Raw genomic sequence first — 72,089 nt, 5'->3', positions numbered from 1 at the left:
ATAAAAAATTGTGTCTTTTCTATCATTTCTATACTCAGGTGACATGATACAATGAATCTGAGCACAAAAAGCCTCTTACATTCAACTTTTTGAGCAGACAGTATGGTCTGATACAAAGATTTTTCACTTTTTAGTGAAATACTTGCATGCAATTTTAGTCTCAACAGGCTTATATTTGAACCACATGGTATCCTACAGAGGTAAAGAAAGATATTATGTGAAATGAAACAGGTACAAAAGACATTGTTAAGTGCTTTTTATACAAATTTAGTGAGGTCTTTATTATGGACTTCAACTTTTATGTACCATGCTCCTCACATTTAACTTGATCCAAACAGGGCGTTAGATGAGGGTCATTTATACAGCACACTTTGCTCATATTGTCTGAGATAATCTTCTTTTCTGTAAATTCAGAGTTCACAAATGAGTAATACAACTGGATTAAATCATAGAAACACAAAAATTGACACATGAAAACATGTCAGATAGAAAGTCAAAATGCCACTTATGCATCAAAATTGAAAAAGCTATGAAATGCTTATTTTGACCATATAATGCCAAAATTGGTCATTTTTGCAGAAATTCTATCAAATAAAAGTTTAAATCCTTTAGTTTTATGCTATTTGACAAATTGACACCATCAAATCATTCAGGGAAGTTGCCAAAGTACAGATTCTATATTTCCTGATTTCACCTCTTAGGTCCGAGTACACAGTTATTTCGTAGTGCATTTCTTTTAGACAATAAATGTAAATAAAAAAAATCCCACCTGCGCTTTCTCAATAACATTTTTACAGTGTGTTGTACTACTTTTGGGACAAATTATATCAAAATTATAGAAAACTTCATCAGCTCTAACTCAAAATATGGACAATTTTGTGTTAAGGGGGTCTTGAAATCTTTTGACAGCTTCCGAAGTGCTAATTTTTGACCTTTTTCAGCTGGACCTAATCACTACTTTACCTAAATATTTATGACCCAAATTTTTTTACAGTGTCATTTCACCCCCCAACTTGCTATATGAGGCATAAAACATGGAGAATTAAATTTGGAAGGGGTATAACAAAAATTGGCAAGTAACACACTGTCCACATTAAGGACTATATTCGTGAACAACGAAAATCAAAGGACGATAACTGTGTACTCGGACCTAATAGGATAGAAAAAGTTGACCAATCTTTATAAAACTTGGTATGACACAAGCCTAATATATTATAAGACTGCTTACAAAGTTTCATAGCAATAGGATATATATTATAGACTCTATGATTAATTCTATATTCAACTTTACGTGTTAAATTTGGACGTTAAAATTGAGAAATTTCAACTATCAACATTTGGGGCTTTTAAAATTAAAATATTGCAAAAAAATACTTTTACAATGCCTTAATATATAATACATCATGTATTTAAAGCAATAGAGTACTCATTTTATATATCAGACTTAGCATAATTTTTCAAAAGTCTAATTTATATGAGCCTGTGCCTAAAAATGGAGGTTTTCCAATGAAGGGGAGCCTTACATGAAGATGTAATATTTTCCAGCAATTTTAAATTTGTGAAGCTTTTTGATTATAAATGATCCTTACATATGTACTTAATGTACTTTAAATGGAAAGAAAACTTACAAATAACATATCATATTAGTTTAAAAGGGTCTTAGGCCAAGTATGACTAAAAATAATTTAGGGTCAATTTAGGCCGTAGCACATATTTACATTTAAAAATGCATATTGAAGCTATGGGAAATAAAAAATTGTGTCTTTTCTATCATTTCTATACTCAGGTGACATGATACAATGAATCTGAGCACAAAAAGCCTCTTACATTCAACTTTTTGAGCAGACAGTATGGTCTGATACAAAGATTTTTCACTTTTTAGTGAAATACTTGCATGCAATTTTAGTCTCAACAGGCTTATATTTGAACCACATGGTATCCTACAGAGGTAAAGAAAGATATTATGTGAAATGAAACAGGTACAAAAGACATTGTTAAGTGCTTTTTATACAAATTTAGTGAGGTCTTTATTATGGACTTCAACTTTTATGTACCATGCTCCTCACATTTAACTTGATCCAAACAGGGCGTTAGATGAGGGTCATTTATACAACACACTTTGCTCATATTGTCTGAGATAATCTTCTTTTCTGTAAATTCAGAGTTCACAAATGAGTAATACAACTGGATTAAATCATAGAAACACAAAAATTGACACATGAAAACATGTCAGATAGAAAGTCAAAATGCCACTTATGCATCAAAATTGAAAAAGCTATGAAATGCTTATTTTGACCATATAATGCCAAAATTGGTCATTTTTGCAGAAATTCTATCAAATAAAAGTTTAAATCCTTTAGTTTTATGCTATTTGACAAATTGACACCATCAAATCATTCAGGGAAGTTGCCAAAGTACAGATTCTATATTTCCTGATTTCACCTCTTAGGTCCGAGTACACAGTTATTTCGTAGTGCATTTCTTTTAGACAATAAATGTAAATAAAAAAAATCCCACCTGCGCTTTCTCAATAACATTTTTACAGTGTGTTGTACTACTTTTGGGACAAATTATATCAAAATTATAGAAAACTTCATCAGCTCTAACTCAAAATATGGACAATTTTGTGTTAAGGGGGTCTTGAAATCTTTTGACAGCTTCCGAAGTGCTAATTTTTGACCTTTTTCAGCTGGACCTAATCACTACTTTACCTAAATATTTATGACCCAAATTTTTTTACAGTGTCATTTCACCCCCCAACTTGCTATATGAGGCATAAAACATGGAGAATTAAATTTGGAAGGGGTATAACAAAAATTGGCAAGTAACACACTGTCCACATTAAGGACTATATTCGTGAACAACGAAAATCAAAGGACGATAACTGTGTACTCGGACCTAATAGGATAGAAAAAGTTGACCAATCTTTATAAAACTTGGTATGACACAAGCCTAATATATTATAAGACTGCTTACAAAGTTTCATAGCAATAGGATATATATTATAGACTCTATGATTAATTCTATATTCAACTTTACGTGTTAAATTTGGACGTTAAAATTGAGAAATTTCAACTATCAACATTTGGGGCTTTTAAAATTAAAATATTGCAAAAAAATACTTTTACAATGCCTTAATATATAATACATCATGTATTTAAAGCAATAGAGTACTCATTTTATATATCAGACTTAGCATAATTTTTCAAAAGTCTAATTTATATGAGCCTGTGCCTAAAAATGGAGGTTTTCCAATGAAGGGGAGCCTTACATGAAGATGTAATATTTTCCAGCAATTTTAAATTTGTGAAGCTTTTTGATTATAAATGATCCTTACATATGTACTTAATGTACTTTAAATGGAAAGAAAACTTACAAATAACATATCATATTAGTTTAAAAGGGTCTTAGGCCAAGTATGACTAAAAATAATTTAGGGTCAATTTAGGCCGTAGCACATATTTACATTTAAAAATGCATATTGAAGCTATGGGAAATAAAAAATTGTGTCTTTTCTATCATTTCTATACTCAGGTGACATGATACAATGAATCTGAGCACAAAAAGCCTCTTACATTCAACTTTTTGAGCAGACAGTATGGTCTGATACAAAGATTTTTCACTTTTTAGTGAAATACTTGCATGCAATTTTAGTCTCAACAGGCTTATATTTGAACCACATGGTATCCTACAGAGGTAAAGAAAGATATTATGTGAAATGAAACAGGTACAAAAGACATTGTTAAGTGCTTTTTATACAAATTTAGTGAGGTCTTTATTATGGACTTCAACTTTTATGTACCATGCTCCTCACATTTAACTTGATCCAAACAGGGCGTTAGATGAGGGTCATTTATACAACACACTTTGCTCATATTGTCTGAGATAATCTTCTTTTCTGTAAATTCAGAGTTCACAAATGAGTAATACAACTGGATTAAATCATAGAAACACAAAAATTGACACATGAAAACATGTCAGATAGAAAGTCAAAATGCCACTTATGCATCAAAATTGAAAAAGCTATGAAATGCTTATTTTGACCATATAATGCCAAAATTGGTCATTTTTGCAGAAATTCTATCAAATAAAAGTTTAAATCCTTTAGTTTTATGCTATTTGACAAATTGACACCATCAAATCATTCAGGGAAGTTGCCAAAGTACAGATTCTATATTTCCTGATTTCACCTCTTAGGTCCGAGTACACAGTTATTTCGTAGTGCATTTCTTTTAGACAATAAATGTAAATAAAAAAAATCCCACCTGCGCTTTCTCAATAACATTTTTACAGTGTGTTGTACTACTTTTGGGACAAATTATATCAAAATTATAGAAAACTTCATCAGCTCTAACTCAAAATATGGACAATTTTGTGTTAAGGGGGTCTTGAAATCTTTTGACAGCTTCCGAAGTGCTAATTTTTGACCTTTTTCAGCTGGACCTAATCACTACTTTACCTAAATATTTATGACCCAAATTTTTTTACAGTGTCATTTCACCCCCCAACTTGCTATATGAGGCATAAAACATGGAGAATTAAATTTGGAAGGGGTATAACAAAAATTGGCAAGTAACACACTGTCCACATTAAGGACTATATTCGTGAACAACGAAAATCAAAGGACGATAACTGTGTACTCGGACCTAATAGGATAGAAAAAGTTGACCAATCTTTATAAAACTTGGTGTGACACAAGCCTAATATATTATAAGACTGCTTACAAAGTTTCATAGCAATAGGATATATATTATAGACTCTATGATTAATTCTATATTCAACTTTACGTGTTAAATTTGGACGTTAAAATTGAGAAATTTCAACTATCAACATTTGGGGCTTTTAAAATTAAAATATTGCAAAAAAATACTTTTACAATGCCTTAATATATAATACATCATGTATTTAAAGCAATAGAGTACTCATTTTATATATCAGACTTAGCATAATTTTTCAAAAGTCTAATTTATATGAGCCTGTGCCTAAAAATGGAGGTTTTCCAATGAAGGGGAGCCTTACATGAAGATGTAATATTTTCCAGCAATTTTAAATTTGTGAAGCTTTTTGATTATAAATGATCCTTACATATGTACTTAATGTACTTTAAATGGAAAGAAAACTTACAAATAACATATCATATTAGTTTAAAAGGGTCTTAGGCCAAGTATGACTAAAAATAATTTAGGGTCAATTTAGGCCGTAGCACATATTTACATTTAAAAATGCATATTGAAGCTATGGGAAATAAAAAATTGTGTCTTTTCTATCATTTCTATACTCAGGTGACATGATACAATGAATCTGAGCACAAAAAGCCTCTTACATTCAACTTTTTGAGCAGACAGTATGGTCTGATACAAAGATTTTTCACTTTTTAGTGAAATACTTGCATGCAATTTTAGTCTCAACAGGCTTATATTTGAACCACATGGTATCCTACAGAGGTAAAGAAAGATATTATGTGAAATGAAACAGGTACAAAAGACATTGTTAAGTGCTTTTTATACAAATTTAGTGAGGTCTTTATTATGGACTTCAACTTTTATGTACCATGCTCCTCACATTTAACTTGATCCAAACAGGGCGTTAGATGAGGGTCATTTATACAACACACTTTGCTCATATTGTCTGAGATAATCTTCTTTTCTGTAAATTCAGAGTTCACAAATGAGTAATACAACTGGATTAAATCATAGAAACACAAAAATTGACACATGAAAACATGTCAGATAGAAAGTCAAAATGCCACTTATGCATCAAAATTGAAAAAGCTATGAAATGCTTATTTTGACCATATAATGCCAAAATTGGTCATTTTTGCAGAAATTCTATCAAATAAAAGTTTAAATCCTTTAGTTTTATGCTATTTGACAAATTGACACCATCAAATCATTCAGGGAAGTTGCCAAAGTACAGATTCTATATTTCCTGATTTCACCTCTTAGGTCCGAGTACACAGTTATTTCGTAGTGCATTTCTTTTAGACAATAAATGTAAATAAAAAAAATCCCACCTGCGCTTTCTCAATAACATTTTTACAGTGTGTTGTACTACTTTTGGGACAAATTATATCAAAATTATAGAAAACTTCATCAGCTCTAACTCAAAATATGGACAATTTTGTGTTAAGGGGGTCTTGAAATCTTTTGACAGCTTCCGAAGTGCTAATTTTTGACCTTTTTCAGCTGGACCTAATCACTACTTTACCTAAATATTTATGACCCAAATTTTTTTACAGTGTCATTTCACCCCCCAACTTGCTATATGAGGCATAAAACATGGAGAATTAAATTTGGAAGGGGTATAACAAAAATTGGCAAGTAACACACTGTCCACATTAAGGACTATATTCGTGAACAACGAAAATCAAAGGACGATAACTGTGTACTCGGACCTAATAGGATAGAAAAAGTTGACCAATCTTTATAAAACTTGGTATGACACAAGCCTAATATATTATAAGACTGCTTACAAAGTTTCATAGCAATAGGATATATATTATAGACTCTATGATTAATTCTATATTCAACTTTACGTGTTAAATTTGGACGTTAAAATTGAGAAATTTCAACTATCAACATTTGGGGCTTTTAAAATTAAAATATTGCAAAAAAATACTTTTACAATGCCTTAATATATAATACATCATGTATTTAAAGCAATAGAGTACTCATTTTATATATCAGACTTAGCATAATTTTTCAAAAGTCTAATTTATATGAGCCTGTGCCTAAAAATGGAGGTTTTCCAATGAAGGGGAGCCTTACATGAAGATGTAATATTTTCCAGCAATTTTAAATTTGTGAAGCTTTTTGATTATAAATGATCCTTACATATGTACTTAATGTACTTTAAATGGAAAGAAAACTTACAAATAACATATCATATTAGTTTAAAAGGGTCTTAGGCCAAGTATGACTAAAAATAATTTAGGGTCAATTTAGGCCGTAGCACATATTTACATTTAAAAATGCATATTGAAGCTATGGGAAATAAAAAATTGTGTCTTTTCTATCATTTCTATACTCAGGTGACATGATACAATGAATCTGAGCACAAAAAGCCTCTTACATTCAACTTTTTGAGCAGACAGTATGGTCTGATACAAAGATTTTTCACTTTTTAGTGAAATACTTGCATGCAATTTTAGTCTCAACAGGCTTATATTTGAACCACATGGTATCCTACAGAGGTAAAGAAAGATATTATGTGAAATGAAACAGGTACAAAAGACATTGTTAAGTGCTTTTTATACAAATTTAGTGAGGTCTTTATTATGGACTTCAACTTTTATGTACCATGCTCCTCACATTTAACTTGATCCAAACAGGGCGTTAGATGAGGGTCATTTATACAACACACTTTGCTCATATTGTCTGAGATAATCTTCTTTTCTGTAAATTCAGAGTTCACAAATGAGTAATACAACTGGATTAAATCATAGAAACACAAAAATTGACACATGAAAACATGTCAGATAGAAAGTCAAAATGCCACTTATGCATCAAAATTGAAAAAGCTATGAAATGCTTATTTTGACCATATAATGCCAAAATTGGTCATTTTTGCAGAAATTCTATCAAATAAAAGTTTAAATCCTTTAGTTTTATGCTATTTGACAAATTGACACCATCAAATCATTCAGGGAAGTTGCCAAAGTACAGATTCTATATTTCCTGATTTCACCTCTTAGGTCCGAGTACACAGTTATTTCGTAGTGCATTTCTTTTAGACAATAAATGTAAATAAAAAAAATCCCACCTGCGCTTTCTCAATAACATTTTTACAGTGTGTTGTACTACTTTTGGGACAAATTATATCAAAATTATAGAAAACTTCATCAGCTCTAACTCAAAATATGGACAATTTTGTGTTAAGGGGGTCTTGAAATCTTTTGACAGCTTCCGAAGTGCTAATTTTTGACCTTTTTCAGCTGGACCTAATCACTACTTTACCTAAATATTTATGACCCAAATTTTTTTACAGTGTCATTTCACCCCCCAACTTGCTATATGAGGCATAAAACATGGAGAATTAAATTTGGAAGGGGTATAACAAAAATTGGCAAGTAACACACTGTCCACATTAAGGACTATATTCGTGAACAACGAAAATCAAAGGACGATAACTGTGTACTCGGACCTAATAGGATAGAAAAAGTTGACCAATCTTTATAAAACTTGGTGTGACACAAGCCTAATATATTATAAGACTGCTTACAAAGTTTCATAGCAATAGGATATATATTATAGACTCTATGATTAATTCTATATTCAACTTTACGTGTTAAATTTGGACGTTAAAATTGAGAAATTTCAACTATCAACATTTGGGGCTTTTAAAATTAAAATATTGCAAAAAAATACTTTTACAATGCCTTAATATATAATACATCATGTATTTAAAGCAATAGAGTACTCATTTTATATATCAGACTTAGCATAATTTTTCAAAAGTCTAATTTATATGAGCCTGTGCCTAAAAATGGAGGTTTTCCAATGAAGGGGAGCCTTACATGAAGATGTAATATTTTCCAGCAATTTTAAATTTGTGAAGCTTTTTGATTATAAATGATCCTTACATATGTACTTAATGTACTTTAAATGGAAAGAAAACTTACAAATAACATATCATATTAGTTTAAAAGGGTCTTAGGCCAAGTATGACTAAAAATAATTTAGGGTCAATTTAGGCCGTAGCACATATTTACATTTAAAAATGCATATTGAAGCTATGGGAAATAAAAAATTGTGTCTTTTCTATCATTTCTATACTCAGGTGACATGATACAATGAATCTGAGCACAAAAAGCCTCTTACATTCAACTTTTTGAGCAGACAGTATGGTCTGATACAAAGATTTTTCACTTTTTAGTGAAATACTTGCATGCAATTTTAGTCTCAACAGGCTTATATTTGAACCACATGGTATCCTACAGAGGTAAAGAAAGATATTATGTGAAATGAAACAGGTACAAAAGACATTGTTAAGTGCTTTTTATACAAATTTAGTGAGGTCTTTATTATGGACTTCAACTTTTATGTACCATGCTCCTCACATTTAACTTGATCCAAACAGGGCGTTAGATGAGGGTCATTTATACAACACACTTTGCTCATATTGTCTGAGATAATCTTCTTTTCTGTAAATTCAGAGTTCACAAATGAGTAATACAACTGGATTAAATCATAGAAACACAAAAATTGACACATGAAAACATGTCAGATAGAAAGTCAAAATGCCACTTATGCATCAAAATTGAAAAAGCTATGAAATGCTTATTTTGACCATATAATGCCAAAATTGGTCATTTTTGCAGAAATTCTATCAAATAAAAGTTTAAATCCTTTAGTTTTATGCTATTTGACAAATTGACACCATCAAATCATTCAGGGAAGTTGCCAAAGTACAGATTCTATATTTCCTGATTTCACCTCTTAGGTCCGAGTACACAGTTATTTCGTAGTGCATTTCTTTTAGACAATAAATGTAAATAAAAAAAATCCCACCTGCGCTTTCTCAATAACATTTTTACAGTGTGTTGTACTACTTTTGGGACAAATTATATCAAAATTATAGAAAACTTCATCAGCTCTAACTCAAAATATGGACAATTTTGTGTTAAGGGGGTCTTGAAATCTTTTGACAGCTTCCGAAGTGCTAATTTTTGACCTTTTTCAGCTGGACCTAATCACTACTTTACCTAAATATTTATGACCCAAATTTTTTTACAGTGTCATTTCACCCCCCAACTTGCTATATGAGGCATAAAACATGGAGAATTAAATTTGGAAGGGGTATAACAAAAATTGGCAAGTAACACACTGTCCACATTAAGGACTATATTCGTGAACAACGAAAATCAAAGGACGATAACTGTGTACTCGGACCTAATAGGATAGAAAAAGTTGACCAATCTTTATAAAACTTGGTATGACACAAGCCTAATATATTATAAGACTGCTTACAAAGTTTCATAGCAATAGGATATATATTATAGACTCTATGATTAATTCTATATTCAACTTTACGTGTTAAATTTGGACGTTAAAATTGAGAAATTTCAACTATCAACATTTGGGGCTTTTAAAATTAAAATATTGCAAAAAAATACTTTTACAATGCCTTAATATATAATACATCATGTATTTAAAGCAATAGAGTACTCATTTTATATATCAGACTTAGCATAATTTTTCAAAAGTCTAATTTATATGAGCCTGTGCCTAAAAATGGAGGTTTTCCAATGAAGGGGAGCCTTACATGAAGATGTAATATTTTCCAGCAATTTTAAATTTGTGAAGCTTTTTGATTATAAATGATCCTTACATATGTACTTAATGTACTTTAAATGGAAAGAAAACTTACAAATAACATATCATATTAGTTTAAAAGGGTCTTAGGCCAAGTATGACTAAAAATAATTTAGGGTCAATTTAGGCCGTAGCACATATTTACATTTAAAAATGCATATTGAAGCTATGGGAAATAAAAAATTGTGTCTTTTCTATCATTTCTATACTCAGGTGACATGATACAATGAATCTGAGCACAAAAAGCCTCTTACATTCAACTTTTTGAGCAGACAGTATGGTCTGATACAAAGATTTTTCACTTTTTAGTGAAATACTTGCATGCAATTTTAGTCTCAACAGGCTTATATTTGAACCACATGGTATCCTACAGAGGTAAAGAAAGATATTATGTGAAATGAAACAGGTACAAAAGACATTGTTAAGTGCTTTTTATACAAATTTAGTGAGGTCTTTATTATGGACTTCAACTTTTATGTACCATGCTCCTCACATTTAACTTGATCCAAACAGGGCGTTAGATGAGGGTCATTTATACAACACACTTTGCTCATATTGTCTGAGATAATCTTCTTTTCTGTAAATTCAGAGTTCACAAATGAGTAATACAACTGGATTAAATCATAGAAACACAAAAATTGACACATGAAAACATGTCAGATAGAAAGTCAAAATGCCACTTATGCATCAAAATTGAAAAAGCTATGAAATGCTTATTTTGACCATATAATGCCAAAATTGGTCATTTTTGCAGAAATTCTATCAAATAAAAGTTTAAATCCTTTAGTTTTATGCTATTTGACAAATTGACACCATCAAATCATTCAGGGAAGTTGCCAAAGTACAGATTCTATATTTCCTGATTTCACCTCTTAGGTCCGAGTACACAGTTATTTCGTAGTGCATTTCTTTTAGACAATAAATGTAAATAAAAAAAATCCCACCTGCGCTTTCTCAATAACATTTTTACAGTGTGTTGTACTACTTTTGGGACAAATTATATCAAAATTATAGAAAACTTCATCAGCTCTAACTCAAAATATGGACAATTTTGTGTTAAGGGGGTCTTGAAATCTTTTGACAGCTTCCGAAGTGCTAATTTTTGACCTTTTTCAGCTGGACCTAATCACTACTTTACCTAAATATTTATGACCCAAATTTTTTTACAGTGTCATTTCACCCCCCAACTTGCTATATGAGGCATAAAACATGGAGAATTAAATTTGGAAGGGGTATAACAAAAATTGGCAAGTAACACACTGTCCACATTAAGGACTATATTCGTGAACAACGAAAATCAAAGGACGATAACTGTGTACTCGGACCATATGGTGTACATCAGATTCAGACTTAACTGAATTTGCGTTTATTTTCGCGTTTCTATTTTATGTATAATTTTCACCTGCGGAGAAAAAAAAAACCTTTTCTTCAATACTCAGAGAGCTGTAACAAAAAAATAAAATTATTCAAAAACGGTATACCGTTCTAATTCCGGGTAAAAATAATGCCGCCATGTGATAAAAGGTCCACCAGTCTCAATAGACTTATGAACTTAAGATGTTTCGTAATAAAACAAAGTATATTTCGTATAGTTTCCCGCCAAAATGACAAATTCTTGTAAGAAATCTCGTACTCCTACAGTGTATTAACGAGAGGCAAATAAACATGAAAGGACATTAAAACTCATAAGTCGGAAATAATCTGACAACGCCAGTAAAAGATAAACAATAGCAGATCCTACTGTACATGCGGTACCCGTGTTGTTTATGTGAGTACAAACACGGTAATAAACTCTTAACAGTCTTAACTCGGTACGTCATATTCGAGAATGTGGGAGAGAGTGTTGTAACTACATAAGAAACAAATTCACTATCATCTGTGAAACGAATATTCCACGGTCAACCATCTCCGTCCGTCCTTAAAATTTACGAAAGGGATGATTTCAACTTCGCCACTATAGGAACTTTTTGTTTAATTGACTCCTTGTTAGCAGCAACCTTCTATCAATGAAATCGTGATAGGAAATACAAGCCCTGGAATGTCTTAACAACTTTGAAATATATATTCCGTATGCAAGCGCTGCTGGAATGTTTGCTATATAGATATGGAAAGTTCACAATTGGGAATCTGAAATCATCTCTTTTGTCGTAAAGTTTTGTTTTCAACCTATCCTTATTGGTCATTACTAGATGTAAATCAAGATATGAGGTAGGCATTTTTTAAAGTAAGATTAAGTGACCAATTTAAATATAGAAGGAGGAAGACATATTCCATATAGACATAGAGAGCACAGATTTTGCCTTAGAAGTAACATATTAGAAGACGAGAAACATATTTTTATTAGATTATTGTGTAATAAACATTTTTCGGAGGTCGACAAATATAAAGATAGCCGAATACGTCTCCCAAACTTAATCAAATGCGAATTTTGAACATATTTAATTAAGTCTCCCAAACAAAGTTTGGAGACTTATTGTTTTTGCTCAGTTCTTATTATTTTTATTATTCTTCTTCTTCTTCTTTTTCTTCTTCCTTTTCTTCCGCCACTTTTAAAAATGAACTTGTCCGCAGCGTTTCTCTAAAACCGCTTGTCAGATTTACTTATGGTTTCATAGAATGGTAGACTAATATGTCTAGGTGAGCCATCAATCTTTCGTTTGTGCATTGGGGTCTATTAAGGGGTATTTTGGGAGGTAGAAAGGAGGGAGGGGTTTACTATAGAACCCTATGGGATTTTATTTTCTAAAATTTTCAAAAGAATATAACTTAAAAACTGTAAGTGATAGACACATGCAGTCTTCAGAAATGATTATAGGACAATAAAACAAATCACATGAATTATAGGGGGAGTCCCTAGGGGGTCATCCCCACCCCCTTAAATTTGAGAATATGCTTTTATCTTGTAAACGGTCCAGATCCCCACCCCTAAACCATATATATTCTTGAATGGGACGATAAAACAAATCAAATGTAATTAAAGGGAAGTCCCCGGGAGTCATCCCCACCCCGTTCAATTTGAGAATGTGCTATTATCTTGTAAACGGTCCAGATCCCCACCCCTAAACCATATATATTTTTGTAGGGGACAATAAAACAAATGAAATGATATAAAAGGGAAGTTCCTAGGGGGTCACCCCACCCCCTCTTGTTTGAAAACTTGTAAACGGTCAACATCCCCACCCCTAAACCATATATATTCTTGAATGGGACGATAAAACAAATCAAATGAAATCAAAGGGAAGTCCCTGGGGGTCATCCCCACCCCGTTCAATTTGAGAATGTGCTATTATCTTGTAAACGGTCCAGATCCCCACCCCTAAACCATATATATTTTTGTAGGGGACAATAAAACAAATGAAATGATATAAAAGGGAAGTTCCTAGGGGGTCAGCCCACACCCTCTTGTTTGAAAACTTGTAAACGGTCAACATCCCCACCCCTTAACCATATATATTCTTGTATGGGACGATAAAACGAATCAAATGAAATTAAAGGGGAGTTCCTTGGGGTCACTCTTACCCCATTCAATTTGAGAATGTGCTATTATCTTGTAAACAGTCCAGATCCCCACCCCTAAACCATATATATTCTTGTAGGGGACAATAATCAAATAAAATGAAATAAAAGGGAAGTCCTGAGGGGGTCACCCCACCCCCTCTTGTTTGAAAACTTGTAAACGGTCAACATCCCCATCCCTAAACCATATATTTTTTTGTAGGGGACAAAAAAACAAATGAAATGAAATAAAAGGGAAGTCTTGAGGGGGTCACCCCACCCCCTCTTGTTTGAAAACTTGTAAACGGTTAACATCATCAACCCTAAACCATATATATTCTTGTATGAGACAATAAAACAAATCAAATGAAATGTACGTAAAGTACCTGGGGGTCACCACCACCCCTTCCTGTTTAAATACTTGTAAATGGTAGAGATCCCCACCCCTAAGCCATATATATTCTTGTATGGGACAAAAAATCAAATCAAATGAATATGGGACCATATGAATGGCGAGTTATGGGAGCTTTGTTTGGGAGACTTCGTAACAGCATCCTGTTACAATTACTTCTTGTTATATTTGGGGAACAGCGACTTTTATTGGAAATTTGTTTAGATAGTTATATATGTTCTCTGATGCAAGTGAAGTCGTTATAATTATGATTCCATAACAAGAAGAAAATGAATGATAAGTGGAAACGACTGCTATAGTTACCCACGTTTTTTGTGGGGTTCGTGTTGCTCAATTTTTAGTTTTCAAAGTTGTATTGTGTGTACTATTGTTTGAGAGGGGTAGGAGGGGTCCTGATCCCGAAATCCCGGGCTTAAAAACACAAGATCCCGAAATCCCGGGCTTAAAAACACGACATCCCGAGGGCCCGAAATTCGAAAAAAAAAATCCCGGATCCTGAAAGGGTCAATCCCGAAATCCCGAGCTTAAAAACACCCGATCCCGGAGTCCCGATAAAGGTCCAACCCCCCCCCCCCCCCCCCCCCCCCATTGTTTGTCTTTTTCATTTTAGCCATGGCATTGTCAGTTTATTTTCAACTTCTGAGTTTGAATGTCCTTTGATATCTTTCGCCTCTCCTTTTACTGGAGAAAAAATAACTTTTGTACATATTTTTAAAACATAAAAGCCCGAAATAAATTGAGAATGAAAATGGAGGACATGTCAAAGATACGACAACCTGACGAAAGAGCATATAATAGCCGAATGCCACCAATGGGTCTTTAACGCAGCGAGAAAATCCCTCACCCGGAGGTTGACCTCAGCTGGCCCCTCAATCGAAATGTGCACTAGTTCAGTGAAAAATAGGCGTCATACTAAACTTCAAAAATATAAATGAACTAAATATTTATTCATGGCGGCCATAATCTAATGGTTGGTGTTTTTTTTAATAATCTTTTTTGCAAAATTGCACCCATAAGTGGCAACAATACAATCAAACAATTTTATACAATACAATGCAATACAATGTAAACAATACAGATATAGAATAATATTGTAAACTATTTTTTTTTTAATAGTGTTGATTATTTCTTGGAAATTGCGACACAAAAGCTTCAGAGAGGAATTTATGTGAAAAAAGGGTAAAGCAAAACAAAAAACACGTCAAAGTTCCGTCTTGCATCACAAAGTGTATTTTAGCTTTTGTATAACATATTTAACATCGTATACAGTAGAACTTTTATTCGCCTTATTTACAAATCGAAATATGAATCAAGTGAAATCAAAACGTATGTACTACTCAATGATGATCAGTTACTGTTGTGTACAAACATATTTAGAAGACAATTTCTACCAGTCACTGAAAATTGATACTATCTTAATGACTTAGAGTCATTTTGATTGTCATCATATTCACACCTTGTAAAAATAACAATGATGTAATTATTAGAGATCATTCAAATATTATGTGAATATAATAGAATATAATTAATTAACACCCGAAGATATTTGTATGAATGGGTGGGACACCTAAAATTGTTATCATTCGAAAATAAATTACGTATAGGGCTATTAAAAAAATTTGAATAGAAAAAAAACTATAATATATATGAAATTTGAAGAAGCCGATTATTAACGGTGACTTTTGAAAATCAGTTTAAAATATAGGATCAAATACATTTGTAGTTATATATATTTATTGTACTTTTGTTATCATTTTATACGATCCACCCACATTTTGTCATGCAAGATACATGTATGTTCAGTCTAGGTGGCCGAGTGTCTAAAGCTCATGACACAGTGCAGGCGATATTGTCTCGATATCCCAATAGCGCGAGGTCGAATCCCGGCGAGGAAAAACAAAACAATGCTTCTGCAAATTTGTAGATTTAACACTGAGCTTATATTAAGAGTGTATACTAATTCATATATACACGGCCGACACTCGGCTAACCGAGAGATTGGTCGGTTAATCTATATTGAGTATGCGGCTATATCGGCGGTTGGTCTGTTAATCGGGTTGGCTAAAGTCTGTTAATCAGGTGTTATCGAGAAAATCATCGAAAACTCAGCATGTTTCATTGTATAACCTTTTAAATATATGTTTATCATAAAAAATATTTATGTCTAACAAAAATATTCAATGTACTGAATCCAGTGGTGTAATTATTATTTTTCTAGCTTCTATGTACGACCTATAAAATGAAAAGGCAAGTTACTCATCAATAAATTTATACACATTTTACACACACAAAATGACACCTGTGTTGAATTTACTTGCATGCAATATTTTGAACATCGAAAAAAGACAGGCATTATGTGTGTTAACCAAATTGATATCATTGTGTGAAAAATCTACACGAAAATCCGTATTTTGGTGACATAAATCAATCTTTTTTTAAAACCTGGTCTGTTAATGGGTCGGATGTATAAAACCCGGTCTGTTAATTGGTCTGTTAAGAGTTATGAATGACAATAAAAGTATAATTTTATTACTATATAGTGTGTTAATTTGGTAGGCTCAAGACGAGCGGCTAAAATATACGGAAACAACACTTGAGCAATGGAACATAAACTATATACGGAAACAAAACATGAGCAATGGAATATAAAATATACGGAAACAAAACACATGAACAATTAACAATTTAGGCAATGAATATTGAAAATTAATAAAAGTGGTTTCAAAAAGTGTTAAATTAGAGTAAAATTAATTTTATCCGAGAATGGTCGCATATATTGTGTGGATTCTGTTTTATTGTCATGAATGACACCAATTTGTCATCTACATTGGTGACCAGTATATAAATCAGAGATTAACGTCGTAATGTAACTAAACATCAGTAAGTAAAATATATTGGGATGCCTAAATATATAGAATAGAGAAAGAATAATTAATGAGTAAGATAAATAAAATGTATAGAAAAGTAACATAACAATTTAAAGAATACAGAAATAATCAACACCCCAATCCGGACCCTCATGGTATACACGAGAATCTGGATGGAGATACAGAATATAAATAAAAGATAAGGACAGTAGAGAGTGATGCATTGCTAAAAAAGAGAGAAAAAAAACAATAATTGTTTAAGAATAAAGACATGAAACCACCCTGGGTGTTGAAACAGTAACGGATTGCGATGTACTCATATTGGTAACAAATGCTTGAAGTTTACATGTGGACACTGACTGCAGTTCTCCACTGCACATATGTTGAAAAGGAACTAAACGGAATAACATGAATTTAAACTTAATACAACCAAATGTAGCTGCATTCGCTCCTTTCCATTTACTTCTTTAGAATGATTTATAAACAACAGATGATTAAGTAATAGAAGAAAAGAACCAATTGGATGATACTGACGAATTTGGGTTAAACGTCCAGTGACAAATATCATGTGCATATGAGAACGACAACACGTTATAAGTACCCTGTGTTGTATTAGAAAGACAAGTTCAGTCGGATTTGAGAACATGCTACTGTTTGCAGACACAAAAATTAAGGCTGATTGAAATCGTTAATAATAAATTCATGCATATTCCAGCGGCCAACCCAGATCACGCTATATTGAAGTGACACACTCTTCAATAAAATGCAAAGAAAGTCAAAACAAAAATGCGTTTACTGGAAGGATAGTGCTGCACCGTGTTATCATTTTTTTTTACTCAAGAATCTCTCATTCTTAACTTTTTCAATGAGAAAATATAAAGGTAGCAAAACTATTTTCGTGGCTAAATAACTCTTAACTGACACAATTTCAATTGTCCAATCCATTAACAGACTTTATAACCCATAATTTTCACTAAAACGTGGTATTACTCACGTTATATTACAATTATGAAATATTTACTAATGTCAATTTATATGCAAGAACCAAAGTAGTAGTTTGTGTCTTTTAAATGATATCTAAAATTGTTTGTTTCGCCTTTTATCAAATAAATTGCTATGCGTGTAGTCATAAATACTACATACTTGCGCGACGCCTTTTACTTTTACTGAAAACTGCGTAGACTATGAAATGTTTTTAAAGGTGGAAAATGTTCTATGATAGATATCATTTTGTCAGACACTTTTCTTTTTTTGATTTGATTCTTATAATATGCCAAAAATCTGTATATTTGATAGAAATTAACATTAAATTGTGCGTTTTACTCTGAACAGACGTATAGCCAACCCGATTAACAGACCAATCTCCCATATAGCCGCATACTCAATATAGATTAACCGACCAATCTCTCGGCTAGCCGAGTGTCGGCCGTGATATATGTAATAGGTAGGATCGGTTGGATAAGACAAAAAAACTATCGTTTGAAATTAGAAAATCCTTAAAAGAACGGCCACATTTGTCAAAGGGTCGTAATTTGTCTAAAATATAAATTTAATATCAAAATGTCTCATTTAACGAAGCACTGACTACTGTTCAGTCGACCAGCAACAAACCCGCGTGAGACTGGGTGCGTTGGTGCAATGCGGTACATTCGAGACCAAATTGAAGAATGCCAAGTACATGTAGTTGTATGAAGTAAATCGTGTATGAATTAACATAACATCACACAAGAGCTTAAACGGAATTAGATGATACATTTGTCACTTGATTTCTTATGAAAGCCGAGGCTCTGTGTATGTGCATGCGCTTGTAATAGAAACATTAACTGCTTAATGCCCTTCAATGGCGACATTATGCAGAACTTAAATCGAATATATCAAATAAACGACACGCTTGAAAAGAGCAATATTACTATATATAGGAAGATGTGGTATGAACGCCAATAGAACAACTCTCCATCCAAGTCACAATTTATAAAAGTAAACCATTATAGGTCAAGGTACGGTCTTCAACACAGAGCCTACTAATTCGTTTTCGGCTCTCCCTTGACACCATTTGCGAATAACGTATTGAGGAACGATGATAGTCTGTCGGAAGGGGGCGATAATAGGCTAACCAATGTTAAGGGAGAGCAATATCTCTTGATCTTAAAAGACACCCTTGTAGATTTAAAAAAAAAAAGACTGATGTCGTTTCCAAATCCATAATAATAAAAAAAAAATATGTTTAAACTAAAAACAATTAAATTCAAATATAGAAAAAAATTAGTTGACTAAATCTTAGTAAATTTACAATGCCTCCACGTCACAGATAAAAGTCAGATTGTGAAGGTCCTCGGTTTGGATGAAAGATCCGACATAAGTCCTTACATATTAGATAAGTTTTGATTGATCTGACCCAGGAATGGTGAATAATATTTTTGAGAAAGACGAGCTTTCGAGCTGGTTATAGATGAGTTTAAATCTGCATTACTTTTTGCAATATTCGGTCTAGAGTGGTATTTACAGATCGTAGTTCTTTTTTATTTTTTGTTAGCTTTGTATTTTCTGATGGAGACTCAAAATAAAATAATGCTGCTCGAGAGAAAACAAAATCATAACATCACGCCTCTAACAACAATGAAAAACTCCTGGTAAAAAAGCATGTCTTAGCACGCGTACAATATGTATGTATCTACATGTCCCAAGTCAGGAGCCTGTCATTCAGTGATTGTCCTTTGTTGTTGTGTTACATATTTGTTTTTCGTTCATTGTTTTGTTCATAAATTAGGTCGTTAGATATTTTGTTGGAATTGTTTTACATTGGTCATTTCGGGGCCTTTTATAGCTGACTATGTGGCATAGGCTTTGCTCATTGTTGTATACCGTATGGTCAATTTCTGTGTCATTTGGTCTCTAGTGAAGAGTGGTCTCATTGGCAATCATACCACATCTTTTTTTAATCAATCAGTCTTCCGTGCACAGAAACCTTTTCATTGCATGTCTAAACCATGTGTTGTAGAGCAAAACATTAAAAAAAAATGTCGTAAAAACAAATTTCTTACTTAAACAAGGTCATATAATTTGGGAAGTAATGTTAACCTAATACCTGCTATACTATGCAGAAAACTAGTTCAGGTTGCCATCGCTATTGTTGAATAATTAAATGCTACATGATTACGCAAATGCGTAAGACAAACGAAAGACAGAACCGTGTTTACGGAAGAAGTATGTATAATTCGTTCCAAGCACTCACTGTTTGAAAATGTCTTAAAATATCACAATACTTAATATCATGTTATTCAATTTACGCATTAACAACATTTTACTGAAAAGACGTGTTGTATTATGTTTTTACGAGAAATATTGTATGAACAAAGAAAAAGATGATGTTACTGACGACTGTATTTTTTACATAGTTTGTCTTAAACCTCGTGAAAGTCAACTATACAAACAGTGAACAGAGGTGGATTCAGGGGGTTTTCCAGGGGGGAGCGTCCCCACTTTTGTTGGGAAAATGTGGTTTGTCGGGAATCACTAAAGCATGGCTGGAGCGGACCTTCTCTTCGGCAGTCAGAGGGCCCTCTTGTGAATATTTCTAGATCCGCCACAGAAAATATATTTCTGCCAACTGTATAAATGTTGAGAATTGTATACGGCTTTTGAATTTTTTGTGAAATTGAACTGGAACCGAGTTTGAAATTGATTTTTCACTGACAAATTTTACATGGAGCAGGACTGCAGCGGGCCCCCTCGTAGGATTTCAGTGTCCCACTCCCCTAATAAAAATTTCAAGAACCGCCACGGAAAACATGGACATGCTAACCGTATAAATATTGTGAATTATATACGACTTTTGACTTATATATAGTCATCAGTTGTGAAATTGATATGGAAGTGAGTTTGAAATTGAATTTTCACTGACAAATTTTACAAATATATATATATATGTCTTTTTGTTATGTTCAGTATCACTGATTGCATATTGAGACTTTGACCCAATCGTTTACCTTGCCTTGTGAAATTTTCTAAATTTTTTTTATTTTTATTGTGCTGAAATCATAGGTAAGGATTGCAGGCGAACGTTGTTCCAGTCGACAAATTTGAGACTCGATAACGGCCGTCTGATTAAGACATTTCAAAAATTAGGTGTTTACCTCTATTTTTAGTCCTCTCTACATATATCGATATAATATTTTGTTATGCATGTAAGTATATAAAGATAAGTTATAAATTACATGTATTGTATTTCAGAATTATGATGCGTTCCGTTTTCCTTTTTTTTTATTATTATTTATCAACGGCCTTTGGATTGATCGGACTTGAAAATTCACCAAAAATAAAATGAGTTTTCGCCTCTGTTTTAAGTCTCAGACTCTGTTTTACCACATATTTTGAATATTTTTACCATCTGAAATTGCATATCATTTGATTGCTTAGTTCTGGTTTAAAAACCTTTTACCTATTGGAACTTTCCTGAAAACTCATGACAGTTCACCGCCAGTGAGAGGTACAAAATTCAGGGGAGGGGGACAATATAAAGCATAATATTAATAACGGCAAGGAACTTCTATCATTTTTAATGAGTTTTCTGTTATCTTTTAGCCATCTTAGGATAATTATACCGTGCTTAAAATATTTGGTATAAGTGTAATAGGTAATTATATGTTTTGTTGTATTTTATATTTATCTCGATTTAATTACAACACAAACTATAGATGCTGAAAGTATCACTATTATACATTTAATAGTTGTCTTTTCATATGTTAATTCATTTTGTTAATCATGCATGATATGACTGTCTTATGTCCTCGAGTTTCAATTTCATGTACAGCTTGGTCAGTAACTGTTGATGTAAAATACACTCAGATTCAAATTAAGTTTCCTGCGCACCAGGAGCATCTAACCTATACATACATTTACACATATCATATACTAGTACTGTTTCATTTCCACGTATATTATTCATTTATTGAGTTCTTTCTTAAAGAGAAATTTCTTTAAATATTCATATATAATACATTTTTTTGTTGTTGGAATAACCATGTTACATGCATAGAAAGTTCTTCTAATTTGCATGATTTTTAACTTATATTTCTTGCAAATTAACCGTTTGTAACGAATATTTTCTGAACTGTTAACATTATAATGCATTGTAATTGATTTTGATATCCAATTTAATTTCCATTTAACTTTTTTATTGAAAGTTAAAAACTATAAAATAATTTGGAATATTTTTCTCTTTTTACTTGTCATCATCCTCACGGAATTCCTTTAAGTCATATCGCTGAACATTCCTTCAAAAACTTAAGTAAATTCTTTCCGCCCTTAATTCGAACACCATAGCAATAAGGAATCTGAAAACGAGACAAGGTTCGTTATAATATATTCTTTAGTGAGCTAAATCAGCGTACATATATTCTATTCCTTATTATATATCTCTAGTTACATGTTATCGTCACTGACAAAAACAAACACAAGATAATATGTTCAGATATAAGATGATTTAAAACGTTGAAATGTGATGCCTTTTCCGTTTCAACTTTAAACTCGTATCAATGCAAGAAAAAGAAGATTTTAATTTGAAATATTAGAAGATACAGTTGCTTCAAATCACTGCTTAGTAAAAGGTTTTTTTGTCGTTCTGTTTCAGTTTTTTCTGGAATTTATCCAAACTTTTACGTTTTTGCTTATCAATTTCTTATCAATGGTTAAATTATCTTTTAACACCTTTGTAACAATGTGAATAAGTCTTAATTAGTAACCAATGATGAATTAACTGAATACAAAGGTGGGCGGAGTCATAAGTTACAATAGCCAAAAGAATTATTTATAGCGGTTGATTGATAACATTGTAGGCGTGCCTAATCATGGAGAGCTATTCTTACTGTTGAATTTGCGAGTACTACCTGCCCTATAGATTAAGATTCGTATTAATGGAATTTCAATATGATTAGAGAGAGGGAAAATGTTTCTTGAATTCACTTCTTGAGCAGAAAAATTGTAAGTCGCCATTTATACGAGTGGACTCGGTTATATGTTGTTGAGTTGTCTCTGAACTCTCTCGTAGCTTTGGAATATCGTTTGACTATAGACAACTAGCTCTGACAGTAATAAAGTGATGGATTTACGCTGATAGAGGAGATGATAAGATGATATTGAGCGAGAAACTATTAACAAAATGCTAAATTGTTTATTTAACCAATGTGTGGTAAAGTGAGAGAATCATAATACTACAAATTTTAATAATCGACTTGTGTTATAGATGAAACATAAATTTTAAAATACAATGTAAAAATTCTGATAATTTTCAGTAGTTTGGTTTGCTTGTGGATTATATTTTATCAAAATGAGATTATGGGTATTCAGAGCTTCCAGACTTGTTTCAAAAATGTTTAAAATATTGTTAATACTGTTGTGTGTATGTTTGCGGAATGTTTTAACAGGATCATATATGAATATGTTTGAAATTCAAAATACTCCACCAGATCCTTGTTATAACGAGCGGGGAGAGCCTACGTTGTGTACTCCAGACTTTGTTAATGCAGCCTTTGGAAAGGATGTTACAGCGTCAAGTATGTGCGGTTCACCGCCAACTCGCTTCTGTAAATCAACTACGGACAAAGATGGTAGAGTTGTCCGGAACTGTTTTATTTGTGATGCGAATCATCCAAAACGTATGCATCCACCATCATACTTAACAGATCTGAATAATCCAAACAATTTAACATGTTGGATGTCAAACACGTACGTACAGTATCCTCAAAATGTAACTTTAAAATTGTCTTTGGGGAAAAAATATGAAATAACATATATAAGTTTGCAATTTTGTTCTGCAAGACCGGATTCCATGGCACTTTACAAAAGCATGGATTACGGGAAAACCTGGGTACCATTCCAATATTATTCTAGTAACTGTAAGAAAATGTATTCCAAATCTCCAAGAGCATTAGTAACAAAAGCTAACGAACAAGATGCGTTATGTACTGAGGAATTTAGCAATATTGAACCCTTAACTGGGGCTCGTGTTGCTTTTAGTACCCTAGAAAAACGGCCATCGGCGTACGATTTCGATAACAGTCCTATTTTACAAGACTGGGTGACAGCGACAGACATCATGGTAGTGTTTAATAGACTAAATACATACGGAGACGAACACGACGACGAATCAGCACGGGAAAGTTACTATTATGCTTTGTCGGATTTTGCCGTAGGAGGCAGGTGCAAGTGCAACGGTCATGCATCTCGCTGCATAACAAATCGTGAGGGTCAATTTGTGTGCGATTGTAAACATAATACTGCAGGATCGGAATGTGAAAAATGTAAACCGTTCCATTTTGACAGGCCATGGGCACGTGCTACCAGCAGAATCGCAAACGAATGTGTCGGTAAGTACAAATAACTTGTAATTATTTTTTGCAGTATCTCTTTAGCAAATTATGTCATCAATTTTAACTATTTAAGTGTAGGTAAATACAACATTTGGCTTAACAAAAAGAGATACTATTCCTGCATGTTATAACGAGAAACCTGGTATTTTTCGTTAAAAATTGGTTTCTCCGATAACTTTTGTATCTTGAGACCCACAATCCATTGCTAATCTAAAAACTGTAGCTTGTTTACCATCAGAATTATATTAGGAGGATTCTTATACGATTAGCATGGACAAACAACATTTTTTCTCTCGATTTATTGCTGCAGCATGAATTTTCCGTTGATAAATGTACCTATTTAGATAATTCCGTTTTAACTAGCAAAGCAATTTTAAAGCAATATTCTATTACAATATAATGTATTAGTTTTTCAAAAATGTTTGAAATAGTGATGATATTTTAATGCAACAACGATAGATTTATGCCGAAACATAGATAAGGAATACATTAAAGCTAAGATAGGTTGCAGAATAGAAATGGTATCCAAAACCCACTGTTAAACGTTCTTAATAGATGCAATATATCACTTTCGTACTACGTAAAATTCTTAATATCTGACTGAAATTAACATTTGTTTTGAGGTTAAGAAATAAAAAAAAATAAATAATTTTTGATGGTCCTAGCAGGTGTTGGGTAAATTCCATACCTTTTGGCGGATACACATTTTTCAATTTTATGCTTTTTATTACTATTTTACAACTGTTTGATTGTATGCTAATTTTGGTGTACATTTACATTTTCAAATTATTAAATATTTCCATAAATTTCTAATAAAATCTACAAAGAAATAAATTAAGATTCCCATTATTGATACCAATCTGCTAAAGTATAGATAAATTCTTCACAATTCAAATGTCATTAACTCTTAATCGCTGAGAATGCATGTTAAACATTACGAAGATGTTTAATGCTTAGCTCATGCCACGTGTGCACACTTTGAAATGCAGTACACAAAAGTATTGTCTATATACCACCTATAAAGTTAAATTGATTCCCTGAAAGACATTCATGAGAAATTTATGTCCATTTTAAACAGGTCATAAATATTTAATGGTTGTTTAGACATTCTATAGACCATAAACACAAGTCAATTTTTATTCTTTATTGTCCCTGATATGTGAACTTTGACACCGTGCGCAAGTTTAAAGCTAGCGTGCATGTAAATTTCCTAAATGAAATGCATATTCGTATTTGACCTATGGTTATTTTTGGGGGAAGAAGGTTAAGAATAAAGAGTTTATTGAAACACTTATGCTTTTATTCTAAAAGAGAAGGTCAAATTAAAAATTTCAAGCATGTGCCCTATTAAAAGAACTTTGAAGATGTTGGAAAATTCTTAGATCACATTTCACATTTATGTTAATATCTTTGTTATTATGTGTCTTTTAATCGCCTGATACTGTGTCGTGCTCAACAAAATTATAAAATTATTTTCGCTGATTCATTTTTGCATGTTCCAAAACAATTACCCTAGTAGAAATATAAAATGGTTTTAAGCGCTCAATGAACATTTATGAACACATTGAAATATAATCCTAATAAAGTTCAATAAATGGTGTTTTATTTCTCATTATCTTTGCGATATTTAAGGATTTGTACGCGTTTACTTGTATTTTATATCTTATGTAAGACAATAATATTCGACCATCGCGATGGATGCCGTGGCTAAAAAATGTCGATGTTTTTCTCTATATTTCCCCTTCCATTGACATTTATACTTGTACGATTGGATACAATCAAAATATTTCAAAACTAACATACATGTATGTTCTTCTAATTTAACGATTTTACACATTCAGAAATTATACATAATACAAGATTGTTTATAAAACAATACATGCATTGACGTTTTTAATTATTATTATTTACTCATATTTTAATTGAGATAAAAATTATTACATGTATATAGTAACTCATGGGTGAGGTGTCACACGACTTGTTACTTCCATGCTTTTGATATTACAAAACTTTATGCAATTTATGTTATTTTTCTAAATAGAATTCTGCAAAAACGTTTTTACAAATACCATCATACTTCAATTCTGCACATCCGACAAATAATATTTCAGATAAGCGATCAAAGCACTATGCACGTGCAGTCATACCGATGGGAAAATACGCTCTAGAAATATACCGGAATTTCTCGTTTTCAAATTAGTACAGGGAAATTTGTTTTTAATAGGAATCGAGACTTAAGTTTGTCAGTTCTAAAAAGTGAAATAAAAATAAACTTTTCTATGCTCTCTTAATACCTTGTAATATTTTACCAGTTTAAAAGTATATGTTCGAATACTTTGAAGTGAACCATGCAGGTGTTCTATTCTTGTTTCATACTTCTTCGTCTTAGTTTATTTTCTAACCGCATAACTTCTTCGCTTATGTTTAGATAACTACATCAAGTGGCTTTTCTCAATTTCTATAGTATTAAGGAATTAAACACTTTCTTTTTTCACACATTGCATATGAAGCATAAGTTATATTTTTAATATAATAGAGAATAATTGCAAAGGGTAAATTTGACATTAATCTCAAACATAAATCGCAGATTTTTAATGAGTTTAGGATTATTATTAAATGTTCAAACTAAAAGCATTAATAAAGAGAAAAATGTGAAGGGTTGAGGGATTATTACACAATTAGGAAAAGTCGTATTTTTGGTCTGGTTAATGGGCTTATCACACCTGCTTTAATTGCAAAATAAACCTCCCTACATAGGTGAGATCATACTAATCGCTTTTTTTGGTCAGGTATGAATGAATGGAGGGTGTTTAACAATATCGTGGATTTTGATCCGGTTTACGTCTGTTTTAATTACTGGCTGTAATACCACCTTAGGTGACCACTTACAAGACTTACTTTCAAAATAAGTGTCAAAAGTATCACCCATGTCTTTTCAAATTTGGCCGTTAATGGGGTAATTAAGTGTCCGCTTAGGGCAAGTGGAACGTAATAATTTGTCCAAGTGATGAATTGAATTACAGCCATAATAGTTCTATCAGAAGCGAGAAATTGCGATAAAAATCGAGTTTCCAGTACATCAAAGCTCTGTTTAGATTGCTGGTTAATGATTATTTTCTCGCTTATGGATAGAAATCTTTAACGCATTCTCTAATCAGGTCCGTCAGCCTATTAAACAACGAAAATGACAAAAATAATTGTTCATAAGAAATATTTCTTAAGTCGTTTATCTGGTATAGAAAAATTATGTAACTTTTTTCCCTAAAGAACCAGAAAAGCAACCTGTCAAGAGAATTAAAAAAATATTGTGATGCTTTATCTGAATAGTATGCATTTGTTCCAACTTACTTCTGTTTGTGTATACCCGTGTTAAGTGCTACTAAAAATACGGTCAAGATATAAACTACTTTCATAATCTTTTTGTGTTATATGAAATAGTGTCTGATTACAATTACGCATAAAGTAAAATATCTCTAACGCAAATCATTGCGGACTTTTCGCTAACGTATTTGGGGAGGGAGAGTTCTTTTTTGTGAAGAGCACATACTATTCTAACAATTGAATTATTAGGCATGAGAATAGAGCCTAGTTTCAAATAAACTTTGTACAACGCCGATCAAACTATAGGCTTCCGATATGAACTTTAATTTTTTGAATACACATATTCAAATTTAACTGAATTATTTGGAATTGTTCTTATTCCTACTCTAAAAAAAAATGGAAATGGGCCACCTTCTCAATGTTGTAAAGACTTATTTGTCGTATATTCAATTTCTGAATTATTTAATTAGAATATTTTTAAAAGAACTATCATTTCAAGTAAAATTAAAATATACACGAAGAAAAACATTTTACTACCTCGAAAAGAAAGAACCATGTATTTAACCAATTTGAACCTTTCAAAATTTGAATTTAGAAAAGAAGTATAATTCACAACTACTCCCCTTAAATTGATCGAACGTGACTTTTCAAACTTTTTTGCTTTACAAATGTACTGGCTAAACTTGTTGTGGGAATTGAAGATATTTTCCAAAGTATAGATTTCTATTCATGTATCTGTTAAAGTAAATATCCAAGTATAAAAATTATAGAAAAACCTTAACGTGTAAATATTGACTTTTTTGCTGTACGGTTTCAATAGAGTGCCTATCTGTTAATTTTTATCATTGAACATATAATTAATTTTTAAAAGATCGGTTTATTCTCATTCAACACGAGAGTACTCATTCAAATTTAATTGACTGTATAGTAGCTATCTTTGATATAAATTTACATCAACAAATTTTTAACAAGTAACAAGAATCAACTGACTTAATTTGATATCTATATGACGAAGTTAAATGTATTTAATTCAAAAACATTTAAACTTGTACACATATAGTTCCCCGACTTAATTTACATAACGTGCTCTCGTGTACGATGACTTGTCTAATTATTGAAACGCTTAACTAAAAAATTACTATGATACTTATGTGATCCGGTCTTAATAACTAGCAGTGTGATGTTAGATATTCATTTTGAAGATGGTCGTTAATAAGACAGTAATATTTGTCACTGTCACTGTATGTTATAGGCAGTAAAAATCCTGTCATTCTCTGTTCTCGAATTAAGACTCCAAAGCATGGAACTTCAAGAATATAGAGCAGAAAGCAGTCATAAAATATTTATTCCTTTGGTATTTTAAATTTTTTAATTCGAAATTGTCTAACGGTCATCTACCCTGCACTTTTAAACATTTCAAATCAAATTTGACAATGGATTTTAATACATTCTGTAAAAAAAAACCACATGTACACGTTCTCCATGGCAGTTAGCGAGATGCATAAGCAACAATAAAATTCATCTTTACATTTGATAGATTTTTTTACAATTCAGTTCTATATACACAATGTACATTTTATGAGTAAGGAATGGTACTCATGGCAAACTAAAATAATAATCACTATAGAATATAACATTTTTGCATTTGTCATAAAACCAATTCATCAAAATGTCGGAAACCATTTACACAAAACTATACCGTTACATAATGATAAAATAATATAGACAAAGCTGCGATTACTGTATAAAAATGCCAATGTCTTGCTATTTTTAGACGTGTGATAATGGTTGTTACTGGATTGTTATTTTTTGCTAATTTCATTCCATCTGTTTTTCACTTATCTCAGTTAGAATTAATCGAGAAATGTGCGTGTTCATAACCCAACCCTAAGGAAGCACGTCACTATAGTATCTCTCCACCACAAGGGCTTATGTATGTAGTATAGAATCTGAATATGTAAAATATTTTTGACTGCTTAAATTTATCGAGTCTTAAATTCCAAACCATCTTATATATAAATAAGAGTTTTTCTATTACAGAACACGCGAAGAAACATATATACTCTCAGTTTATTACATAAAACGCCATAGTTATTCTTACGATTTGCCTTAAATCACTTTTACATCAGAATACAAACATTGACTTTTCATTGTAACATTTTATGAATTCACTATTTCCACTATATAAGCCTGGCTGTATTATGCACGATATAGAGAGAATGAGATTTCAAATAATATACAGATTTGTTCAAGTTTCTTACACTATTAATTGATTTACTTCTTACATAAAATATTTAACCATGAAACGGGAAGATTTCCTTAATGAAAATGAGATGGACTTTATATATATATTAATCTTGGAAATAAAATCCGTTTTAAACAAAAATTGTGGAGAGTAGTGTATGAGGTTATTATGTGTGAAATTATCTAAAACACTAGTCGATATGTGTACCCTTTCTATTATATTATTTTAGCATTACTTTGTTTATTCATTTATGTAGGTTCAAAACTATCATTGTTAATGTGTTTTGCAAAGAATTTAAGGCAAATCAATAGATGATCGAACAGTAGAAATATCACCAAACTCTTTTCGTTCAAGAGTGCTCAGCTATACAAAAGTTTCGATGCAAAATGAAGAAGGGAACATTAGAATGAACATGCAGATGAGGTGCATTCCTCCCAGTTAAAAATACATTATACATGTTCTAGTTACGAAACTTCTCACTTTGAGAGAACTAGATTTCGAGTACATCTGACGTTTTGTACTATTATCTTAGGTCTACAATGATGGTAACGCCCCAATCAATTTGTCTCTAGCTGAGAATACTAACTCCGATATTATGAACCATTGTTGTAAAAATATCTATTCATATCTAGATTCAGTTCAGGGGTGATCTCAGTAACCTTAGTAGAAATATTTAATGCATAGACATGTAGCGAGTAGATAATTTACAAACAGAAGTGTGTTAACTAAGAGAAGCAGATATTTTAACTGTTTTATTACTTTTATTTTCAACCAAATAAAAAGGGGGGGGGGGGTAATGTTTTTTGAAAGTTTACTGCAATTTGTTTCAGTTTTTTTTTTCTGTAATTCTTTATAATTATCAAGTTTGCTATAAATAATGTGTCTATTATCGAACGGTTTCCTTTGTAAAAACTAAACCAAAGCATAGAAAGGAAGATAACATACAAAAAATACTGAAGGAATTTCGACTCACAATCCATAAAAAAATACTGAAGGAATTTCGACTCACAATCCATAAAAAAATACTGAAGGAATTTCGACTCGCAATCCATAAAAAAACAACGTTTTTTGCATGCTTGTAGTCATTTAAAAATTGTGAAGATACACCGTGCCATTACAAGCATTTCGCTTATCAGTTTTGTTTTATTTTTTTCAATATTTTTTCTTAACTTAACTGGAAAGATCTGCCTGCAGTCTGTACAACACCTGCACGCATTCAGATATGTTCGTTTTACACGTGTTTACATGTTGTTTGTCTAATCAAACATCACTCTAAACAGGTGGCCTTGAGTACTCGTACTGATTTATAGTTTCAGGTTAAAAACAAAACAAAGAAATACAAAATAAAACGCATCATTATATTTTGATTCAAAATGGTTTATTAGAACCAAGACAAATATCTTGACGATGAGACATCAAGGACTCTTATTCAGACCTCTTGAAAGTTGACACGCGGTATCCGGGTCTGGCGTTAGCAGTGTGCGCATAAGGTGAAAGCGCCTAAAATTGTTAAATTGTTTCATTTTAAGCTGCATGTGGTGTTGACACAATGAGTGTATATAAACGTGGAGTATCATCTCCTTCACTATACTCTGTTGACCCAGACTTGTAAGTTTATTTGGTCGATATTATTTGATTGTATGTATTGAAGTATTTGACAGTTTAGTACCACTTTGTATTGATAAACCACCGTGTAAGGTGTTGAGTGATGTTTGATTAAGATATCCCACCATACGTGCCTTATCATCATACCAAATTTATACTTAACAAACAAATCCTGACATTAAACAACAACATAGTGTGGGATTTGTTTCACTTATTCTGATACAAAAACTTATCTTTATTTGAGAAGCACTTTCAATAGATTGTCATTTATTATCTTAAGAATGAGATCACCTATTCTTGATCATCCAAAATTTCATTCATAAAGATTGATGGGGTTTTGACCTTCCAGTTTTATAGGTTCTGTGATATGTTTGTATGAGAAGAGAGATGCTACCGTTGAATAATCTTGGCTAGCTGTTACAATGTAGGCCATATCAGAAAAAATATTTGTAATATCTGCCTGTTTTTTTTTGGTAAACAAGATATGAGGTTTATGTAAGTCTTAACTTACAGTTGTAGTGAAGTGAATGAATGATAAAAGAAATGTTACAAGATCAGAATTTATAGAACATATCTTTTAGTATGCAGGCGTGACACTACAGTAACTTGAGCTATGTATGAATGTATAGACTTGCTACTTAACCTTTCCTTTTTGGTAGAGTTCTTCTTACCATAGATGTGGGTATTACATCTATGTTCTTACTAACTGTAATTTTTTTTTATTGAAAAAGCCATTATAAAGAAAGCCCTTAGAGAATGGAATTCCTTTGCGTGTGTCAAAATAATGGACGAAACTTTGTTATAGAAGAAAATTGTAAAAGGGGTTTAAATTAAAGGAAAACATATAAGTATATAACATATGCATCGTTCTATATGTACTGAACTATCACATGGTATATATTTACAATGCTTGTTGTTGTCACATTGCTTATACTTACAAGGTCCGATGCAGTCACATTGTGATTGTTAGCAGTTTTGGAACGAGGGGGAGGGTTTGCAGGGCTGAAACCCCCTTTTTAGACGATAAATGCATTTGAATGGGGACATATAGTTGGAACCACCCTTTCTCCTGGGTTGGGAACCCCTTTTTAAAAATGGCTGGATCCGCACTTGTAAGTTATTTTAAGTCTAGATTTCAATATAAAATAAATCGCAAATGCAAAAACAGGTGGGTCTCACAAATGGGTTATGAATTTCCCATTCATTATAAAAACGAGGGCACATTTTACGTGCTACAGACTAGTTAGATAAATTCTCAATCTTTATATTAATGATAACTAACACTTTAAGTGTGTGTAAACAACAAAATTGTTTTACAAGGGATCGAATTAGACAGAGGAAATATTTTATTTCTGATATTTTAATGCACAAAATACGTAAATACGTCAAAAATAGATTACGCCCGTTTTTGTTATAAGTTTAATTTCTAATGAAAAGTGAGACGTGTTTAATTTTTGAACTTGTGATTCATATATAGTACCAAAAAAAGATGATTTTTAACGTACATGTACATATATATGTTACTAATGTTTTTTTGAAGTTTTGAGTAAGGTGTAGTTAGGTTGATAAACGTAAAAATATTCCAAAACTATAAGCTAGCTCCGTCATGTATTACGGAATGTTATTTGTTAAAATAGTTTTTTTTTTATTTTGAATGTACAGTTAAACGACAGTTGCTACATAATTTGTTTTTCAATTTTCTAAGCCAATATTTCTATCTTCAATTTTGTTAGTTTTAAAATATTCTTCAACATCAAGGAATATCTATTTTTTTATATAGATAAATATTTGTGAAAAGTTCACTCTTTAGCGAAAGTCAGCTCAGAGTTTAAAAGGTATACTTTTCATATCAGCAGAAAAGTTTCTTTATGGGTTTCTTTTAACCATAGTCGGATCTAGGGGGCCTGCCCACCCCCTTTTCGTGGTAAAATTTGGTTTATTATAAGCGGAATCACTGAATTATGACTGAAGCCCCTCCCCCTTTATGAAAGTTCTGGATCCGCCACTGTTAACAACTGCAATTATTCTCTTTGCCAAAGTATTGTCAAGTTACATTTTCAAATATCTTTTTTTTTCATTGAGTTTTTATCAGAATTTTTGTTGTGCACAAATTTATCAGATGATCTGAGATAGTACTTAACAAACCAACGGAAATTCTTCCCCGTGTATATTTGTGTTTCGACGTCGGTAATATAGTTATAAATTTGAATCGAGCGCTTTCTCTTAGACATATTTGTATTTGTGCTATTCTCAACATATATACATCTGTGACGATACTGACTTCTCAATTTTGAGTAAACAACACGTTTTATGAAATCTGATGCAAAATATTGTATCTCATTAGACAGGATCATTCTGATTATGGCTATTATTATTTTTGGATTGACTCTAGTAATCTGCAAAATTATTACATTTTTTTTTATAGATAAAACGCTTAATTTTCTCGTATGTAAAGTAAATTGTTAAAATGTTTACGTTATTCAAAAAAACAAAACATACAAATCTGTATAACCAAATTACAGTAAACTTCGCATATACTTGTAATGTTTGGTTTTGTACAAAACAAGGTTTCGTAAGTAGATACTATTAATGTATACCTTTAGACTGTCATTTTGATCGGCTGTCTAAATATTTACTCAATAGGCCAATGACCACTATAACAGGTGTGAACAAGGTATATAATTATTTAGAATGTTTTAATTTTGAAGAATTTCAATACATTTAAGGAATTATAAAATTTCCGTCGAATTTGGACCTATGTTTTTTAGAAATTACTTTAGTTAATTAATCGACAACCAGATATCGTAATTTAACATCTGGAGCTAGTGTAGTTTGAAGAAGATGGCACCCACACAAAGTATGACCATAAATTTCCACAGATAGAAACATATGTGTCTAACGAGTTCGTTAATTGATAAAAAACAATCATGATAAATTAAATGCGTTTTCGAAGATGTTGAAAACCCCATGTTAAATAATATTTAGTTTCTGCATGTTGAATTGACAGGGAATAAGTCTGCAGAAAACCCGATTAAATTTTACAAACACACCTTGATTAATTGAGACATTTCAATTAGGATAACATTATTTAATTGAGCAATTTAGAGTAGACCATTTAGTGATTTTAATAAAAGTAGGTGAAGGGTGATATGCGAAGATACAGCCACAAAACAACCATACCCGTAGCCAGGGGGGGGTTCGGACGAACCCCCCCTTTGAAATCAAATAAGCACTGTTAAAGTCAACGTTTTGTTCAAATTGTGACTGTTAAAGTTGAGTTCACGAGTCCAACGAACCCCCCTTTGGAAATTCCTGGCTACGGGCCTGACAACATTATGCAAGTTATACAAGACGTCTTTTTTCAACATGCATACGGTTTCATATTTACATGGCATATTACAAGCTTTAATCGCTACTAGTTTAAGAAATATGTTAAAAAACTGAGCCTAAACTTTCAAAAATACGTCATCAAATTCATTATAAGTCGGAGACACCAAAAAATACCAAAAAATACCATTTATAATTGACCTGCAACAGAAACATTTTCTTGTAGACATTTAAAAAAAAAAACATTTTTTAAGATGACTTTATCTTATTAAGGTCTGTCAATGGAAGAACCAAAGTAACACGCCAAAAAATATACATATTTTTTTTATATAATGCTCTTCAACCTCGGTCTGGCCTTCCAAATGGTTTGAATCGAGTGTCACTGATGAGTCTTATGTAAATGGCAGTCCCCTCTGCCGTACAAACTCATACGCCTGTTGTCGTTGATGAATTTATACATGTAACAACGTTCTGATTTAGATTCGTGCATTTCGATTTAGCCCTCTCGTGCTGATGTGAGTGCTGATGCGACGTTAAGCGGTTTGAAAGATTCAATCAATTCTTCTTTTGTTGTGACCAAAATACAAACAATCAGTTTGTATTAATAGTATGTACAATATTGCAAATCAAATCAATGAGACATATTTAAAATTCAAATGCAGTTTTCCTGATAACAAATAAAATGGCCATCAGAATTAATCGCACATCACCAAAATTGCTCGAAAGATGTAAGGGTAATAAAATAAGGCAATATACTAAAAGGTCTTCTATTTTAATGCATCTAAGTCGTGTGTCCGAATGTATTATGAAATACTAGGGTCAGTGAAAGTATAATTATGAATGAAAACGGAAGTATGAACCGCAGTGAATTTTAATTTTGGTGCATAATTCAGAACTTCTGAGTGCAAATATAGCACTGAATTAATCTGCAAATTTCATTGATAACACTACTTCAGTTTGTGCATTTACTACATGTAATGAGGATATCTCGACCATATGTTGGTCGTTGCTAAATTTGTTTGGTGCATTTGTTTTATCAGAGTTGGTCGTTTCGTTTTTGTGTTGTTTTTTTTTGGTTGTTGCATGGTATGGTCTGTTGCAATGTCTAGTATTTTTGTGATAAAAATACAGATATTTTTGGGGGCCTTGGTGTCCGAGTTGTCTGTGAAGTCAAACTACTGTATCACTAGCCTGTCAACACTTAGGTCGTTCATTTGAATCCGGCACATGACAGGTGCGTTCGATTCCGGTCTTAATTGACTAGGTTTGCAGTTTGACTACCGAAGGTCGATGGTTCTCTCCACCAACTGACCGCCACAAAATAGTATTACAGTGCTGATAGTGGAATTGAATTTGTACTTCTCTGTTGTACTATTTAAACTTAATTGTACTGTTTGGTCCATATTCAGGACAGACACTTTTCAATTGATGGGTTGTTGTCTCATCTACACATACGTCTGTTGTCCAATATTTTACAACTCATTCACTGAATCATGTGTTTACGATGAAAATATTATGCATATATACTTTTATTTATATTGTATGCACTATTGAGGCAAAGTTAATACTGATAGCAGACGATAAACCACAGTTGCTTCCGTATATCATTTCTATACACAATAGTCATCTTTTGATTTATTGATCAAATACTATAAAACAATTTTTGATTCAGACCGTTATATGTGTCATACTTGGGAGGTTTTCAAAAGTTGTAAAAATAAAAATTTATAGTTGAAGATGAAACACTCTTTGAACTCGCAACCTCATACAATTGTACTAAAATATTCAAGCAAAATATTAAACTCAGATTCATCTCAAATTTCTGTCATCATATAACAATATATTAAACTCTCGTTTTCGCTTTTGCTTATTCACGATCCTCAATTTTATTGCATTTAACATTATCTCTTATTACCACACAAATCATCTCTTGAATATTTTCTCACAAAATTTGACTTTGTCACAAAACACACGCTGGCTAACTTCCAGTGGAAAAGTTAGAAAGACAAATTACAAATCAACTATTCAGGTGCACGCCTCTTACTTTGCATGAGGACAGTGCAAGTGAATGATCTATTCAATCTTGTGACACTCGAATGACACATTATTCGATATTCCACGGCACTCATAAATCCTAATGTTTTTCTAAGTCAACGATTTTGTGAAATTGAGATATTTTATTTATTCCGCAGACTTGGCCACACAAAATGAAAGGGTTTCTTTAGGTATTTTAATAGTAATCTGTATTTAATGATATTAAAGTCAAACACGGGTTATACTCGCAATAGATATTTGGCAACGTTGTAATTATTAAGCTATATATTCCGGTGTAATTACCCAGGGTGTAGGGTTAAGGATGGGAAAACGACTTTTTGCCTTTTATACTCTGATGTCTGTTTTCAGATCCTGAACCCAATTATCATTTTCCTTTGACATTAAAACCTTGTTTGCATCCCCTTAAAATGTCATCAAATAAACACAAGATGGATACAAAGCCTCAAATCATATCAGATTTCATCTCATTGCCATAAAAATTTGGTCCAAAATCTCACTAGTACTAATTAGACATATTTTGTTTGAAGTTTTTTTGCTAAGAGGTGAATTTGTTAAATTTCCAATTTCGAAATGCGAAATAAAATACGTCAAAACCAAATATTGGGTTAAGAGTTGAAAAAGTCAATATAATTACTTGTATATATGTCTGGATTTCCTCAAATATCTAGTAAATCGTTGTATTGTTTTTAGTTTATATTCTATACAAATAAGTTTTAAAACGAATAGTTTATTATAATTTAGTTCAAGTTTTCTCTATCAATTTCAAAATTAAGATATCTTATAGTGCTTATAGCTGACCACACCACCAACGGAAAATTGATTTTTATAACACAAGTATAATAAACAAAAATGAAACAGGGCATTGTCAGTAAATATTGCAACTTTATGATGTAGTGTTTTGTGGAATGTTGGTTGTCTCTTTTCATATAAGTCATGATGTAAACTGTTGGGTTTTTTTGGGTTTTTTTTTTTGCATGTCCCCCTTTTTTATCAAAACTATGACCAAAGCTAGGTATTCTCTAATTTGTAAGCAATTGTTTGTAAACATTGCACCTACTGACTTAGGTTTTGTTTACTTAGAGAGAAATTGTCATAAAGTTATAATACCCAACACCTTTTAAATAGCATATGGAAAATTAAAAAGAATATTATTTGAAATTAATTCGGCTTGACATAATGTGAAAAAAATATCGCCACGGATGAAAAATTATACAATTAATGACACCAATAATGACTATCTTTATATCACTTACAAACCAGCTTATTGTGACATTGTTGATATTTTTTTTTCTAAATGTGTCTGTAAATGATGTCGTTTGCATAAAAAAAATATTTTATCTTGTAAGAAAGTGACGATTTCTATAAAATAATTTGAAATTAATATGATAACTAGATTGATTTTAAGCAAAACAAGTCATTCAAATTCTCACCTATCAAATTAATAACGCTATATGTTCATAGGTGCCCATTGAGAGACACAAAACGATATAATTTCTTTTCTAAAGACGCAGAAAAGATCAGATTTCATGCTCAATTTTGTTTTATTAGAAAGCTATGTTCTGTTAAAATGTTACCGTTTGAAGCACAGCAGGCTGTTATAGGTGTACATTCATGTCACAAATTACTTTCCATAGGTGGTTTCTCACCCGGGTCGACTTTATCCGTGGCAAATCAACATAATTGAATTATCATATACAAAGTAATATTCATGTGCATGATAACAACAATACCGTCTTTAAATAAGATAAAAGTCTGGTAGATATCTTCAAAGAGTATCTCTGTTCACCAGGTAAAGAAAGGTAAAAATTCACAGTAAAGAGAAAATAATATTTTAATGGAGTTTGATCATATTCCTACATAAAGTATCTCGCATACTGACATTTATTTAAGATTGTCACGATAGCCGAACTAATATGAAATATGTAAAATACATTTCACTTTGACTTCAAAGCTGAACAGTAATGTTTTTTTCGAAGCAACTACATCATTACGGTATATATGGAAATAGTTGAAGTGCATTAGGGATTTATAAGACTTTAAGATGGTTTATCTCAATATAGTTTATCAATATTGGTATCTCTCAATACTTTAGTATAAATCACTGGACATAAAGGGATCAATATTATTGATTTTAAAAAGTAGAAAATTGTGGTGAATACATGTAGATTTATTAAAAGCAAATATAGTGTTGCGTCAATTTCGCTGAACTAGTATACATTATTTTAAAGAGGATATGAATTCCCCATCAAGGTGCGGCGTTTTCTCGCGGCATTGAATACTCATTGGTTGCCTTGAGTTGTTTTCTTCTGTTTGGCCAGGTTGTTTACTCTTTGACACATTCCCCTTTTCAATTCTCTATTTTATAGGTGATAAAATTACTTGAAAAATAAGGATCGCCGGTCCATTAAAAACACTCTGCTGTTTTACAAAATGATGCAGTTAATAGCGTATCGCAATAAAGTAATATTTTAAGAACGAAAAACTATATGTTTTTTTTTTTTTAACTTTTCATTCCTATATGAGTAAACGTCTAGTGTGTTGAAAACCAATAAAGTGAATTCTAGAAATTAGGAATTATTGAAAAAAAAAGTATTGGTGAATACAACAATTGTAATTTCAATTCGAATTGTTAGATTACTAGAATAATCCACAGTTCGGACTATTTATAAAGTCATTTATCATGATTTGAAGGCAATAGATTACTTTTTTTTGTGTTACTTTGATCTTATAGTATCGATTTTTAGCATATTCAGCGAAAACTTCTATCCAAAACAAACATTTGTAAATCCTATAAAATTTGTGTTTTTGGAATGACACGAATTTTGTAAGAATGATAGATTTCTTTTTTAAATTTAAAGGAATTGACAAAACTGAGTCAAAAACTATTGAAATTTTAATGCATCGACACAAAAATTCAATAGACGGAAAGCCACAAGTGAAATAGATTCGAAAACCTGTTTCAAAACTAGTTTAAAATTAAAAAAAAAGAAATGCATGTATTATTCAATATTATTGGCTTACAGCTTCATTCATTTAGTTTATAAAATGGTTATTTGAATAATGATTTTCAGAAGATATTACTTGAAATTTTGTGCAGAATTTATTCCATGATATATTGATACCATAACTTAATCAACAAAATTTAATATACCACTTATTGTGTCGACATAAACAACGTTATCTGATGTCCACTAATATATTATATAGTATTATAACATTGAAATATTATATAAACACTAGTCTATTGTTAAAGACCTGAGATCAATTTCACAAGAAGGCTTACGAGAAAAATATTTTTCAAGTCATCAACTTTTCAGTATAACTTACGATCAATTTTTATCGTTGTATTCTTTGTAAAAAGAGCCACACAGGTTTGCCTCTAGAAGTCTTTTTGGTCTTTAAGAGCGTTGTGTAGCTGGTCTATTGACGAAGACCCTATAAGGAACAATCTGGTTGGTCACTTTTGAGCTGGAGTGTATTATAAGTTTAGTAATATTTGCCACTGAATGTTTATGAAAGAACAGTTTATCAATTTCCAGGGGTACATTTGTACTAGAAGTTCATGACCTCATGAACTTCTGAGGTCACAAATAAACTAGTGAATTATACTAGAAATTTATTTTCTGCTGTCCTACATATGTGTTTATTGTCATGTAACAATTAGCCAATAGTACAAAACGTCAAATAATAGGTTTGATGATCTCAGATTCCTACGGCTTCAAGGTTGCATATATTTTTCTTTACATCATTTATAATTTTTCACAACGGTTACTAATTTATCTTAATTGATTTGTCTAGAACACGATCTAACCAGGAAACGTACTTTTTGTCCTTTAACTCGACATCTAAGTCTACAACACACAAGTAGTCCTACCGGGATCTTAAAGCTTCACTTGGTACCATGCCACTGATTAGTTCAAAAGACGTTTATTTCTGGTTTTTATCTGCTATGATATGACTATTTCATCAAAACAAAGAAATAAAATTATTACAGAAGCAATTAAGAGTTATCTGATAAGAAATGACAATGCGTTATAATATACCTACTATAATGTGCATTTATTAACGGAATTTGTTCTTCCAAATAATTATGAATGCCAAATTGTTCTACCCTTGTCCTTTAACATTGTAAATATTAGTTTAGTAAATCAAAATAGTGACATCTGTCAGGATGAGACAAGTCCACCCAAGGACACATTCGTTCATACTAACTCTCTGCTATTATCGATGCTGCCAGATGCGAACTAATTTCTGTAAAATTATCTTTACAAATTATATTATTCATAGTGAATCTAAATTAATTGAAGTGAGGCTCTGTTCCCTCAAAACAAAATAAACGACAAAAGAAAATCTGGATTGAATATTCGACGGCCATAATAATACATATAGCTTGAATTGATATATTAAGTCCCAGATATAAAACGCTGAAACAATTTGATGCATATATAAATAACTAAACTTTCAATGCGCTTTAATTTCTAATTATTGAATTATTTTGAACTATAATGCTTCGCATTTGACTACCGAACTCATCAGATGTTCAGTGGAAGGCTAATACGATACCACTTTCCATCATAAATATAAAGTATTTGTCGTACCACTGTTTCTCAAGATTGCACCGATAGATATTTATAAACTTGTGTGTGACTCCCTTTAGTTTAGTTGTAGTTGTATGCAAAACTGAAATTACCCAAAGTGGTACAGTCATTATATTTGATTTTGGGGTTTTGAAATTCAGTACATTATGTTTGGGTATAGTATAAATTCAAATCCCTTGCTTTAACGACTTTAACCCTCGTTGTTCAACGACTTGCTTTAATAAAATTTAAATTAGTTTTGGCAACTTAAGTTTTTTGTGATAGATTGTATGGAAGAATACATTTTCTTTGCATTAGTGAATATATAATGACTGAATGAAAGTGGGGAATATGTAAAAAAGACACTAGTAAAAAATCAGCAACCCGAGTAGATAACAGCCAATATGTCTAATGCTTTGTACTTTTGTTAATTTGTTTTTGTTTTTAATGTATGAAGAGTCAATATCCTTCCATCACGACGGGCCCTTGCTAATGGCCGCCCTAAATGGGTCAGTATTCTATTGTTTAGGCATCTAGATATGCATGATTAATTAATAATCGTGGATAATTTCAAGACATTTAGCAGTATGCCGTTCTTAAAATACATTCAGTTTATTATTCCATGTAGAGTATCTTTAAACTTACAGCTTTTTTAACACCAGGAACCAGTGATGTTGATAATTCACTTAACGAGTTCCGAAAGATAAATTTTATATTCATAATGAGTTCCGAAATAGAAATGTTTAAGTACAATTATATTCCTGTTGGTTCTATTGCTTTCTAAGTAGTTAATATTATTGGCATAGATAAAAACAGTTTTGTTGAATGGCGAGTGGGAGCTATATAGCTATATCTCTTAATGATTGACAATAGCCATGATATGATAACTTACGTCAAACTTGGCTATTAATCAAAATTGAATAAATCTTAGCAGTAAATACAGAAAAAAATATCAGCAGGTTTCTAACTTTAAACTGCATAATGCACGATCTATAGCATCAACATCAACAGTAGACAAATCCTTTGCTCGCGTCCTGCGTGAACACAGAGGAGAGGCTACTCGCATAACTATGCAATATGCGAAATAAGGTACAATGTCAATAATATATTGCACCAATATGCATCGATTTTTGCGCTTTTAAATTGCCCCCTAATTCTTTGTTATTTATAGTACATGTAAGCATGGTGATCTGATTTACAGAACATTATAAAAGCTGGAGATTTCCACGCAGTATGACCGATATGTCTGGAATACACGCTTTTTATAAATTTCCCGTCAAATAGACCATATTGTCTTCTAAAAAAATGATATAATAAAAACCCTTCCTTAGTGCCGATAGCGTTGATAGTAGTATACTTATTGTTCAACATTTTATTGTAACGACTGTAGTGATCTAGAAATTTCACAAACTCTATATTCGCTATTATTCAATCCCTTTTCACAGGGTAAGCAGGGTCATTAAGTTGAAAGTAGTTTATATAGATTATTCATACCCGAGCTTGTAAATGTATCCGTAATGATTGTCTGATTTAGTACAATTAAAAAACATCCATCCTTTAACAATAGAATATTTCTTCTGTACGATGACTGATGACTTTGATACTATGATATTAATCGTTATTTGATACGTGAATTACCTCCCGTGAATTAAACAGCGATGCGTTTGAAGTTATACCTAAATAATATGAACTTTGATGTAAACGGGCGTCTTTTTTCGGAAACTGATAGTTAAATTTGTGTACCAAGATCATAAAAAATACAAATTATGACATCACATGTTTCTTAAAAATATGTTGTTTTCTAATTCACATTCAAACGATAGCTTTATATTTATTATGTCAATATCATTCCTATGGGATCACTCTTAAGTTGATTCATATACAACTGTATCTAGATCTATTATCAGGCTACTATCTCTTTACAGTGATTGTTCGAACCTCTTTCGATAAAATTTGCATATCTACAATTCGACTAATGTATGGCATGTAAACTTGATGTTTTCTTACATATAGTAAATTTGATAAATTTTATCCGATATCTCGAAATATATATAGTCGTTAGAAACAAACACGGAATAGTGTAGTTTTTATTTTCGTTGTTCTTAGTTTTGTTTTTGGTTTATCTAAAATGTTACCCACTAAGCCAATATGAATTGTTATTTTCAATATACGTTCATTATTTCAAAGTATTGTTGTCTTTGTCACTAAATAACGTCATTGCTTCAGTAATAAACGTGTAAACACGCTTAATTACTATTTCCAAATTGAATTAAGGGCTGCGTTCCGGCAAAACGATATTCATGTATTACAAGTCCAAGCTAATTATTGAAAAGCGAAAAGTTTTAAATACGTTTTCATATCTTCGTTTTCAAATATATCGAAAATGTATGCCGAGGAATGCCGTTTCTGCGGTTCAGAAGTCATAACGGTAAAAACGAAGAAGGAATGTCAAATTCAATGTTCTTACAAATTCATATTGGTAATTTAAATGATATGAGTTTGTAACATCATATCGTATACCTGCTATAAATTGTTGGTGTTAACATAATAATCGATTAAAAGATAAGTTCGTGTAAATAGTACCTCTGATATTCAAGTCACGTGATTCCAGTCAACCCCAGGTGTTCCGGTATTCAATATCTTTACGAGTCATTGGTTAGCTATGACGAAGGATAAATCGATCTTTTATAATGTTGGTCTTCTTTTTTTTTTTTTTGAAACATTATGATACATTGTATTATATTTGTAGCTATAGGTTGTTTTTCTTTTCTGTATTTAATGGTAGGATTATCTCAAAACCGCAAAATTCTGTAAGGTATTTGTAATTGGATTATTATGAAAGGAGATGTGGAATACTTCAGCAACAAAACGACACATTTATACCTAAAAGACATTCACAGATCGCATTTCGGTCTTCGACAATAGGCGAATGTTTATACACCATTTTAAACTCTAAGTTGTCCAGAGTTTAGTCGAGTAGTCTTTTTTCAGTTAAAATCCTTTCACAAATAAAATGTTTCCTGCTTGCCAATCTCGATTACAGATATATTTATGGCTGTATCAAGCTTAAAAGTTTATTTATAGATACAAAATATCCTGATAAGACATCGGGACAAGGACAATGAGATATAAAAGTATTTTCTTCTAACGAGATTAAAACACTTCGAAATTGAGTTCCATGATCATTGATCTAAATACATTACATTTTATATTTGATGAAACGTGTTTGAATGCATTAAAACATTCAGTTTTCCCATATATGCCATAGGTCGTATGCTATTCGACTTATGGAATAAGTTTAGATGCCTCCGAGTTCACCCCGGTATTTGGTTTGACTGTTTTAGCCATTTTGTGATTTTCGTTTTAGCATTAGTATCTTTTAAGTTTCTTTCATTTTTTGTGAATGACATGTAAATAATTGTAATGTTCATATTCGTAAAAAATAAAGCTTATACTGTACTATAATCTACAAACGCTAGTATTTTAATTGTAAAATGCACTTTCACAGCAATGGCGGATATTCAGTGACGTAATAAACTCGACTATGACGATAGTTGAAAAATGTTCTTCCTTCCTGTAGAGATAATTATTCATCGATAAACCGTCTTTATCGCGAGCGAAATGAAGATACGATATCAGTCATTTTCACCAGCTGCTGAAACCACGTGTACGCGATTATACACGTGCATATGAATCAAAAAGTAAAAAGTGAGCAAACCGAGAGTTTGATGGCTTCCTGTTCAAGGTTGTAGATTTTCTATGGACGTTTCTATTTTTTTTATAAATTTCTCATGAAAATGGCTTAAATACATGAGGAGAGAAATCAGAGGAATTAAAAATGTCTGTCGTTATCTATTATTTCAAATGTAATCCAAATCCGCAGAAATAATTAAGTTAATATTGGCATATGTGAGTTCAACAACGAATGATATACCATTTTTGCATATCACATGAATTAAGCAAAAAAAAAAATGACCGATACGATAAAGATGTTGATATCGTTGATGCAACATCACTTACACATTTAATTTATTAATTATCATTCAGTTGCACCCTCTTATTTATTTGGTCCACATTTATTACTGTTTAAGCTGTTTATACTATACTTATCACATGATATGTATTTGTTCATTTTTCCTTTGGCCTTTTCAGCCTGCAACTGCAATCTCCATGCACGCAGATGTCGTTTTAATATGGAACTATATACATTGTCTGGATACAAGAGCGGAGGGGTGTGTTTGAAATGCCGCCACAACACGGCGGGTAGAAATTGTCATTATTGCCGTGAAGGTTTTTACAGAGATTCCACCAAACCCATTACACACAGGAAGGCATGTAAAGGTAGGGAGATAATTAACATTTTATTTTAACATGTCATTTTATCTTTCAGCATGTAACTGTAATTTGCATGCGAGACGGTGCACCTTTAATAGGGAGCTGTATTTATTGTCTGGATTCAGTAGTGGTGGAGTATGTCTTCGCTGTAAACACAACACAGCTGGTCGCTTTTGTCATTATTGCAAAGAAGGCTATTACCGCGATCCAACTAAACATAAAACAGATCGTAGAGTGTGCCGAGGTATGAGAAATTCCATTTCTCTTTTCCTTCGCACGGTATAACATCACGCTTAGTAGTTTTTCTTGCATGTATTATGTTTTCACTTTACATCTGTTTCCGGAAGTGTGCTGTTATCCAAGGTATTGAATTTCGATTTGTTCCAAATCACATTTCACAGACTTTGCTCGATTATGCTTGTAGCAGAAACAATTGTTTCACCCTGTTTTTTTGTTTGTTTTTGTGTTGAATTATTGCTTATATATACTCTTCACTGCTTTATTCTTGTATAGCAAATCTACACATTTTAGATAGCATTCTTATTGCTATCTCCACCGGTTAAGTGCACGCATTGTAAATATGTACATGCAAAGGCGTTAACTTTGTAAGTATAATGGTCCGTCCATGATGTCAAATGGGGCCATTGAAGACTCGAATTCAAGGTAAAAAAGTGTAGGAAAAAATCGTCAATGTATTTACCGTATTCTTACTTGAATATGTCAGTAATGTTTAGCTCTTCATTTGACAGTCAAAGGTTACCGAGGAAAAGCAACATAAGACATCTAATCGACATAACACGGATGTAAAGCAAATGTTTAAAATTAAAAGACTAACAGTCAGTGGCAAATATTTCCAGAAACAAATGAACACTTAATGTGGAGCAGGATCTGCTTACCCTTCCGGAGCACCTGAGATCACCCCCAGTTTTGTGTGGGGTTCGTGTTGTTTATTCTTTAGTTTTCTATGTTGTGTGTTGTGTTCTATTATTTGTCCGTTTTCTTTTTCTTTTTTAGCCATGGCATTGTCAGTTTATTTTCTTTCTTTGAGTTTGATTGTCCCTCTGGTATCTTTCGCCCCTCTTTTAATCAAATAGGTATATCTATGTTTAAACTACTAGTAGACTAAATCTAGAAATGTAACTTGCCTTGCAAGACACTGCTTGCAAATGTTTTATAGCCTGTTATAGCCTGACTCCTTTCATGATGTTAACGCATAACCGTGTACGGACGAACCTCATTATAAGTTTTAGCACCGGATAGAATTTCAACAAATGTCAACACGCTGGCTCGTGTGCGTTAACTTAAGTTTCAGATAGGATAAGCTGATAGATCTTGGCCTGTTCTGTTAGTCGCCCAGATTGTGACAATTTATGCCTAGAAACAGCAGATAGTTTTATTAAAAGAAGAAGGAAGGACTTTGGCAATTCTAGTTAATAGCTCAAACATTGGCACAATCCACGACAATAGAGCAAAATATGTTATAACATCCACTCACATTAACTAAGTAAAGTAACAGTAAATTAGTTGCGGAGTTATGGTATTATATTAACTGTCAATAACCCTTAGATGTTAATATTACCGAATTCTCTTTTTACATCGAAAGTTAAACAATTACACATGTAAAATACCACCTCTTCTAACTTAAAGAAATTTTTATTATGATTGCACAGGTGTGCTCAAAAGCGAACTGAAACGTTTGATAACATTCTGGAGACCTTTTCTTTTCTCTGTTTGAGTGACGCATGAACATAAATCAAGTCTATACGTACATGTAAGTGTTCACATCTGGAATTTGTGATGAAAACTTTTATTCTCCATAATACTAGAACCCTCTTTATACATCCGTTTTCCTTACAAATATATGAGATCGGTTATTCAAATTTATGTTGCCGTTCGCCGCATCAGCATGTTATGGATACATTGTTGCTAGTAACGGGAAAACAACTCGAATTGCCAGCACTGTACTGATTTGTAAAAATTCTGCTGGTAAAAAAGAAAATTCTTTCAGTTGTCGACATCAATTTTTCATTTCATTATATTATTCTTGTTAAAACAATATATAATTAGGAAGTCCTAACACATGTCAATAGATATAAGAAGATGTGGTACAAAAAATGTATGAGTGTCAAGAAACAACTATCCATCCAAGTCACATTTTTTAAGTAATCATTATAGGTCAAAGTACGGTCTTCAACACGGATCCTTAATTGGATCACACTGAATGCAAGCTATAAAGGCCCCGAAAATGACTTGTATAAAACGATTCAAACGGGAAAGCCAACGGTCTAATATATATATAAAACGAGAAACACTTATAAACCACACCAACAAACGACGACCACATCAACAATGCACGATTTGAAACATTTTACAAGTGTTTGTAGAAATCTTGTTTTCACATACCTCTCTCGATACTTTGGTCAGTTCCGAGATATTTCCCTGACGAACGAACTTCACCAAAGTGTTATTTTCAAGCGACATTTTAAGAATCACAGAACCAACGTTAATTTGTTCTCGCCCTGAATAAGCCTGAAGTATTTGACACTTGACGTTTGGCAAGCAACATAAAGCAATCAATACCACTGTAAGGCAATGTTTTTTTTTTTTTTTTATTATTTTGTTTGCATCTTAAGACACCCGAAATGAACAAATGTGTATCGAAAACCACTACACAGTCTGGAAAACTTTGGTTATTTGGTTTGAAAGTAGTAGGTCCGGTAAGGACCGATTTTGGCCTCAAATTTCAGGTTCATCTGACGAAAGATTTTGACCTCTTTTTAAACACTTAAGTGTCTATTTCATTTGATTCAGTTAGTTTTTGTGAAAGATTTTAACCGATTTAGTCATTAAAAACGATCCGATTCAAGCTCAAAATGATAAATCTACCAAATTTGTTAAAAAAAATGTCACTTTTCAGATGGTTTTTGTCAAAAATGAAAGTGGCCGCATCCGTGTTCATCCTAAACCTTTATATATGTTATGTATTATCATAAAATACAACTCTCATTCCAATATTAAGGATGAACACGAATGCGGCCACTTTCGTTTTAAGCGAAAACCGTTTAAAATTTAACTAAAAGGATAGAATTGTGAAGATTTCAGTAATTTAGCATGACTTAGTGGTGCTAGTACTCGATATATGTGCATTGTATTGTCAAAAACAGCCCATATTTATGTAGCAGAAGCATTCTACGGTCAAATAAACAACTAAAAGTTTACATTTTAACAATTTGGTAAAACTGCTATATTTTGGGGCCAAAAAGGGGTCTTACCGGACCTTCTCCTTTAAATTTCTGCTTGTGTATTTTCTGGTTAAAATCGTCAAAATTTTGTTAGTTATTTTATCTTCAAATATATGCCCAAAACTTTGTTACCGTGATTTATGAAAGTTGGAGTGATAACTTTTTTGTAGGGAGTTTCTCTAACCGAATATTTTAATATGAAATGGACCTGCACAATTTAGGCTCATTGAGTGTTGTTTTGTGAAAATATTCGTTTATGTGCCGGAATTAAATTTGAACCCATCCCATTTTTTTTCCTGCAAAAACAAAATGATAAAAAAGAATATAGATTCTAAATTATAACAATCCTTACTCTCTTATTGTGTTTGTTTTAAGGGTGAAACTTTTTGAAATGGTAAAAGAAATACAAGTACTGAAGCCTAAACATATATGATTGAATTGTTATACTGGTTCGTCACACATTTCCTGTGTTTTGTTCTTTTAATGTTCGTGGTGGTTTTGTAAGTGTTAACCATCAATAACAAGAAACACTAGTTATAAAGAAGTACAAGTTTATAAACCAGTCAAGTATGTTTAAATTAAATACTTGATCGCCAAAGCAAATTCAAATTAAATTTATCAATTATAAACGTCACCATTCAAGTCAATGATTCACACTAAATACTAAGTCTGTTTTTTAGAACTTTTTTTAAAAGATTTTAAATGAATAAAAACTTACATTTTTATACAATAAATCATACAAATTTATGCATTACTATATGCATCTTCGGATTTTTGAATTGAGGTACAATTTATTTAGAATAATAACATGTCTCTAGATGTCCTTGTAGATAATTTGGTTATTTTCAGCAAATGGTTTGTTCATTCACAATTGACGTTTGCAGTTATATATATGCACATAAATTAAAATTGAATCATGTGTGTGAAAATCTATTATAGTAAATAAATAATGACTGAAAAAATTAAATAAATAACGTCCTACTTCTCGTGTTTGATGATCACAATTGTGTAATTTATTTGTACCAAAATTTCCAATTTACAGGTTTTTTTTTAATATTTAAAAATTTTCATCATTATGAATTACAACATTTTTTTTTACGATAAAATAATCATTCTACATTTTTTAATAGACCGAAATATGGTTTTTATTCTTTTTTCATTATTGTACAATTGCTAACAGAAGTTTTATTATTTTTATTCTTATATGGTATGACTTAAAGTTTGGGTTTACCATAAATTATTTGAACAGAAATACCACTGAAGCAAAGCAACATTGCAATTTGTTCTAGCAGTAGTTTGATTACCCCATTTTTAATCGATTCTACCGCGAATTAAACACCCGACACATTTTAAAATTTTATATTAAAAATATTAAGTCAATTAAATAAATGGAATTATATTATTTAACTCTAGTTAATAAAAGGTATTTAGATATTTGTGTAAACACCTTCTTTTTTTTAATCTGAATGTGACATTGCATAGAACGGAGAGATTTAAAACTCTTACACCTTTGTGTTGCGCAGGAGTAGAAAGAAAGAATCCAGCTTATAAAGAAACCAATAGCTAGAGATCTATCTCAAGAGCTTTACACCTAAATCCACATTGAGAAATTGGACAAAGATTTCTTTTCAAATAAATATCATGGTTTGATGAACGCAGGTTTCATTAGCTATCATATTGGTACTTGAGAAATTTTAGATTAACCGCCAAATTAGACCTCCTCGGCGGAATTTCTTTGTATAAACACATTGACTCAGAATTCTAGATTACAGTTTTCACACCCTTTAATGAATTTTGAATATACATTATATTCTGTCCTTTGCAATTTCAGAAGTTTTCCAAACAAAGTTATGTAACCCAATTTTACCAAATTGGAAAATAAAGATATTAGAATTTTACAAATTGGCGTAAAAATGATAAAACGCCATGTTCATTACTTTGTACTAATTTGAATAGACGAGAGTACGTTCTTATTAATCTGAGTCTGTAGCACGTGTTACAAAACCACATTACATGTCTTTTCTTGTTAATTAGCTATAATCGTTGAATCTCCATAACACTATTTATTCAGTTGAATATTAGGTTCCTGGTGATTTTTTGGCTCTTCTAAACGTACTGGTTTTCTAAGAAATTTTGTATGTTCGGATTATATAGCTCAGGTGACCCCTTTTGGTATATGTCCAATTTTTGTAGAGTTTACATTTAAATCTGTGAAGAAATCCTCAAAAATTCACGATAGAATATGTATTTAACATCAAAAGTTAACCTAAACCATTAATGCCGTTCTGTGTATATGATGAAAAAATCTAATTTTACCATTCTGATCTTGTCGACATTTTTAGAATTGGCTTTAGTTGCTCCAAAAATAATCCGGTCATTTTTTTTTTGCTTCAAATTCCATTATCTACCAAATTATATGTTGCATCAGCTGAGAATTTCTTAATAATATCTTATTTATCCATTCGTGATGTATTTTTAATATGAAAACTAGAAATTTGCTGTACAAAGATTAAGTTGCAAAAGCTTCATATGCACTTACTTTTAGGTCCTCATTTAATAAAAAAAGATGTATAGATTTCATTTAATGAGGAATATGATCAGATAATGAAACGGCGTTTTGCTTAATAACTCTTAAACACGTAGTTTCCCTTTCGCTAGTTGCGTGAAGAATAGGACAGAAAAGTATTATATTGTCTTAAATGGATCATAACTTAAGTATTCAGTGGATTAAAAACGTGTGTAGAATTGAGCTCAAATCCGATGGAAACTATAGAATGGATTATTTTGGAATGTTTGTGCAATTTTTTAATTTTGAATTGCTTAATGTTTTGTCTTATCGAGTCTTGTATATTTGACTATACGGTATGGATTTTACTCATTGATTAACATTGTTGAAGGTCGTATGGTTATCTAGAACAGTATACTAGTAGTTGATCTAATCAAGGTCATTGATTCTTCATAATTTTCTCCTTTTCAATCATGCAACAGCTCAATATTCTATACAGTACAGAAAACTTAATAAACTATTGCATCGTGAATGAGTTTCATTATACTCTTTAGTTAAATATCACTTTGAACATGTGTATTAAAACAATTTGGATACTGAATTATGTGATAATGCATTAATGAATGTTATTTTTGCTGTTCAATTTTTATAACAAAAAGGGGAAAACAGTTTTTAATGCACTTACTCCTTTTGTGCACTTAAAGATAACAAATGTATATATTCAAATTTCTTCAATGCTTACAACATTACTCACAATTACATTTAGGATATACGTTCGAATATATAAACCTTTTTACATTGACGTTGTGTTCTACAATAAGAATAAATTCAAAAATAGTTTTTAACTACCCTAAACGCCCACGAACAAATAGTGTTTAGACCCGACTTCCTATAGAACAGAATAATAACGAGTGCAGTTCGTTATTTAAAACACACTCGAAAACTGATGATACTGTTATGTTCAGTCACCATCAGCACTAACAGAAAATGTCAAACAGGCGAACAAATGTTTGCAAAACACAACACAAGAAATTGAAGATTAAACAACACAAACACCACAGGAAACCGGACACAAGCTTAAACAAGGGTGTTATAACAAGGAGGATGCGTATTTCTGACGGAACACTGTGTTTGTATTTGTAGTGGACATATATGTGTACATCAAAATTTTATTATAATTTATTTTTAGTGTAATTTGAATTAAAAAAAAAAGTTTTTTCTTGTTTCAGCTTGTGATTGTCATCCTGTCGGAGCTCTTGGAAAAACGTGCAACCAGACATCCGGTCAATGTCCATGTAAAGATGGTGTAACCGGTCTTACTTGTAACCGCTGTGCTAATGGCTACCAACAGAGCAATTCACCAATCGCCCCTTGTATAAGTGAGTACATCGTGTTTGTGTGTTATGTGTGTTGTTTGAGTTTCGTGTTTTATGTCAGAGTTTTGTGTTCATTAAATCAATTATTTCAATTATTTCATTTTTACTTGTTATTTCAGACGGAACAGCAGTGAAGAAAGGAAAGGGCAAAAAAGGAGATAAGAGTTAGTGTTCAATGCGCATGAGCGATTTTAGGTTTTAGTGTTTAAAGTTATTGCGCATGAGCGCTTTTGACATTTCTTGTTCTTGCTTGTTGGGACTCTGGCGCATGGATATACTCTGACAAGTTTTTATCAAATTTTCTGATTTATCCAAGAGTGTAGCTTAGTTGAGCATGGTTGAATTCTGTGGCCACTTCTTGCACTTCTTTGGAAGCGTCTATTTATTGACATGCCGTTATTATGCTGATTGTTTTCTCTGTGCTTGTGCAAAACTTTTAACTACTACTTAATTTATATTAACAAGCTACATATTTAATCAGAGAGATTTTACTCATTCCAAAAATACATGATTTTTTTTTCTGATTCAAATGAATATTTTGTTTTTGTCTAATCGATAACCACAAAATCTAAAAAAAAGCGCCTTGAAAAGAAAACGAAACGCTTAAATTATAGTAACAAATTAAGCAACAACGTTCAGATCATTTTTCTCGCTGCCAATTTTCTAATAGTTTTGTGTCTTTGTGATTTGATGGCTTTATCATTAAACTCTTTATAGTTTCAAAGATACATACGGTTTATCAATTTAGAAAGTTATAATTGCACAAGTGAATCGGCCAGCACTTGTTTTGATGTTGGTTTTGAGCATGATCTTGAACATTGTATAGCGGGAGATCAGAAATTATGCACGCAACATTTACTTCCAGGATGGTAAAACAGTTTTCTTCATAGATTGAAAATGCATGAAATTGTTGTTGCTTTTGCACTTTGAATATACGATGTACAGCTACATGAATTGAATATGCAAACCGACTATAGATGATACATGTAGTTAAAATTTCTTTACATTAATCATGGTCTTATTTAGATTTTTGCAGAAGAAATTCTAGTTGAAAACAAGTATTAACGTATTGAAAGAAAACTTAAGACTTTTAATGCACGCATATAAGAAATTATACTTTGATTAAAGGTATCTCAAAAATGTATCGAGAGCACGAATACCACATCTTCTTATGTCTATGACACAAAATATTAAAAACATAATTCAAAAATTATAATTAAAATACATCTATGGTAAATTTTGAGTATATTTTTGTACTTTCATTGTAAGGTTGCGATTTATTATAGCTCAAAAATAAGATCATGGAGTTAACCTGTTTTCATTCATACTTGAAACAATCGAAGCTAGTAAGAAAAATATACATATTAACCATGTACATCTGCAGTGCCATGTTTATAAATTAATTCTAAGCGGTGCGTGCGAGCGCTGTTTTATTTCTTTTATTCCTAAATATCCTTTTCAAAATGAGGATGGCTAACATTGACGCAATATTTTTATTATTTCTTAAAGATATTTCTTTTTTTTTTGTGTGTATAAAATCAGTTTTCAATTATGCATGTTATTTTTTTTATGACAGAGCGACTACTTAAATTCTAACGTTGCTAATAAAAAAAGAGCCAAATATATCTGCTTGTCACCAAATATGAGTTAATTGATTTTATTAAAATTTCTTGAATGTAAATAAGAGCTGACGATCATTCTGCAGAGACAAGTAACTTAAATGGAAGAAATTTTTGACATTACATTTGTTATGCTTTATAATTAAATCGGTTCTTTGTTATATCTTGGCACTGAATGAACGCAAAACAAAAAAAGTGTCTTAAATGGCAAATTGCAATTCTAAATTCTTCACAGCATCTCTGTTTTCTTCTAATCGACATTTAGAAATTGTACTTTGTAGTTGCATAGTGCATCTTTGTCGATATTAATTATCGCTGAAACCACTTTTAAACAGCTGAACATCTTTAACATAACTGACAAATGTATCGTTACTTGTTGTGCTACTGGAAATGTTTCATACATTAACGTAAGCGATTAAATATTGCGTATCTGAAGCCATTTACGATAACGAAAAGTCACACTGAGATAATTATTGCTGAAGCTTTGTTTTATTTAGCACTAATAGTTCTGTTTGAACCGCTGAAGATTTTCAATGGGTTGGCACACTTGCACTTTTAAATAATTGCATCACTAACGTCAATTATTGGAAGTGTTTTCCATAAACATAAAATGTGGCTATACTTAACAATGCATATATATTAATAAAACTTTAATAATTCTCGTAAATGGTCCCGTTACATTCATGGATGTTTAGTTTGAATAGTACAGATGTTTCCTTTAAAACCTGTGACTCCGTATACTTTTGTACTTTGTTGAACTTTCAAAAGATTTTGCGTTGTTCACTTCTGTAATTCGCTTTCATTTGGTGTGAAAATGAAATTGTTCTATCGAAAAAAAGTAATAATGAAGGTCTCTTTTGCTAAATTGGACCATTCTACAATGTACATCCCATTTCAATTTTTCATAGCTTTCATATTTATTTCTATCGGTAGACAAGTTTTGATGGAGGTATCGGTTATAATTTGGTAACGAGACCAACAAGAAGGGCACAATGTTGGGCATTTTAAGACCATTGGTTTTTTTTTTTAGATTATATTTTATTGAAGTTTCAGTCAATTATTCCAATGAAAAGTTATCATTTCTTTTCAAAAATATGGTTAAAAAATGCTTTCTCCAATTGATTTTCGTTAAGCTAGATTTTGCTTGCTTTCGAAATTTGAAATAACTATTATACACAAATTATCTTTTGAAACATTTACAAGAGTTACTGCTGTCGTTCTGAAATAAACAGTAATAATGAAGAAAGATAGGATAGAGATAAACTATTTTTAAAGATCCATAATATTATTTGTTGAACATATGCATTGGATTGAGAGTTGTCTCATTGGCACTCATACCACATAATTTTTTATCTATTGACAAATGTAATACTAATAGTCCTTAAACTCTGTTGCAGAAATTCCAACAGTTACACAGAAGCCTCCTCGTACAGGGTCAAAGGGTAAGTATTGTATGGAAGAAAAAAGCTGTGATTAAGTTTGTCTGGTTCGATTTGAACGAGTCACTTCATCATTATAGATTCAAGACAGCTTTAGAAGAAGAGTAATTTAAAATGATATTTTGGCAAAATCTACACTATGACTTCGAACCTTACAAACTGTTTTATATGCAATGTATAAATGTATGCCTATTCGATGAAATCCTTTAGTTTGGTAGCGGTATATGCACATTTATTTAATGAAAGTAGCATGGAATTGAGAACACGTGTTATTGGAAAACTGCTACAAAAGACTGACTTTCATTTCGGAATTTTTCATATTTATATTTTATAATTATATATTACATTGTCAACTCCCCCCCCCCCCCCCAAAAAAAAATACAAAGGTTTGGTGGCTGAAATACATTTATCTCTCCTACGCAGATAACACTACAAATACAAGCATTAACTTTATTCTTGCCAGCACATGCATGTTTTCCCGAAGAACAAATCACATATACCACCAACAAACATACTAACAATTCGTAAATAAATTTTCGTTCTTAGCATTGAGATTACCTGGATCATTGTAATAATGAATTTACGTCTTGCCGTGGGTACTAATTTAGGGAAATAATAGTTTTATGAGTATTTCCCAGAAGACACTAATTACCCTGTTGCACATGAGAGTAACTTCCTGTCATTAAGGTTCTAGAGTGTCATTATTTGGATAAGTGTCACTAACTGCGTGATGTAGAAAGGTAGAAACAATAATTAGTGTTGCTATTGTCTATGAAAAGATTGTTATGTGATTGAATGGAGAAAGATCGGATAAGGGTAAACTCATTATGATGCCAACCGTCTCTATGATTGATGGTTTCATGCTTTCAGGTGTTAAGGAACGTTTATTTATTTTGGTAAATATCCAGTTCTTTGAGCTCCTTTTCTGATCTACATCAATACAATTTCAATAATTGATTTTCCACAGACTGTAGAAGAATTCCTATTACTTTTTTTTTTTGACAAAAACTGAAGAATTCATCAACTTGCAAGTAATGTTGTTCGAAAAATAATAGCCCCATAGTAGTCTCATTACTTTGAGAAAAATGATCAAAGCAAATTTATTGGATAACTCAGGAATCGCAAATATGATAACAAGAGATAAACCCTATACAAAGACTGGCATGTAGAGAAACAATAAACTACAGTAAATATAACATGGTTTCACATTTAAGTAAGGCATATTGCTTAACGACTTGGTAATTGTTTAATGTCTTTGATTTTGTCTTTCAAATTTTATCATTATGCGGTTCCCCGTTCTGGCCTTTTCATGTTTAAGGGTGCATATTCTTTTTATACTTGTTCTGTATAGTAATTGCGAGTCTCTTTGTTCTGCCAGAAAGAAGTTTGTTTTCATATTTATTGATGTCTTCATTCTGACAAGATCAGAAAATGTAGCAGCTTGTAACAGAACTATGATTGAGTGAGAAGGGAAAATTTTAGTATCCCTAAAACTATTTTTACTCGCCACATCAAAATTTGAATGTCACAAATAGGAATTTTCTGTATTTTTCTGTGCTCAACACGAATTCCCTGTCAGGTCAGGTATTTTGCAATATCTGCTAAATTTTTACAGCTTGTCTAGACTCGAAAATATTTCGGTGCTTTACATACGATGTAGACACTTGTCAATTGTTGAAACGGCGTGATGACCTACATGTAGAGCTCTTTTAATTATTTTATTGATTTTTTGTTGTTGGGTTGCTATAGTCTCGCTTCATATACATAAGATTTGTTCAGATACCATTACATACTTTGCCTACATTTTGTTTTAAATTTTAAGTTTTGAATTTAATAGGTGACAGGTGTGGGAAATGCAGGAAGAAACAAAGGAGAATTAACAACAAGAAATACTGCAGAGCAGATTTTGGTAAGTCTAATTACCAACTTTCACATACAATTAATTCAGCAGATCGGAACTGGAAATGCAACGTACGCACCTGGTTCCTGATAATTAAACGAAATCTTCAAACCAGACAATCTTTTTTTTTTTAAACTGGAGATGAAAGTATATTGATATGATATAATGATGTGCGTTATTAATGTCCATTATTATCTTCATTGTTAAATGTATTTTCTTGCTAAAATTTGGAAAATTGGTTTAATAATATTTAGAAAATAAAATATAAACCCATTATATTTTTTCTTTCTTTCATAATTTTCTTTAATCAAAATGCTTTTTGCGTATTATGTTTGTCATAAATCAATTACAAACTCTCATCTCAAAATGTTTCAACATAATAATCTTTTATAAGAAAATTCTGTTGATAAAACTATAAAATAGAAGTCTGGGTGTATTTTGAATAAACGGTTCAACAATTGAAAATTTGAAGTTCAGTATTGTACATTTTTGCATATTAAAATGACAGTGACAAAACTATAAGATAACTTTTGTTCGATTAATTCTATTGTAAAACAAGTATACTTGGAATTTTTCGCGACTGTTATATACATAAGAGAGTTTTGGCTAGCGTTAAAACCAGGTTTATTCCACCTTTTTTACATAAGAACATGTCTGTAACAAGTCAGTAATATGACAGTAGTTTTCTATTCCTTTGATGTGCTTGAGCTTTTGTTGTTGCTATTTGATAAGGGACTTTCCGTTTTGAAATTTCCTTGGAGTTCGGTATTTGTGTTAATTTACTTTTTTCTATCAAACAAAATACAAATTGGGCTATTCTGATGAAGTAGATTTAACCCTTTATCAAATAAACACTAAGCCTGTTTCTTATTTACACAATTAAAAGGATAAGTAAAGGAACAGATATATATTAGAGTTTTTTTTAAAATAAACAACATCTTTGGATAGGAGCAATAAAGATATCATCGAAATACTCACTATAGAAAACTTTTTATCAAAAATAACCCTGAACGCGTTTTATAGATCAAATCATTTCTCAGTTTTTTATTCTCTCTGTTTTGAATAAATATTTGATTGTTCCTTTCAAAATTTTGAATTCTATAACACATATGCTGTAGCGTAAAACGAATTTACCACTGACATGGTACAGACTTTGCTTTATTTCAACATGCCAAGAAAGTTTTTGTATATTTTATGCCTGTTGTCAGTTCATTGATTGGTACATGCAAATCAGTTTATAAAATCTATCTTTATTTTGACAGTAAGTTGATTTACTATAGAACGTTTAGAAACAGAAGTGTAAGCTTGGTTGTACTAGCATATATCTGACTTTTAAGATAAAAAAAATTATATTTGTTGATTTGAATTTCATTCATTTTTGTATACGATAACTTTTTAAAACAAGAATTCAAAATGATTACAAATAATTGTGCAAGTTGTAGAATTAATTCGCTAATTTATTTATGCTGCTGTGTTCAGTGATAGGCGGTGAGGGTATCATCAGCTCAGTTTGTCAGCGCTCTGGAGCTGGCACGATTTTAAACGTATTTAATATGCTGTAGATAATTAAATTTGGAAAATATTACGAAACTAAGGTTACAACTCCCTCATGCAAAGTTGTCCTGATATGCATTTGGTCTTGCTAAATAGGTCCAATTAGGTCATATAGTGCCTAAAGTTCTACATATTTGTATACTAAAGATTTTCAAATGTTTAGGTTCGAGCGTTAATGTGGAAGTAAAAGATAGAAGCGCCCAGGTGTGAAAGTGTTATTTCCATTTCCATCATTTAGTGGCTTACAGTTAAAATCATTTATTGAGAACACACAACGATGCGTGTGCACGACGCGCAATTCTAAAGTTACCCTCATCAAGTACGCTTATAATCGAAAGTATAACAAGAAAAGAATATAGAGCATAAAACAAGAATTGCTAAAATAGAATAAACAAACCTTTGCATTAGGAAATTTCAACCTTAATTTAGTACATTTATCCAAAAGATTTTATAAATAATCTGAATTTCTTTCAACAATTTTTTTAGCAAGGTTGATGACTTTTGAGTAGAAACATTACCAAATCGAGAATCTATTTTATTGGCATTGATATTTTCATTTTGCAAATTAGATATCTATGGTTTAGAAAAAATATTTTATGAAACTTTGATGATTTCTCTGTTTCTATTTATTATCTAGCTTTTTAAATTATATTGAGGCGAACGTATTTATTTCTTTAAAACTTAAGTACATGTATTTGATTTTTTGTATTCACAGCAATCCAGGCGGCTGTTGTTGCCAAAGAATCAATCGCAGACTGGATTAGATACACTATCAACATTATTAGTATATATAAACGGGATCAAAATCAGAATAGAAGGGGCGAAACGTATGTCTTTGTTGCTAAACGAGACCATAAGTGCAAGTGTCCAAAGCTTCGACTCGGTAGAAGATATTTGTTGGTTGGTAGACATCACAAAAATATACAGCGACCTGGATACCAAGTAGACCGTAAAACTGTTGTGGTAAGATGGCGAGACAAATTTCAAAAGCGCATGCGTAAATTTATGCAGTATGAACGCAGATATAAATGTGGAAATGCTTCACGAAAGAAACGTCATTAAATTTGCGTTATTTGTTTGTGTCCAGTGCTATGTTGACGAGAACTGAACTTTGATTTTGTGAGATCACAAAACATATCATGTAGAATACTCATTTTTTAGTACCTCGTGTTTGAAATTGTTGGATGATTAATGTATGTTTCCCCTGAAAACTTGTGTTGATAGGAATTTACTGTTACATAATAGCTTTAATATGTCTGATGTAATTAAGTTATTTGTTCTTGAAGAAAATACAAGAAACAAAGTGATGAGTTATTCGTGTCAGTGCAGAAAGTGTAAACATAAGTAATAATTTAAAGTGTGAAAAGAAATTAATGACGTGTTGAAGTTATGTACAGCTAAATGCGTGAATCGTTTGACATAAGCAACAGTCACGTCATTGACAATTACATTTGACATTATGGACATTCATATGTACAGAAGTTGTCATACAGAGTGTCGTTTATTAGCTGACTTGAAGCACAAGTTCCATTTCGTGTAGAACAGTTGACAGTGTTATTATTGTAAGGTTGTGTGTAATGATATAAACATTAAAATGTGCGAAGGAGCACAATGTTATATCATTGGACAGCCCATTTCTAATGGTTGTTTCAGAATGTATATATGTATAAGTTGTCAGTTGTTATGTTGTATTTGTTGTAAATTTCAATTGTGATATATTTTATTGTTATTATTTTTGTAAGAATATTTTTTATCACATTTTAAAATTAAGTAAACAATGATTCTCGTATACGTGTACTTACGTATAACAGTTTTTCATATTATATAACTGTAATGTTTTCAGTATGTTGCAATTTCGAACGAAAATGCATCATCGGAAGAGAGTAAACATTTGACTATTATACTTAAATATGATTTCAATTTATTGAGTTTAACATTACCAACATTCGATTGAAAGTTTGGGTAAAAAAAGTTATATTCTTCTCCTCTTCACATAAACTAAGGTTGCTGTATTTCCACAATTTAGTTTTTCACAGATACAATTTTAAAAAGTTCATTTTAGAAAACAGTGTTGTCACTAATATATATATATCTTTATTACCAAAGTCTATATAAACTATAGGCACTAGAAGATGGCTATATATATATCTTTATTACCAAAGTCTATATAAACTATAGGCACTAGAAGATGGCTATCCGTGATCTAATAGATGAACCAACCACTAAATTAAATAAACTGATTTTGTTTAAATTTTGGCTGGAGTTTCATTTACTGTCCAGTAATGTACTCATGACAACGTAAACTTTAGAAAAGTGACCATTATGAAAAGCAAAAGTTCAAAAGTATTTATATAAAAAATAAATAAAAAAATGAGTCAAACGAAAAAACTATTTGTTGCATTTTTGTTTTGTTTAACGCACACTCTAGTGAAATATAAAAAAAATCCACGTCAAATATTTAATTTCTTTCATCTTTAGTATAGCTTTAATTTATCATCATTTTAATTCCATTAAATGTATTAAAACTATATGTTATTCTGCTACATTTGTACATAATTGTAATTAGTCTTACTTTAAGCCGTAATATATTGGCTTTGCAATAAGAAAAACACGACCAGTTAGTAGAATGACTATTTCAAACCATTTGTGGTGATTGATGCAAAGTATTTGAAACTTGCGTACATAAGTGCACTTTATATGTCGAAATGCGCATCTGGTGCAGAAAAATTGACACCGTTAATTTTATTATATTTAGCTGTTCAAACCAACGCCAATCAAAAGTTTTTGACAAATAAGAAGACCAAAACAAGTAAAGAACTTATTGATTCAAATGGCGAAAACCTGAATCTAGGTCAATATCTCAATTAATAAATTAAGTTGCATCATTTAACCTATTTTCCCCTACTGATTAGGAGTAAGTCGTTCAAGTTTACACATCCATAAGAAAATTAAGTATGTTAAGTGTTTAATGATAATTATTGTAAAATATTTAAAATAAACTATTTCAAGTCAATAGTTTGAGAACAAGGTGGAAGTAATATGATATTTCTTCCTCTATTAACTGTTATACATTTTATGTTTACATTTTGAAATAATCGGTTATGTTTCATTGTTTCAAAATGGGGAAAAATGTTAATAAATAAGTAATCTTTCGTAACTTTACTTCTTTTAATGTTGCATCTATATCTACATTGTTTCTGAGAACTCCGGCTCAAATCAATGGAACATTATTACAGGATATAATACATTGGAAAGACATTCAAAATATCGACATTTATCTCATTACCAAATCTTTAAACAGCCTAATTCAGAAGGGATACAGATACGATTCTGTTGAACGTTTATTAAAGAAGGCATATTTTGGTATTAAAATTGATTCACTCATTAGGGTCTTAGAAATAAACACATTTATTCTTAAACCAGTTGTTGATATGATATAGGTTATGTTCATCCATATATTTTATGATGGTATGATACTAACCGACTATCAGGAGGGACTGTGCTTGATTGTCATGTGACGAAGACACAATCTTTAAAACAGTTTAACTGAGGTCTGATGCTGTCATATCAGTAACTGCTAATAGGCCTTTTTTAATTCATGTATGATTGCCGTTTTGCTTAGTTTCTTTTGCTACCTATTCTGACCTTTTTCTATTAAAAGAAATTGAATGTACTTAAACGCAGAACTGAATTAGAAAGAAATATAATACATATAATAAATATATGTATATATAATTATAACAACACCATGGCAAACCTTAAAAAAATAGAGTAACGACGAAAGAAACAACAGTACAATCACAACATATTAAACTAAACTAAAGCCATTACAAAAAAAAGTCAAATCAGACAAAAACTGAACTCCGAGGAAAGATCAATCGTAAAGTCCTAAATCAAATGGCAAAATGACAAATCACATCAAACGAATGGACAACAACAGTCATATTCCTGATTTAGTTCAGGCATTTTCAAATGTAGAAAATGGTGGAATGAACTGGTTTTATAGCGCTTAACCTCCCACTTATATGACAGTCACATCAAATTACGTTATATTTACAACGATGCGTGAACAAAACAGACATAATAAATAAAAGTCAAAATATGTTTGAACTAAGGTGCTCCCGAAAGAAGCTCAAGAACGTATTCAGTCGATGATCAGTTTGATTTCGGGATATTCGAGGAAAAGAGTGCAAGATTGTGACTACGACAATTTAAACATTATCTGTCGACATCTATAAAACAGATAGGTCATTACCTTAGCTGTATTTGTCAAAACTTGTAGGAATTTTTGGTCCTCAATGCTCTTCAACTTTGTACTCTAATTAGCCTTTCAAACATTTTTTGATTCGAGCGTCACTGATGAGTCTTTTTTAGACGAAACGCGCGTCTGGCGTAAATATGAAATTTTGATCCTGGTATCAATGATGAGTTTATTAGTAATAACAGTCAACTACCTCGTGATGACTAATGTAACTTTTTTGATGGAATGTCTTCAACCTTATCACCGAATATCTAGGTTCAATAACCCTCTTAAAATCACCAACCCTCTCTCGAAAACATCATTAAGTAAAATGCATACTCTTAAAAAACTGTATCAACCTGTAGACATATACTCAATATGCATGCTCTGCTGGAATGTTGCTACATTAGAAAAAGAAATTTCGTAATTAGAAAGTTGAAATCCTCTAGTTTTGCGTGGTAAAGTTTTGTTCCCAATCGACCGTCATTGACAAAAGCTAGATGTAAGTCAAAATAGGGAACAGACTTGTAAAGTTCCTGTCGTATCCTAGCTTTTTGTCAAGTTCAATGGGAAATATGCTTTCAACAAAGCCACAAAAATATGAATGTATAGGAATAGGGTCTCATCTATATAGCGGAACTGAAATTAAATGATAATGCTTCATTCTTCAAAAAACCTACCAAATGAAGTCTGTCACAAATACAAGTAAAAAATAAAGGAACAAACTACAAGATATGGATCGTAGCTGGTTTCCATATGAATGCCGAATGTTTGTTGAAAAACATGTTCTACAAAAAAAAACAAATGTGTTATCAATCTAGAAATCAAGCATTTTGACATTGTTAGATTTGGAGATTGAATCAAAGTTTTGTCAGTATAATTTATCCTGCACCGAACAAGTTAATTATGTGTTTGTTAGTTTGTCATTGTCTATTATGAAACAAGAGTAAGAAGAATTCTTTAATCTGTCCTTAAGTTTGGAACAGGGAATACTTATTTAAACGATAGAAAAGTCAAATGTTTTTATAATACCTTAAGATGAAAAAGACTTGTATGTACTTTAACAGTTCCTTGTGTTTTATAGTATCCAAGTCTGAATGTCCCCTCCCCTAAATTCGATAGCTTCACAGTTACTGTAAAGCACAGCTTTGATTGCTGATATAGTCGTGGAGCACTTGTCAGACCAAGCAGTTCAACGTTGTTTGTAAGTTCTCTTATGTTATATATATACTCAATACAGTAAAGCAAGATCCAGTTCTGCCTCTTTGGTTGAAATTGCCTGTGGAACATAGGAAATACCTTTTATTATTCAGGATTTCCTCTTTAGTAAGTGTCGTAAGGATATATGATGTTGTGTTTCAAATGGATTGAAAATACCTAGTTCCGTTATCAAGTAGTTTATATAATGTGATTACACACACCAAAGATTGTATTTAGGACTTTGTCTTCGAGAACAACTAAATATTTGTAATAAAGATAAAACAAGTGCTTGGAACATTTTGAGTCTTTGACGATCGATTCTGCATGAGTATTCATAAACCTATTCCTTCTTTTTTTTAAATTCTTACTTACGTCATCGACCTTACCTCAGATAAATCCAGGTTCAATCAACCATTTTCTACATTTGAAAATGCTTTTACTAAGTCAGGAATATGACCGTTTTTGTCCATTCGTTTGGTGTGTTTTATTATTTGATTTTGCCAAAGGGACTTTCCGTTTTGAATTTTCCTTGGAGTTCAGTTTTTTTTGTGATTTAACTTTTTGAAGAGAACTTTTCCACAAGTACTGAATATGATCTTATTATGTTAAGTATAATTTTGTTGCTACAAGAAATCTTAGCGGAAATGTATATAATCCACTTTAAACTTTACTGGTCCAAAACGTTACTCTAGTATTTATATTATCTTCACAGATAACGGGAGAGAAAAAACCAAGGGGATACTCAGTAGCGAGTATTCAAAGAAAGACAAACGATAACACGTGTAAGATACACGACGAAAAGACGTACAACAGTGTATAAAACACTACAAAGACAAGTCAATTTTAGAGCAACAAAAATCGGAACAAAACACTTGGGGAAAATAAAAAAAACTCATTACAGATACATGGATTAAATTTTGTATTTACGCCAGACGCGCGTTTCGGATACAAAAGACTCATTCATGACACTCGAATCCAAAAAAGTTTAAAAGGCCAATTAAAGTACGAAGTTGAAGAGCATTGAGGACCTACATTCCTAAAAGTTTTGCCAAATACAGCTAAAATAATCTATTCCTTAGGTGAAAAAGACCTTATTATTTTAAACATTCAAAAGTTTTGTAAACAGTTAATTTATAAATATGACCATATCAATGATAATTCATGTCATCACAGACGTGCTGACTACTGACCACCAGCAGAAATATGGTACTAGAATAACGTGGACAGTTCTTCCTCCATTAATACAACTCGTCGTGTTGGTTAAAGAAAGAAACAAATCATGATCAATCGCATTTGTAGATATCGTATTCGAAATAAATAAATGCTATAAAGATTTCCCATAAGGTTCACCAAACTAACAAATTACATCCATAAAATTTTGGACGATACATGTATGATATAACTCCTATGGTTAATTAATCATAGTGCAAAGCTGTCTCGTAGGTATGAAACTTCTCTCAAGGAATTCATTATAAGAAATCAAAATCTTTGAATATTGTACAGTGTATATATTTTCTACATTTGAAAATGTCTGTACCAAATTAGGAATATGACAGTTGCTGTCCATTCGTTTGATGTGTTTGTCATTTTATATTGCCATTTGATTAGGTACTTTCCGTTTTGAATTTTCCTTGGAGTTCAGAAGTTTTGTGAATTTACGTTTTGGCGATGTTTACTCAGTATGCAGCTGCTTCTTGGTTTTGTTTTACATAGTGGTGGCAAGTTAACAATGGGGAAAATTAAAAGATTTCTCTTGTAAAGATTACTAGTAGTTATCAACTGACCCTCATTATATATTTCTAGATAAATAATTATTCTGTGAGTGGATATTTCTTCTTGAATTAACCGAACATATTAATTGTAATGTTTCATTTTCTTTTATTCTCTACAAGCTACTGTATGCATTCTGTATCACACGAACAGAGGATCAAGCCGAAAAGTAAAGGACTGATACTGCTGACTATTATAAAACGCAACAGTATTCAATTAACAAAAATATATATTAATGATGATAATTTTGGTGATATTTTGTTGGAATCAGCGTAGATTTTATCAACATGATCTGTCTTGTTCTAGACCTACATTAAAAGAAATACTAGTTTACTGGTTTTCAAATTTCATCAATTTATTTGGAATAAACAAATCAAAAGGAGAAAGACATTAAGTGTTGAAATGGTAAGCATTTAATGTTGTGCATGCATTTACCGCCATGTTAATTCATTCAGTCAAAATGTCTTGTTAATAGGGAATAAGACATACTCATTTAATTTATTGAATGTACGAGTAATCTGGTATCTTTAAAGATGTAATAAACAAAAACAAAAATACCGTACTCAAAGGGCCATGTTGCCTCAGGAGAACAACCCTGTTAATGATGGGGTTCATATTGCTGTAGGTTTAGTGAGTTTTTGTGCAATGTTTTGATTTTGTTGTTTTTCTTTAAACTGTAGTTTTTTTTATATTATTCATAGCTTATCGATATTTTCTAATAACTTAAAATTAAATGGCACATGTTGGATCTGTTCTCTCTTTTTAACGAGGTCCATATAATTGAACAAGTACGCTTATTATTTGAGATAAATAAACGCCTTACAATAGTAAAGTAAAAACAAGATATCGGTTTCTAAGATGGTCATTTGTTCGGTGAAACTTGAACTATTTGTTTTTCAAATATATTTCACGTTTAAATTGAAGAATACTATTGTTTTGTAAGATGAGTATGGCAGTCATGTATTTTTACACTAAATACGTCATCTGTACGAGTGCACTTTTTGTTGCTAATTTCAGTAGAATTATCTGGTTACCATTATCCTGTCTTCTTTTCAGATAAAAGTTAGAACAATTAATTAGATGCGTTTTTCTGTTGCTTTATTATTCCAACATGGATTAATAATATCCATCAGAAATAAGATGCAATGTTCCAAAACAATCTTATAATCACTACACAAAGAATTTCGGTTTTATAAATTTAGATTTGTTAATCATATTAAGAAAAAAACATTAGAATATTCAATAGAAAAAATAGAAGGAAGAAAGCATTTGGGATGGTCACACTATAGTGTGTCTTGAAACACTAAATTCTATGTTATATATAGTTTATTATATCAGTTTTATTTTGTTTTCCCGATTTTGTTTTTTGTCCATAGATTTACGATTTTTGAACAGCGGTATACTACTGTTGCCTTTATTTATACTGTTATAGATAAGCATAGACTATTAAGTGATCGGTGTTTGCGTTCGTCCATTCGTTCTCAAGTTTTTGAATTCGATCTTCCATTTATGACTTCATTATACCATTCGTATGTGCATTCAGTTACCACAAAGTGCAGTAAAAAATTTGAACAATTATTTAGTTTGTATTGCTGATTTTCCAATAAAGGCCAAACAGGCAGCAGTGAAAACATGACAAACGAAAAGGAACAACGTTAAAGGCATACGATACAGCTTTGATCCCATATTGAAATGTTGAAGAAAATTTACAAATAGGCTATTTCATACCTGCTAAAATCAAAAATGTAATTAAATATATACCTTCATGTGCTTCTTTTTGAGTAAAATGAGGTCGAAATTTTAGATATTTGCTCAAAAGTTTTTTGACGTATTTTTCCTTCCGACAGAATTGCATAACTTGTTTGTTTGAAAAGGTAAACACAAGTTGTTTTTTGTTAAATTATTTATAATTTCTCTTTTATATAAGTATCTTATAAATTTATGATTTCTTTTTTGTTTAGAAATAACTAAAATTTATCAAATGTTGATGAATGTAGAAAAAAACGTAATTTTTTGCTGTATATTTATCAATTTTAAAAAAAATGCATTATTGACTTTTTTTAATGAGAATTGGTACAAATAATCACTAAATCAAACCGAATGTCATTTTAAAAAAGAGGGTTCCATGAACTCGTTTCAATGTTAAATCAGTTTGATTGATAAAAATCAGTAGAAAAACGCATCTTTTCCCGATATGTTACAGTTTGACGTCGCGAAAATAACATTTTACTTTAGCAATGTCATTACAATGTACCTCCCCTGTAACTGTATCATATGCCCTTAAAGTCTACTTTAAATAAACTCATCATAGATACCAGGACTAAATTTTGTATATACGCCAGACGCGCGTTTCGTCTACAAAATACTCATCAGTGACGCTCGAATCCAAAAAAGTTAAAAAGGCCAAATAAAGTACGAAGTTGAAGAGCATTGAGGGCCAAAATTCCTAAAAGTTAGTTAATTTAAGTTTAAAATGTATATAACTGTTTACAGATATAACATTCTTTTGCTTTTCTTGTATATATTTTGCTACAAATGCACTAGAATGAACCAATTAAAGGAAACGTACTCCGTGATTTCCTATCATTGTTACCGAAAAACTCTTACTATTTCTAACTCAAGATGAGGGTAACTTCATAAACAGGATCGTTAGGTTGATGTTTTTTGGTTGTCATGTTTTGAAATTCATCTAAATTGGCTAATTCGTTCAGTGACTGGCACGTTATTGTTATCTGAGCAACGATTTTCATTTACATTTTTGCTAAGATCTTCTTATAAATAGTTTAGAATTGGTAGGATACATGTACTAGCTAGTGTTATGAAGAGCAAAATCATTTTTCAGTTTGATTTAATTGTAGGAGGAATATAGATGATGTGATGTGATATGAAATGATATGATCATTTTTCAACTATTATACGTGGGTAGCATACCGATTATTTCCTCATTAACTATTTGTTGAATACGTCATGATTTCAACGTGTGAAATTATGTCTACCAGAAGTTTCCTATAAACATCTGAGTTCCATAGTTTGCCCCTCCTGGTAATAATGTTTGCACTTATAGTAATAGCTTGTATAGGATTCTTATGTGCCAATTCTGTTAATTAAATAATCTCCAGATAACCGTATGTCAATGAAAAAGAGTGATTAAAACACTTATACTATTATATAATTATTGCAAAATTATGGAAACATAATTTTCAGTAAACAATAGAGAAACTTGTTTATGATGGGTTTATTTCTCAGTACAATAAAATATTTCATAATTCATATATGTTTTGCAACACATGTGCATGATGACCTTACTGTTTAATCATTGAATTATATCATTCAATTGCGAACTTTCTAGGTGACTTATTTGTAAACGTTATTGCACAATATTTTTAACAGTTTTTGGAAAGTAAACACATACGATAGAAGAAAGCTTATCCAGTTTAAACATTTAAACGTTTCACGAGATGTGACAAATAGACATACCTTCTGGTTACAGAATGTTCCATAATTAACTTTCAGATCATTTTGCAATGCCGTCATCAATACTTCAAAAGGAAATAATGAACTATTAGGATGGTACCACTGATAATGAATATGCACAGTGTAATAATAGAAGTTCGTCAAACAGACCATCGGGACATTGCCAAGAGAGGTGTTTGTTTGTCATGAATCCATACATGACCTGGCAAAACAAAGATCATAATCCATTTCCTCTAATGTAGAATCTGACAGATTCACACTACTTCAGACATCAAATTATTAACATCAATTTTGTTACGTAACTCTGTTTATATCTGCCCAAACATTTAGATAGCAGCATTTCTCCCAAAGACATACATAAAAGTATATCATTATTTTTATCTTAAAATGTCCTGTACCAAGTAAGGAATATGACAGTTGTTATCTAATAGTTCGTTTCTATGTATGTTGCATTGTTGTTTGCTTTTCGTTGCAGTTCAATGTTCTGTTGTTTCATTGTTTTCCTTTAATAGTTGTTGTGTTTCCCTCGGTTTTAGTTTGTAACCCGGATTTGTTTTCTTTCAATCGATTTATGACATGTGAACAGTAGTTAATTACTGTTGCCTTTATATATGTCTAGTTTGGGATAAGATTTCGTTTATGTTTCATGTTTAGACAGTGTGTGTGAATTTTAGATGGCATATTTTTTTTCTGGTAACAGAAGAATTGCAACATTAAAAGAATCACGATTTAGATCAAGAAATCACAGAGAATATGATCATTACGAACCATTAATCTTGTGCTCAAAGTTTTTGTAAACTGAGATTCACAAAGTACTTGTCAGAGTGTTGGTGGGGATGTCTGGTATCAATAATACATTTATACAACACCTGGAAGTTGTTGAATTTTAGCAATATCTTCGCTTTGATGTTTCAATGTTATGTTTTAAGTGCTGTAAGTGGTGAGAAATTGTAATATTTATTTGTTTTTATTAGATAGTATGACAAGCTTTGGTATAAATCTTTCTTATATCATAATAAATCAGTAAATATGTGTTTGACTTTATGATAGTTTGAATGATTCTGCTAAATTGATAGGAATTGTGTAAGTAGGAAAAATGGAAAGACTAATATGCGGTTAGTCTGTTTTAGCTCATATGTCTATAGTCCTCTCCTTCAATTCAAGAACTCAAAAGTGTTGAATTTTAACACATTAAAACTTAATTAAGAGATATGCAAAATATATTTCTGACGGACACTGTGGTAAGCAGGAGTTTATAAAGTACGATTTGTAACAGAGTCACGTCGTCTGGTGTGCATGGAGTGTTTACAAAAAACAATGATACCATGCCAAGGTAAATGTACTGGTCTCGACAGTTATACCCATTTCTTAGTTAAAACGTCAGGTATCTCGATAATATTTTAAAATTCATAGTTTTCGAAAGGCAAATGAGTAAAGTTAAAAGGATATTTCCTAATGAATTACGATTTCGATATGGATGCAAACTATTCTTTTCTTTTTGGCATAATGCTTCAAACCATATTAAAGAATTTATATACAAACAGTTAGTAAATGTCATTGAATGCTTCGTTCCCACAGTGTATCCCCACACCAGTATTTCCTGATAGTGTGCTGAGTAGTGTAATTAAGTGCCAATGTGCTTTTAAGAATCAGGCAGCGGTGAAAACATAACAAACAGAAACCCGCTCCGGTAAAGATTTATTTAAGACCAGAATGTTTAAGGGTGAATGACTATATATTTTTTTCCTTCTCCTGTTCTGGTAATTTGTTTGAAATGCAATATAAATTAACAATTAAGGGTAGACAGTTTCGTTATTTGATATCATTCTAGTTTATCTGGATATTTCTTG

At 31.5% G+C, this 72,089-nt stretch overlaps 1 protein-coding gene across 5 annotated transcripts; it reads left to right on the top strand.

Moving 5' to 3' along the window:
* Nucleotides 1-22,959: 22,959 nt before the first annotated feature.
* LOC143045160 (netrin-1-like) lies at nt 22,960-62,712 on the top strand. 5 transcript variants are annotated; one of them, XR_012968892.1, is made up of 8 exons: nt 22,966-24,451; nt 45,737-45,925; nt 52,897-53,046; nt 53,163-53,207; nt 56,060-56,104; nt 57,939-58,010; nt 60,271-61,677; nt 61,734-62,712. XR_012968892.1 is itself a non-coding variant. In XM_076217468.1 (7 exons), exons 1-7 carry the CDS (start codon nt 23,413-23,415, stop codon nt 60,615-60,617), a joined length of 1,887 nt encoding a protein of 628 aa, XP_076073583.1. In that variant the 5' UTR covers nt 22,960-23,412; the 3' UTR covers nt 60,618-62,712. The 5 variants fall into 5 exon arrangements, 4 of the variants coding, with proteins under 4 accessions (XP_076073583.1, XP_076073586.1, XP_076073582.1 ...); XM_076217468.1 differs by lacking the exon at nt 45,737-45,925 and adding an exon at nt 45,975-46,163 and having other exon boundaries at nt 22,960-24,451; nt 60,271-62,712; XM_076217467.1 differs by having other exon boundaries at nt 60,271-62,712.
* The last annotated feature ends 9,377 nt before the right edge of the window (nt 62,713-72,089 follow it).

This window comes from Mytilus galloprovincialis, chromosome 9 (assembly GCF_965363235.1).
Source record: "Mytilus galloprovincialis chromosome 9, xbMytGall1.hap1.1, whole genome shotgun sequence".
Classification (NCBI taxonomy): Eukaryota; Metazoa; Mollusca; class Bivalvia; order Mytilida; family Mytilidae; genus Mytilus; species Mytilus galloprovincialis.
The sequence above is the reverse complement of the archived record's forward strand: the minus strand, read 5'-3'. Positions and strand labels throughout refer to the sequence as shown.

Bases quoted from the DNA above. Each gene is read 5' to 3' on its own strand.
- LOC143045160 (XM_076217468.1), top strand. From the start codon at position 23,413: ATGAGATTATGGGTATTCAGAGCTTCCAGACTTGTTTCAAAAATGTTT. The intron at 46,164-52,896 runs GTATGAGAAATT...TTCTTGTTTCAG, and splicing joins AGATCGTAGAGTGTGCCGAG to CTTGTGATTGTCATCCTGTC. The intron at 53,047-53,162 runs GTGAGTACATCG...TTGTTATTTCAG, and splicing joins ACCAATCGCCCCTTGTATAA to ACGGAACAGCAGTGAAGAAA.